The following is a 60,948-nucleotide window of genomic DNA, read 5'->3' on the forward strand; positions in this document are numbered from 1 at the left end:
AGGTTTATTCCTACAAAAACGAACAATAAATTGAAGTCAAATCTTAAATAACAGTCTTCTGATTCCATTAAAGCTCATGGGATGGAGGCACGTTGATTTGTTGTTGATTTTGTGCTCGTGAGCGAGAGAAATTCCGTATTCGGTTAACGATAAGCGAGCCAGTGGTGGTAGTTATATATATTTATCATGCACTGGATAAAGGAGCCCAAATATTATTGCCAGATGTTTCTGATAATTTCAAGGATATTTGTACTGAACTATCCGATACGACTCACAAACTGTGAGTTTCACATATTTCTCACCAGATTTTGGAACTCAATTGACAACGCCAGTTTACTGCGTTGGTCACCAGATTAACATTCGGAATAAAATAGTTGTTGTGTTTCATCATCATAATCGATACGTCCTTTGTCAACATAAATCTGTTTTCGTTCATTATCTCTATCAAAGCTTATATTGACATTCCTCTTACGTCCTGCCAATGTACCAGACGTATCACGTGTCAGGCGTTCAAGGCTTCACCCCACTTGCGTCATTGTCTGGGACTCTGTTGACATGCTATTTGAATCCAAAGTACCTGGCAACAACGGGATGACTAGAGCAGGACTCAGTGAACGAGTGTGGAGGTGTGAAAAAAGTAAATGAGAGATTCTGATGGAGAACTATCGAGCTTTGGGATAATGATGAAGGAAATATGTGGGAGTGGGTGATGATGTCGACAGCCTATTATTTTCAAACACTGCTTCAAACGAAATGTAGAGCAGATTTTGAACAACACGTTTTCTTTTTAAATTTCAAAACATCCAACGTGTCCACCGACGTCATTGACAGCTTGTTCTACAAGTGATGATAGAGATAGATAGATGGATCTGTCTCTCTATTAACTCTAACCCTTCAAACATAAAATCTACATCTACAGCCAAACCAAACGCCGTATATTGCCTGACGGCTATACACCACAGCTGTACACCTTATATACCACAACCCAACAGCTGTAATCTCATATACAACAACCCTATTGCTATATACCTATTATATCACAGCCGTATGGCTTTTTAATCTTATTTACCAAAACCCAGAGAATTAACCAGCTCATATACCACAGCCCGACAGCCATGCATCTTACACCATATCTGCCACAATCGTTCATTTATACACCATCTCTAACACAATCTTACATCTATACACCATATCTATCACAATCGTACAGCAATATACCTTATATACCACAAACCTACATCTATACTCCATATCTAACACAATCGTACATCTATACATCATATCTATCACAATCGTACAGCAATATACCTTATATACCACAAACCAACATCTATACACCATATCTAACACAATCTTACATCTATACACCATATCTATCACAATCGTACAGCTATGTACCTTATATACCACAAACCTACATATGTGTACCATATCTTCCACATTCGTACATCTATACACCATATCTATCACAATCGTACAGCTATATACCTTATATACCACAACCCTACATCTATACACCATATCTAACACAATCGTACATATATACACCATATCTATCACAATCGTACAGCAATATACCTTATATACCACAAACCTACATCTATACTCCATATCTAACACAATCGTACATATATACAACATATCTATCACAATCGTACAGCGATATACCTTATATACCACAAACCTACATCTATACACCATATCTAACACAATCGTACATATAAACACCATATCTATCACAATGGTACAGCAATATACCTTATATGCCACAAACCTACATCTATACACCATATCTAACACAATCGTACATATATACAACATATCTATCACAATCGTACAGCGATATACCTTATATACCACGAACCTACATCTATACACCATATCTAACACAATCGTACATATATACACCATATCTATCACAATCGTACAGCTATGTACCTTATATACCACAAACCTACATATGTGTACCATATCTTCCACATTCGTACATCTATACACCATATCTATCACAATCGTACAGCTATATACCTTATATACCACAACCCTACATCTATACACCATATCTAACACAATCGTACATATATACACCATATCTATCACAATCGTACAGCAATATACCTTATATACCACAAACCTACATCTATACACCATATCTAACACAATCGTACATATATACAACATATCTATCACAATCGTACAGCGATATACCTTATATACCACAAACCTACATCTATACACCATATCTAACACAATCGTACATATAAACACCATATCTATCACAATGGTACAGCAATATACCTTATATACCACAAACCTACATCTATACACCATATCTAACACAATCGTACATATATACACCATATCTATCACAATCGTACAGCCATATACCTTATATACCACAAACCTACATCTATACACCATATCTAACACAATCGTACATATATACACCATATCTATCACAATTGTACAGCGATATACCTTATATACCACAAACCTACATCTATACACCATATCTAACACAATCGTACATCGATACATCATATCTATCACAATCGTACAGCGATATACCTTATATACCACAAACCTACATCTATACACCATATCTAACATAATCGAACATCTATACATCATATCTGTCACAATAGTACATCTATACACCATATCTATCACAATCGTACAGCTATGTACCTTATATACCACAAACCTACATATGTGTACCATATCTTCCACATTCGTACATCTATACACCATATCTATCACAATCGTACAGCTATATACCTTATATACCACAACCCTACATCTATACACCATATCTAACACAATCGTACATATATACACCATATCTATCACAATCGTACAGCGATATACCTTATATACCACAAAACTGCATCTATACACCATATCAACCGCAATCGTACATCTATACACCATATCAACCGCAATTGTATATCTATACACCATGTCTCCCACAATCGTACATCTATACACCATATCTCCCACAATCGTACATCTATACACATATCAACCACAATCGTACACCTTACACCATATCGACCACAAACCTAAACTATACACCTCATATAATTCAACCCTACAGCTATAAACCCTATACATCACGAACACACAGGTATAAACCTTATAAAACACGTCTCTACATCTATAGAGCTTTCATACCACAAACTGAAAGCTGTACGCCTTGTAAACTACGAAACCCTAATGGTGCCACTTTGACAGCCGATATTAGTTTTTTTTTAAATCGAAATTTCTCGTTATTTCAATTACTCGTTTATCTTCTCGAAATTTCGATTTTTTTGTCGTAACTTAGATTATAGTTTCGTAATTTCAAACAATTTTCTTGTTACTTCGAGTTTTTGCTCGTAATTTCGATTATTTTCTCTTTATTTCAAATTTATTCCAAAAACTAGAAATTTCGAATTTATTCTCGTTGCTTCGGTTATTTTCTCGTTGTTTCAATTATTTTCCATTTGCTTTGGGTTTTTTCGATTTAGGAAAAATATAATTTTGCTACCAAACTGGCAGCATTAGGTTTATTAGATTTAGCAAACCCCCGGACATCTATTCCCCTTGAAATTAAAAACTGTTAAGAGTTCGACCAAATAAGGCATCAAATCTCATATCTTATATTATTGGGTACAATTGAACAATACAAACTGAGCGCTACGACTGTCGTAGGTCTTTATGTTAAGGTATGGGAGGCAGTATACGCGGAACAGTATACGCACGGCCACAGCAGGGATCCCTTTATCCCAACCCGGGGGTAGTCTATATATAGCTATATAGGCCCGACAGGTTGAAGTGTGCAAGCCCCCGGATGGTACGTGCAAAGGGACGTGTACCGTTTGTATATTTGGGACATACCCTATGGAAGTTTATACATTCAAGCGGTCGATTGGTTAGACATACAATACTGATTATATTTTTTAGCAAGACGGTATTTTAGGACAGGTGGGGGAATACGAAACACAGACGGGGCACAGCAAGTATCAGTGACGTTCAGGGGTTTGATTACTGGTAGGGCGGTTGTCGACAATGTATGAATGTCACGTGTTATGTGAATAGGGTTTCAGTAAGCGGTGACATACTTTCCAGCGGACGACTTCGGCTTGTACACACGCAACTGGTGAGTATATGTTTGCTATATTCATGCGCAATTGATGGGTAAGTTAGAGGTTTAACAAGGATAGCCACCTACATAGATCACATGCACCTGTTGTATATCGCCGTGAGTCTTTGAGCACAGGCCCTTCGTCGTGCCTAAATATTTTTAAAAAGAAAAATCTCGTCATCTTGGGGAGTGTAGAATCGTGTAAGGTAACTCATCTGGATAGCTCAAAGACACGGGCCTTGTGTCGTTGCCTAAAGATTTCTAGATCAGTTAATATCACGAGTGTCAGAAATGCACTATCCTATCATATTTTTATACAAGGCCAGACACTCCGTACACTGTACTGACATTTCTAAAGTAAAATCGCAAACCATGAACTAAAACTCCTGATCCGTGAAGATCCGGGTTAGAAAAGAAGTTATGCAACCCATGCTTGCCGTAAAAGGCGCCCATGCTTGTTGTTAGAGGCGACATACGGTATAGGGTGGTCAGATTCGCTGGGTTGGTTAATACATGTCATTGATCCCAATTGCGCGGATCGATGCTGATGATAAATCACTGGATTGTTTGTTCCAAACTCGATTATTTACAGACGGCCGTCATATATCTGGAATATTGTTGAGTGCGGCGTTAAACAACCAACCAAAAACATAAAAAACTTCTTCATATCTGCCTTGTCAATGGTGAATATTCTATCCATTCCAATTCATTACACCTCCCAATTCTTTATTACTCTGAAATAATACAGACCGATTGGTCCATATTTTGTAGCTGTGGGGAGAATACACTCGAACCGCAGAAGCAGTAAACAGATAGAGAGCTTTCCAACACACACACATTCTGGGGGGCACGGGTGGCCCCAGTCGTCTAAGGCGTAGCGATTCGCTGTGCAGAGTTGCGTCCCTTGGGCATGCCAGAAACTTATGATTGTGGGTTCGAATCCCGGTTCGCCCCGATTATGTTTCCAGGTTTGTCAGCACCATACCCGTGCTCGTGGGTTTCACCGAAGTGGTAAACGTCTAAGACCTGCATCACTTCGGGCTTTCCTCCCACATTAAGCTGACACGCCGTGATATAACTGGAATACTGTTAAAAGCGGCGTTAAACTCAACTCACTCACTCACTCACTCACACCCATTCTCTGCGGGTCTGATGTCTGCCATCTGTTTCCCATTTTGTGCCCAGTTGGCTTAAATAGCAGTAAATAATTGGGAGGTGTATTGGACTTTGTAGTGGGAAAATCACAAATTGATACCATAAGCACCCTAGACAAGGTATTGATGAAATTTTTATGCATGATTTGCATTTTTACTTAAGAGTGAGTGAGTGAGTTTGGTTTAACGCCGCTTTTAACAGTATTCCAGTTATATCACGGCGTGTCAGCTTAATGTGGGAGGAAAGCAAGCCCCATGCATTTCACTACCCATAAATGGTTATAAAACATGTCGTTAACGGGATTCCATATGCATTGTTCAGCAGAAAAAAAAACAAAATTACGCAATTATTCAACATTACGAAATGCCTCGCCAGTCCGAAAATAGGGTCTGCGAGCCATTGGTATGCTTGAAGCAGGATCGAGTTAACGGGATGTTGCAAGACAATTTAACGTCCACAGAAACACCATTTGGTGTTTATGGCAACGTTGGCAACTGACGAATGCTGTCAGAGACCATTCTCGGAGTGGCAGGCCACGCGTAACCAATAATCGACAAGCAAACTGGATTCGAACAACACACCTACGAAATCGATTCTAGCCAGCAACAGTGACTGCAAGAAGCATTCCTGGCCTTCGACGAATATCTTCACAACCGTGCGTCGTCGGCTCAGATGTGCAGTGATTGTCGCCAGAAGATCCCCCAGACGTCCCATTTTGACAGGACACCACCGTCAAGCACGTCTACAGGGGTGCAGACAGTGTCTTCGCTGGACGGCCTTGCAGTTCTATTCACTGACGAGTCTCTATTCACCACAGCGATGGACGGTTTCGAGTTTCAATCATTGTGTCATGAAAGAAGATCGGTTCGGGGGCGGCAGCGTTATGGTATGGGGTGGGATTACAGCAAGACAGAGGACCCGTTTGATAGTGGTAGAGGGAAATCTAAATGGACAGCGCTACCGCGACGAGATCATCGGCCCTGTTGTTCTACCGTTTTTGCGTCGTCATGGCCCAGGCATTACCTTACAACATGACAACGCCCGGCCGCATATTGGGCGACTTGTTCAGGATTCTCTTCAAGAAAACAACGTGAATGTCGTCCTGATCCCCTTGTCGGTTCGCTCCCCTGATCTCTCACCAATCGAGCACATGTGGGATGAGATGGATCGGCGCCTTCGACGTCAACCACGTGTTCCACAGACACTCCAGGAACTTCAAAACAAGTTCCAGCAGATATGGACAGCTATCCAACAGAACTTTGTGCGACGCCTGGTCCATTCCATGAGACGAAGATGTGTTGCTTGCATCGCAACCAGAGGTGGACATACCCGCTATTGATTTGTAAATTGACATTTAGGCATGTTCATGGTTTTTTTTTTATGAAATCACGCATTTTCGGAAGTCAGTATTGCAAATTAAACCATTTGAACCCTTACAGGAGTCTATTATCTGTTGCAAACCAAAATTGTTTCAGATTTGGTAAAAAACATAACTTTGCATTAAATCTTTTTCAGTGTCACAGGAACTTTTGTATATTTTGGCAACGACACAAGGGCTAAATAACTATTGGCGAACATTGCAAGGATCAAATTACAAATGAGTTGCCAGAGTTCATTAACACTTGTAAATTTGACAAACACATTGTGTGTAACTTCATATCTATACTTCAGACAGGTTTTATGTGTAACTTTGAGACAATATGATGTATTTATTTCTTCAAAGAGCCACGAAAGATGTTTCATCTTTTTCAGAATGATGCTTGGGCAACGCACGCCAGCTGGGGGAATGGCAGCATTAGTTTCTTCTACTGAGATCCAGGTTGCAGTGGCAACCTTTATTGCGTCCTTCGCAACAATCAAGTTATTCAGATATTTTACAAGTAATGACAAGCCTGCCCCTGGACCATGGGGGTTCCCGATTCTAGGACACCTGCCTCTCCTGGGAAAAGAGCCTCATGTCACATTCCAGAACCTACGAAAGAAATTTGGGGATGTTTTCAGTATTCAATTGGGTAGCTGGCCAGCCCTCGTAATCAATGGAAAGGAAGCAATTAAGGAGGCCTTGGTAGATAAAGGTGACGCTTTTTCTGGACGGCCTCAGTTCTTCACAACATCCTCGGCTGTTCTCTTCGATGGGCCGGGTCTAAGCTTTGGTATATTTAACCAGGAATATATACGCCACCGAAAAATGGCTAATAAAGTCCTTGCAGCATTCGCAAATGCCAAATCCAATCCAATGGAAGAAGCCATTCACAGAGAGGTCGATACAGTGATCGACGCCTTTGCTTCCAAGAGAGGAAGAAGTTTCTGTCCACACGATGATGTGTTTCTTGCGGCGGGGTGCATCATCTACCAGATCTGCTATGGCCGACAGGAAGACGTCAGGGAAAGCAAAGACTTCACAGAATTCATCCTGCGATCTAAAGAGTTCACTGAGGCGGTGTCGACAGGAAATCCAATTGATGTTTTTCCCTGGCTCCGATTTGTGATTCCTTGGACACTTACCAAATTTCGCAAATTACTCAAGCATTCCATTGATTCGCGTAAGAGAAAAGTGGAAGAACATCGGAACACCTTTGATCCCAACCACCTCCGTGACGCCACTGATGGGTTCATAGAAATCGTCAACAGTAACGGTGAAGACGTGCAGGTGTTGGGCAGTGTCCGGATTTTTTCAACAATTGACGACTTCTTTGGTGCAGGCTTTGGAACGGTAGCTAACACCATGGAATGGGCGACCATGTACATGGCTGACAATCCAGAAGTTCAGGCGAAGGTACAGCAGGAGATTGACGACGTTGTGGGGCCATCTCGGAGGCCAACGCTAGAAGACCGGGGAAAGATGGTGTACACTGAGGCCTGTATACACGAAGTCATGCGCATCATAGCACTAGCCCCTCTATCCCTACCGCATTATACAACAACTGACACCACATTTCAAGGTTACAGCATCAAGAGAGACACCATCATCTTCATCAACCTCTACTCCATGAGCCGCGACCCTGACGTCTGGGGGGACCCGGATGTGTTCCGCCCTGAACGTTTCCTTGACTCTTCCGGTCAGATCAACAAGGCTCTCCTGGAGGAGTTCCTGCCGTTTGCTACTGGTAGGCGGAAGTGCGTTGGCGAGTTCTTGGCCAGGATGGAAATATTCCTGTTCTTTACTGGACTTTTGCAGAAGTGTTCCTTCAACAGACCTCCAGACGTTGCCGAATACGATTATGGGGTTGGTGTTGGGTTCGTTCGATGTCCAAAACCGTTTGACGTTCAGGTGACATTGAGATCTTAATTCGCCATTGGTGTTTTTAATGCATGACATACGACGATAGTTGATGACACTTACAATAGTGAATCCTTGTCATGGAAGAGCATGGTTTTGGGTATGAAGTTTTCTTACCACACAAAACATTACAATAGACAATAAGTGGTATGCATATGATTGAAAATGATAAATGTTTGTCTAAACTTCTTTGTTCTGACATGAATATGCAGTATACTACGGTTATTTCGAATTTAAAGGGACTGCTTTTTTCCTTCGTTATAACCGAAACTCTTTGAAAGCATATATACAGCACAAAAATCCGCTTCGTTTTATCCGTAAGTTCATTACAAGCGTTTTTGTTATAAACGTAGTTTACTGTATTTAAATTTTGACTTGCTTGCCAACTGATTAAAATATTATTTCATTTTATTGAACATTTGAGTCAGATCTTTACGAGAGATGTGTGGATATATGTGTTAGCGATTTTGACAGTATCAGTAACAGCCCGATGATCGACCTATGGTTGATTCGATATATTTTTCTGTACCCCCAGGACAACATGAGAATGATATTTCACCGCAGATATTTTAAAATTGTTTTTTGTTAGCTTTAAAAGTGTCAAAACACCTCTTCAATTTCATATATGTAGCGATTTTTAGCCAAGTGTTTCCGTATCGTTAATATCATACATTATGAACAAAATGTTGAGATTGATGTTTCTCTGTATAAACAAACACATCTCCCGAGGCAGATGAGTTAAGTAACGATAAAAGTCTAGTTTCCACCCTTGCCGAACTAGGCTGGTATTATGGAGTTTCATTTTGGCTGGACTAACGAGTCTTTGCCTAGCCCAATCACAATCACGCAACGAAATCGAAATCTGGTTCGTAAACTGTGATGCAGTTTTCGGTCGATTGCAATATTTGCAAAGCATGTGCACCGCCAACTCGTTGTCAACAGTTATTTTCCAAAGCTTTTCATGTTTTGTATCAAGGTGCACACGTGATTTGATGCACTTCGCGACGTAAGAACCGTTTTATCACAATATACATCTTGGTTATCGATCAGATCGTCTTGACTTTGGCGCCGCCATGTTGTTTGAAGCAAATGCAGGTGATACGAAAGATGGAATCAGATTGGTCCATAAAGGAGACATAGAAGGGACATAACTCGTAATAGCCACTGGTGGCGCTACGGTCGAGCCCAGGCATTTCAGCCTAGTTCGGCAAGGGTGGACTTTTATAGTCAATTAACTTTCTTGCCTCGGGAAGATGAAACAAACACCACTTCAGATCAGCTGGCATCATATTGTACTTGATGAGGTTCACTCCAGCATTATATTCATACTCGGTTTCTAAAGTTACTTCAGTAGGTGAAATTACGTCTTCGACATCGATTATTGTGAAAATAAGATTATATTACAAAGATATTATTACTCTCGTGTGTTTCCGTAAGCTACATATGATATGTCACAAACACAAAATATATATAATTATGTTCATGTATATATTGCGATCGCCAATGACTGATCGTGACTCCCATCCTCTTAGTCTTTCAACGTAAGGCACTAATATATATTGACAAGTAAGGATACACATTGAATGAACATGAAGCATATTAAAATTAGTTCGTACTTGGGTACTTTATTTGCATAGTAATAAGGTCGTGATAAGATTGTCCATCGGATTGATTTATTGCATCGCTAACACTGTCTTTTACATGATAATCCACAGTATTCCTGTTACGTGCTTTGACTTTTCATAACTCCTCACATGTACGAACTGTAAATGTTTTTAATGTGTATTGACTTTTTGTATTTCGCCGAAATTAATAAAAACAATTGGTATAAGGAATTTTGTCATGAGTTGCATAATTGAAGGGAAGTAACTCTTCCAGTAAGAAGCTGGTTTCAGTTATACGGAAATTCGTTTATACGGATGAATTGTGAAATGACGCAAGTGTCCGTATAAACGAGGCACGACTGTATTATATTGTGAGAAACAGTAGTGTGATTATGTCTTCTTGTCATTGTTGGTATGCATACAATTAATATGAACCGTTTAATCTCTGTGGTTCTTGCAACTAACTTATCTTCTTATTTGTTTAACCCCACTGTAAGCCATATCCCAGCTATTCCACGACTGAGTGACTGAGTATGGTTTTACGTCGCTTTTAGCAATATTCCAGCAATATCACGGCGGGGGACACTGGAAAATGGGCTTCACACATTGGTGAGGTGAGGTGAAATTGGGTTTAAGATTATTGCACTTATATAGCGACGTGCATGCACGTGTGTGTGTGTGTGTGTGTGTGTGTGTGTGTGTGTGTGTGTGTGTGTGTGTGTGTGTGTGTGTGTGTCTGTGTGGCTGCTTGTACTAGTCCGGACTGATGCCGATTTATAGTGCTAGCTCACTGAGATACCATGCCGCAGTTTAACATGAATACCCCACTCAGACACTGTATACTGACTCCGAGCCGACCAGTCCTTGTTTTAGCCCCTTAATGCCTAGCGCCAGACAGGGTAACAACAAGTACCATCTTTTGACGTCTTTTCGTATGACGCGGCCGGGGATCGAATCCCGGACCTTCCGCTCTCCGGGCGGACGCTCTACCACAAGACCACGGAGGCGGCCCTTCACACATTGTACCCATGTGGGCAATCGAGCCCGGGTCTTCGTTGTGACGAGCCGACGCTTTGCCCAGAGACTACCCCCACCGCTCCAAGCTATTTCACGACTGAGAGAGTGAGTATGGTTTACGCCGCTTTTAGCAATATTCCAGCAATATCACGGCGATGGACACCGGAAAATGGGCTTCACACATTGTACCCATGTGAGGAATCGAACCCGGGTCTTCAGCGTGACGAGCCGACGCTTGGCCCACTGGACTACCCAAACGCTCCCATCTATTTCACGACTGAGAGAGTGAGTATGGTTTTACGACGATGTTAGCAATATTCCAGCAATATCACACCGGGGGACACCAGAAAATGGGCTTCACACATTGTACCCATGTGAGGAATCGAACCCGGGTCTTCGGCGTGACGAGCCGACGCTTTGCCCACTGGACTACCCCAACGCTCCCAGCTGTTTCACGAAGGTCTGTAAAAATCGAGGGAGTACTGCCCGCAATGCTGGGTTAGGATGACAAACAAGTCGCCCAGCCCGACCACCCACTCAACTTTGAGGGGACCCACGGGGTATTCCGTGTGACACGGTTACCCTTTCCATGTGCAATGTCAATGAACTTTAAACGCAGTAGCTACAGCAATTTAAACTGTTCAACTAAATCTGATTATCGTTGAATTACAATATTTCCTACGTTTCATGCATGTGTGTTAATATGATAAACGTGTTGTTGTCATTGACTAAAGGGATCGGGTGGTCAGGCTCATTGACTTGGTTGATGCATGTCATCGATCCCAATTGCATGGATCGATGCTCAAGATGTCAATCACTGAATTGTCTGACTCGATTATTTACAGACCGTCGTGATAGAGCTGGAATATCGCTGAGTGCGGTGTTAAACAACAAACAAACAAAACATTGTCAAAATCATGTCTCCCTTTCTTGCATTTGAAAGGTCGACCCTGGTATGACCTTTAGAGCCGTTTACCCCTTGTATCAACGGAAGCGCTTAAGTAATGTGATGAACATTTCTTTCATATTTATAACCAGTAGGATTAGACCTTTCAAATGGTGTATGACATCCATTCGCAAAGATGTTTTACAGGCTGATAATTGTAGGCTTCATCTGTCACCACCGAGTGCGTGGGAACTCGGTGTAATAGCAACATTTGGTTGGTTGGTTTGTTGTTTTACACCGCACTCAGCAATATTCCAGCTATATGACGGCGCTCTGTAAATAATCGAGTCTGGACCTAACACTCCAGTTATTGATATCATGAGCATCGATCCACCCAATTGGGATCGATGACATGCTTCAACCAAGTAATTCAACATGTATTAACCAACCCAGTGAGCCTGACCACCCGATCCGTTAGTGGCAACTTACGACAAGCATAGTCGCCTTTTACGGCAAGAATGGGTTGCTGAAGACCTATTCTACCCCGGAACTTCACAGGTTAGCAGCATCAGCTTCTGGTTGACTGGTTGTGTCCCGATGGTGTTGTTGCTGCTCATGATTGCATTATACAGATCCGATGTCATGCCAACTGTTGGGACGTCTGTTCTCCAAATGCAGAAGTCCATCTAATGACATCTACGGGTCACTTTCATTTCGTGATATAGTAGTAATAGCAAGGCCAGGCAGCATGCTGGAGGCCTACACATACACTGTCGCGTCCCGACTAACAAACCATTGTCGAACTGCCAGGTATCGTGTTACGAGACATCTCAGCCAACAGTAACCCGCACCTCATCAACAATGCTATGCTTCAGTGACCAACTGGCCATTCTGCCATTAATGACAGGCAGCCAACCCACAAGACAGCATTGCTGGCAAGATAACAGTAGCCCAGCTCTACCTTCCGCTCTATCCACTAGACCACAGTGGTGGTCCTGACATCTAGGCCTACCACAGCAACACTTTGTCAGTGTCCAATATATTCAGCAAACAAAATACAAAACATGCTGAACGACCTAATTCTATTTATGTTCAATATTTTCACCACAGACCCAAAGTTTTGTGAGAAAACAATCAATTACTGCATTTGGGGTGAGGAACACACCCCTACAGATACAAACAGACCCGTGAAGCTTTGGGCTGAAATAGATCTTCAGCTTGCCGTAAAAGGCCACTATACTTGTCGTAAGAGGCGACTAACGGATCGAGTGGTCAGGCTCACATGGTTGATGCAAGTCATCGATCCCAAATGCGTGGATCTATGCTCAGGATATCAATCACTGGAATGTCTGGTCCAGACTTGTTTATTTAGAGGCCGTCGTCATATAGCTGGAATATTGCTGAATGCGGCGTTAAACAACGAACAAACAAACAAAGCTACAAACAACCTGACACTGCATTACTCAATGAATGGATTTATTAAAAATACATTAGCATTTGATATGACATAATGTATGCCACTTCACTTTGGAGAGCAGGTTCAAGACAACCAGAGCATTTTATATTTACATATATGCATTCGAATCATGCAGTCATGACATGACAAGGTCCGTCACAAAAATAGGCACCGGCTGTCAAGAACCATGACATTCCAGAAATATTGAAAATGTCTTGAAAGTATCAAATGATTTCACATAACATGGCAAATACCTTCAATACTTGCATTATAAAACCTGAAAACAATTCTGTGATACAAAATTTACTGGCAGGAAAAGTCTATCTGTGTATTTAGCGCTAAGAATTATTTGCATCATCAACTGATATTTTTATTCATTAACATTTTCAGGGTTATGAACTACCGTATTCCATGTTATAAGCACCCCGCTCTAACAAGCGCCCATGGCGATATTTGCAAATATATTGGCTAGTGAACAATCCCAGTTAGCACCCCTTCTGACTGATCAAAGTATACAAGACCTATTTATTCGTGTATATGCACCCTTGATTATGGGCAAATAAATTCTGGAAAATGTATCTCTCATGTATGATACGCACATACTTTTCTTTTGTGTCATTTCAGGCTGTAAAGATAAACTACAAAATTTACAATCTTTCAACTTTTTCTCTCACCAGGATTATATTCCAATAAGAGCCCCCTATTACTAATTTTGAGAGCACCCCGGGCGCTTATTACGTCAAATACGGTATACTCAGACTAAGGAATCTGTAAGCTGGAGTGTTGTAGTTGTCTCCAAAACATGTGGTTATGCTTCTTGTTCATAACAACATGTGGTTGTTCTTTTTAACTCATGGAGACCATCCCCACAACATATTTGTAATTTTAAAAATGAAACTGAGATTTTTGCATGGAGAAAATGTAGCTAGATACAACTAACTTAAAATTAGCATGATCTTTACTTGACAAAATACTGACTGACTGAAATATTTTGACTGAAAAAATACATACAGTTACATGAAGTCAGAAAATCAACAATTCATAAAGATAGCATGATACAACATGGATATGAATACTTGCCGCACAGGTATCGTGTGTGAATGGCCTTATTAAATGTTTAATGTTTATGTGAGTGATTGAGGTGTTGGGCTTAACACCTCCTTACACAGTTTTTATTGATATCATGCAAAATTGTGAAGTCAGCTGTAGATATTTACCATTTAATATGTAACCAACAAGCATGGTTATGGCAGAGTGTTTATTGTTTAACGCCACACTCAGCAATATTCCAGCTGTAGGACTGCAGCCTGTAAACAATCAAATCTGAACCAGACAATCCAGTGATTGATATTGTTGGAAACAATCCAGCCATTGGCATACGATGACAAGCAATCAGCCAAGTCACTGAGTCTGAATGCAACGTAAGCTGCACATCTATACTGTTAGGAAAATGTAAACATCCAAATGTTTTTTAGCATCATGGCAATCTACACCCAAAAGGATGCACTACAGAGGGTATATTTACGTTCTACGACGGTTTTCTTTTGCTATTATCGAAATCAAGGTGGTGAAGAACGGAAGCCAGCTGACTGACTCAAGAACCAAACAGCTTTCATTTAGACTGGGAGGTCAAAGTTTACTCAGGGTGCTCCAGAGGTCATCTCCCATGTAAGTATCCACAGGTTTTATGCTGAGAGGTATTGTATCTGAGTAAAAGATCTGATTATAATTAGATTGACACCACCAGGTCTGAAAACCCAGAAATTATACAAGATACTTTTTTTTTGTTAAATCTCACATCTCATCATTGTAACTTCATTGTGACAGTAAAACTCAATGTGTTTAAATCGTATGAGTTCTTCTAGTCATTTTAGTCCTTTCTTGATTAAACTTTGATATCTAGCTTCCGTGAATCCTAATGCAAACAAACGTCCACAGGTATTCTTAAGATGACGTGGTAGAAAAATGTTTATTGACAACCAAATGAAAGTCAAATACTGGTCAGCATCCGTCAGTAAAACCAAAATGGTGGAACAAAGATGGTGGACAGTAGGGATGAGCATTAACAATATTTATCATGTAAAACTCAAATTAGGATGATGAATCATATATACAACTGTCACTCTTCATCCACATGGAGTAATGTTGCCATGGTTACAGGAGCTCGTAGCCTAGGTAACTTGCTCCTTGCTAGGCATTGCACAGATGACATGTTCCACACAACCACTCTTCATTGATAATACAGCTCAAGGTTCATCCCATCATGAATTTCATCTTGGTGTATGTTAAGGAAAGTAGTTCGGTAGCTGGAATGATTATTATATATGTAAGTTCAATATTTATTTGTGCAGATCATCCTCAGTTCATGGACTTGCATGTACTATGTTCTCATTCATGAATACATACCCATGCCTTGCAGTGTAGTCAGTATTTCTAACCAACGATTCAAGCAATGGCCTGGTTCCAATGAAAGGGACACCAGCAACAGCTAGGACCAATTAGATCTCAGACAACAGACAACATTTCTTGTGCAATATTTGCCATTGCCTTGAGGTCTCTACTCCACACAATATCAGGCAACAGTTGGGTACAGACAAAGTTCATGCATGGAGTACAAATCATTTGACTTCCACGACTTATGCAGGTCCTTATTTTATTACCTGACAAAAAGCAAAAAGTGACGTGTCACTACTGTATCACATACCATATGTATTCACAGCATCTTCCTGAGTCTATGCATAGTCCAATCAAAACCGTAACAAACTATTATAGACATTCTGTTCGTAAACAACATGGATTTCAACGTGCAGATTTTGGTCGACTGAAGGATGGTCTACCACTAACTGGGTGTACACAGATATTTTGCACATCTTTTTTTTGGATCAAATTGCTGAAGTGATTTGATGCACCTCACCCATTTTATTACAATATATATCTTGATTATCGATCAGAACATCTTGACTAAGTCCCGCCATTTTGTTTGAAGCAATTGCAAGTGTTAATAGAGGTAGAATCTGATTGGTCAATAGGTAGGATATAAAAGGGACGAAACTCATAGCAGCCACTGGTGGTGCTACAGTCGAGCCTGGAAATTCCAGCCTAGTTCAGCAAGGGTGGAAACTGGACTTGTGTAGTCAGTTAACGCCCTTGCCTCAGGAAGATGTATTCATGGATGATTGAGGAACATAGTGCATACAAACATGTGAAGCATTGATGCTTCGAGAGGCAGGATGAAAGCGGGTTAGTGGTTGTTGTTTGTATAGCAGAGTGAGTGAGTGAGTTTGTTTTTATGCCGCTTTTAGCAATATTACAGTTATATCATAGCGGGGGACACAAGAAATGGGCTTCACACATTGTACACATGTGGGGAACAAACCCATCTGAGGAACGTTTAACCACAAGGCTACCCAACTGCCATATTGATAGGTGAGACGAAATACCCCGTGTCAAGATCTGAAAGATTATTTACAATAATGAGGAGTGAGTGAGCGAGTATGGTTTTACGCTGCTTTTAGCAATATTCCAGCAATATGACAGCAGGGGGACGCCGAAAAATGGGCTTCACGCATTGTACCCATGTGGGCAATTGAACCCAGGTCTTCGGCGAGATGAGCCGATGCTTTGCCCACTAGACTACCCCACCGCTCCGAGCTATTTCACGAAGGTCGAGGGGGTGCGTCCCGCAATGCTGGGTTAGGATGACAACCAGGTCGCCCAGCTCGACCACCCACTTAATCTTGAGGCTACTCGACCGCCCCTTTACAATAACGAAACAATTGTAGGAAAGGATACAGTCACCTAGTGTCACATGGTCCTTGAAGATTGTGTACCTGAAACAAACAAAACAGGCTTCATGTTTATAAGGTAGTCATGGTAATGATGATTCAAAGTTCAGTGGTAGAGAGTCCTCAGATTTTGTCTGTAGTATTTGATCAAAGGACCTCTAAATCATTTATCACTGTGACAATCTGTTGATGATCAGGTCTGGAGAATCAGTTGATGACAGCACCAGGTATGAACCAGCGAGACACCAGCAGCAATCATTCCCCATTGTACACAGTATTCCTCCCAGGTGAGGTGAAATCAGGTTTAACATCGCGTCCAAGATTATTGCACTTACATATCAACGTGCATGGATGTGTGTGTATGGCTGCATGTATTAGTCTCCACTTAATACCATGCTGCAGTTTAACATGAATACCCCACTCAGACACAGTATACTGACTCCGAGCCGACCAGTTTAACATGAATACCCCACTCAGACACAGTATACTGACTCCGAGCTGACCAGTTTAACATGAATACCCCACTCAGACACAGTATACTGACTCCGAGCTGACAAGTCCTTGTTTAATCCCTTAATGTCGTGCGCCAGGCAGGGTAACAAGACATACAACTTTCAACATATTTTGGTATGGCGCAGCCGGGGATCGAACTCCGGACCTTCCTCTCTCCAGGTGGACACTCTACCACCAGACCACAGAGGCGGTCTGACCCTCCCAGGGGTTTAACTAGACCCGCTCTGAGGTCGATCTTCATCTCCAAGTCTGAAGCAAATGTCAGAAAAAATTCCCATGTTTTTGAAGTAATAACTAAAGTTACTTCCTTGCAAAGGTGATTTGCATTTCACTGATAACAGAACCAATGATGAAGAAGAGGCTTTGGTGTTTAATTTTACACTTTTGCATGAAATATTGAAATACCCCTTAATTTACAAAATAAAATAGGAAAAATTAAAATTAGGAACAAAATTATGTTTTGCTCCAATAGTCATTGTTTGCAGTCCGAGATAAATCCCTGGCTGCACTTTTTCAATTAATTCAGCTTTTGCAAGAAGTGAGGGATAACAGGGCTAATTTTGGATGTAATCCATTCACAATAACATTTCAATTGTTCAAAAAACAACAAAACAGTTTGGCACATTTATAGTAAACTCAATATGGTTTGACACCTTTCACCTCAATCACGTCAATGACAGGATGATAGTTGAAAGTGAGCGAGTGAACGAGTGAGCGAGTTGGATTAATGCCGCTTTGAACAGTATTCAAGTTCTATCACAGCGTGTCAGCTTGTTAAGTGAGGCAGATCTTAGACATCTACCACTTTGGGGAAATCCACGAGCACGGGTATTGTGCTCACAAACCTAGAAACATAATGACGAATCGGAATTCTAACCCATGGTCATATGTTTCTGGTGTGCCCAAGGGATGCAACTCTGCACAGTGAATTGCAGTGCCTTAGATGACTGGGCCACCCATGCCCCCAAAGGGATGAGGTGGTGGACATATACGATGGTGAGAATTCCATGAGCACAATCTAGGTTAGGTGATGAAAAACTAACAATCAAAAAGAGGCCAAATGTGGGATTTGAATCAACAATCACTGGATGCTAGCATGCCTAAGGGAGACAAATCTGCAACTTCCAGTGCCTTAGGGGAATGACTGGCCGTTTAGTGCCCTCAATATTTAAGTGCTTGCATGAGTGAATGTTGAAGGCTGCTCTCTGAAACATTCAAGCATTATCACAGCAACTAGACCAACATCTAGTCTGTGAAATACAAGTATTTCACAAGAAAACAGTTGTTAATCATCTAAATAAAATATAATAAAATTGAGCAGAGAGACTCTTCGAAAACTGCATCAATCTAGACTTGCCAGCCATACATACCATTTCTTGAGGACGATCTTGTCCCACCTGGTGCCTGTCTGTGCTGCTATCAACTTTTTCAGATCCCCTATGGTGTCATCGGAGCTGAAGCTTGGTTAAGGCATCAACACGTCAAGTGAGATTGGAATGAGTGAGTGAGTGAATGTTGTGTTATGCTGCTGCAATATTACAGAAATATCACTAATCAAATCTGGTCTGCAAACTAGGGTTAACAGTGTGAGCGAGTTTGGTTTTACGCCACTTTTAGCAAATATTCTAGCAATATTATGGCAGGGACACCAGAAATGGGCTTCACACATTGTACCCATGTCGGGAATCGAACATGGGTACGGGGGTCTTCGGCATGCTGTTGGAGTACGATTACATAACTCAACCGGGTGTGAGTGAGTGTGACACTGAGTGAGTTTGGTTTAATGCCAGTATTCCAGTTATATCACTTTGAGTCAGCTTAAAGTAGGAGGAAAGCCTATGTGATACAGTTCTTAGACTTTGTGTGCTGGTGAGTAGGTGCCTCACGCTGGCAGTGTGGGTTCCAATCCCTGATGGGACTCAACCAAAAAGAAGTACTTTAGTCTTTAAAACAAAAATTGTTCATTGTATATCTGGACTTATGTGTGCAGCTTATTTCATTAATTTTATTCAAAATTCCTTTTAATATTGGTTTGATTAATTTTGGCAAAGCGTGTGTGAAGCGATTGGAATATAGCACAACTCACCGCTATTAACAGCAACCACAGTCAGATACCCCTATTGACGCCTTGAAACAAACTTTAGTTGACAGAGAATGGATACACATATCATAAATGCCATACCTTGACTCTTTAAAAGTCATATTTGTTGTAGTTTGCCAATTCTATGTGACCAACTAGTTCTCGCAATCACATGCGAGCCTCGACGGTGACTGGTCAAATTGTTCCATGTGAAAAAAAATAACCGACAATGGCACCGAAGTGCTATGCTTATGATTATTATTATTTGAAATAGTAAAAGCTGCAACTAAAATAACAAGATATTGGAATATATTATACCTGATAAAAAAAATAGTTTCAGATACAATTTCTCCCGATCTTTGCATCAAAGAACGCACAATGTACCGGTATAGAATGGACGCAGAAAAAATGGATGCACAATAATATTCATACCAAATTCATGACAAGACATGTCAATTTCTTACAGTAATGTTACAGTACAGTAGTGAGAGTGATTTAAGGCCGCTTTGAACAGTTTTCCAGTTATATCACAGCATGTCAACTTGATGTGAGAGGAAAGCCCAAAGTGATGCAGGTCTTAGATGTTTACCACTTTGGTGAAACCCACAAGCACAGGTATAGTGCTAACATACCTGGAAACAATATCAGGGTGAACTGGAATTTGAATCCACGATCATAGGTTTCTGACGTGCCCAAGGGATGCAACTCTGCACAGCGACTGGACCACCCGTGCCCCCTACAGTAGAGTATAGTGCTCCATTTCAATACTCTACAGGACTCTCATATCCCTAAGAGGACATCTGAAACTAATTATTTCGCATTTCCAGGACGCCTAGTTTTTTAGGTCAAGGTAATACCCTGGTTGTGGCATGATGAGGTGCCATCAACCAAGTCACCGAGTCTGACCACATGATCCTGTAAGTTGCCTATATTCTCTGACAACAAGCAACGGTGTGCTGGGGCCACACAGGGGAATTTTACCACGTACACTGGGATAAAGGATACTTGCACTTCACACGAACTTTCTTTCCAAGACGGTCATTACATGTAATTTCAATCATGCTGTTGAAAAGTAGGTGAGAATATTTCAGTCTCCAAGTTGACAGTCGTCCTGATCTGAAGTTAAATTCTGAAAAAGAATGGAATGGCATATACATCAGATATATTTAATTAGCATGAACCATAAAAATTAATACAAGATGACCCAATCTACAAATAAAATCAGAGTATCTCTCGATGTTGCATACCTTTTCTCAACATGATGTATGTTTCATTGATTGAAGTCGGCAGTAATTTGGGAGCTTGTTGTAACAGTAAGTCAGGATAAGTTGTAAGGTGAAATGAAGGAAGGACTTGTGTCTGTTCTCGTGAAACTCATTGAGTGACGAGACAAAATGTTCATATTTGTGGCGACCGCCTCCGTGGTCTAGTGGTAGAGCATCCACCCAGAGAGCGGGAGTTTCGGGGTTCGATCCCCAGTCGCTTCATACTAAAAGACGTTAAAAGATGGTACATGTTGTTACCCTGTTTGGCGCTCGGCGTTAAGGGCTAAAACAAGGACTGGTCGGCTTGGAGTCAGTATACTGTCCGAGTGGGGTATTCATGTTAAAACTGCTGCATGGTATCTCAGTGTGCTTGCACTATAAATCGGCATCAGTCTGGACTAGTACAAGCAGCCTCACACACACACATACATCAGCATGCATGTCGCTATATAAGTGCAATAATCTTGGACGCGACGTTAAACCCGAATTTCACCTCACCTCATCTCATATTTGTGACACAGTCTTCACGTTAGCAGGTCACAGAAAGAAATACATATCGGATTCTGGTTGCCTGTTCATGCCAGTTCTAATTTGCTTGAACTTCTTCATGTATATATATTTAAGACATAAACAGCGAGTGGGAGTTGTTTATGATGTTCAGTGAACAGTAAAACACTGTAGGGAGAATAAACCATGAGGGGCGCAGCAATCACTTGTGAAATATTTTCATGCAATAATTTTCTGAAATACAAAATGTACACTGTATTTGTCTATTGAAAGAATTGAAAGATCGTTAATTTCGTGGTTTAAGCTTACAGCCAGAAATGATACAAAAGAAAAGTATGTGCGTATTATAGATGACAAGATATATTTTCCAGAATTTAATTGCCCATAATTAAGGGTGCATATATCACACGAGTGTGTATTATACACAAATAAATAAATCTTGTGTACATCGATCATTCGGAAGGGGTGCTATTTGGGATTGTTCACTAGCCAATATATTAGCAAATATTGCTGTGGGCGCTTATTAGAGCGGGGCGCTTATTACGTCGAATACGGTAATTCTTATAGGTCTCAAATCTATTTTATCACATCATGTAGTCAACTTCCCATTGACAGACTTTTCTAGCCAATACATACATCCCAGTAGCACTAGATACTGTTACTGCATACTTAAAATTATTCTACAAACATGACCGATAAACTGGTGGAAATGTATTAAACTGTACCTGAGAATATTTCAGTGTCCTTTGTTGTTCTATCATATAACATGTTTATTTGGTACATTAAAAATACGATGTTGCCTTTAGTATTACAATTTCATTTCTGTAAATCACTGTAATAACATATTTCATATAGCGATTCTATCTTCATAACAATTGTTTACAACTGCAAGTCACAACTGAGAATCGCAAGAACTGATGATCTGAAGTGGACAAGGGTTCATTCAACAGTTTAAAACAGAATCATTGTGACAAGTTTCTGAAAACCGTGTTCGCGAAAATCCCTCCTAAATGTACCAGCAAACCCTGTTTCTCCACACCGAATATGATATGTGCTATACATACCTGAGATGTGTATTTATATTCACCACAACAAAACTCACAAGACACGTTTCTCAAAACCGGAAGTTGTTCAGAGCTCTTTACAGCGAGAATGATGTTAAACCATGATTCAGAGTTTCGACGTAGCCTATCAGGGTTACTTCCCCTATGTCGCTGAGCGACCAGCTCCTTTCCAGCGCGTGACACCTTCGTTACACTCTCGACTGACCATGTTTTCCAGATAAATTTACTTGTTGTTTTAATAATCAGATTGGTTCCAGATTGCAGACTGACGGAAAATCAACCAAATTCTCACTTACATTCTAACCATATCAATTAAAGATAATAGTTTTAATGAAATAGAAATTCAAATTGACAAAAAAAAAAGAAATTTATCAGCGGTAAGTGTATTCGGCGTCACGGTAGTCGTCACTTGTTTGTAACAATAACATTCATTCGGTTGCCAGTCCAACTCCACGCATGGTTGGGACCACCTATCACAGTGGGGAGTTTTGACTGGTGGCAGCGATAGTATAGAGATTGAGCTCCGCGAACGGACTATCGCTGTGAGGAACTTGGCTGAGCGATTGGGCCAAAAGACTTCTCTTTGGTAATTCTTCCCCGCCCTTAAGGCGGGGAAGTATACGGGAGAGGTTAATTTTGTAGCATGCAAGTCGACATGTTGGTTTCTTTGAAATTTCAAGCCACACAGTTACCGAAACGAAACATACAAATCATGTGAAATGTGCCTGAAATGTTGATGTTTATCTTTTCCAGCTATAAGAGATACTTCAAAATCGTCTTGCTATTCTGAGACTTAGTCACTTTTCGTAATGCTGATAACCCATGAACTTTGTTCATTTTGTTTTTAAAAAAGAGCTAAAAATGATCCCATTTCGCTAAAGTTAACCGGTCTATATTTTGTAAGAATAAACTATTGCGCATTGAGCGATTATCTCCTTTAGCTATAGGCGTAGTATAGAAGTGATAAATTCACGCACAGACCTTGCATTGCTGTACATCGTATCTTATTCAAGCTGTATCACTGAGAGTGAGTGATTATCTCCCTTACCCGAACAGCTCAATTTGCGCACTACCTTTGCAATGTATCGTGTGTTATTCAGGCAGCCATCAAGAACGTTCCAGGAAGGAATTTAGGCCAAGCCTGTCACGCGCACTCAATTTTCACACTGCTATTGCAACATCTTGTTCAACACGATTAAATACCAGGCTTCTATAAAGTATGACTTTGTTCAATAAACAACACATGTAAAACAACGGGTTTGATATGAGAATTTTTTTATTAGTTGTCTTCATAATCACATGTATGGCGCTTGCTGTGCATAGTTGAGCACAGCATTGTTTTAAATACTTCACTGTATGTAATGTATGGTACATACCGTTTCATGCGGCGGTTTACGTTTCTGCATGGTTTATTGCTTTGACTAAAAAAAAATAACTTCCAGCAGAGATTATACACCCGTATATGTTCTTTGCTTCTGGATACATAGGAAATCAACAGGTTGTTCTGTAGTTTGCAATTATTTTCCAAAAAGATAATACGGTTGCATGATATCTTCACGATGTTTGGGTTAAACATAGTAACATTCTTCTAAACAAATTTCAAATCTAAGCCGGAAGCAATCACAACACAAACCCAGTTAACCAAACGGAACCATACACAAGAGTGAGTGAGGGAGTTGGGTTGAGTGAGATTCAAACACACTGTCATAGGTTTCTGGTGTGCCCAAGGGACACAACTCTGCATAGCGAATTGCAGCGCCTTCGGCGACTGGGCCAACCATGCCCCCGTAAAAAAACTGTAAGAAACTATTATACAACAAAGATGTTTTAGATGAGATATGTATTGCGGAACATTCCATGAAGAAACAGTGGCAACATTACACAATCACAAACTACAAAATACATGCACAATAAACGACAATTAAAAAACACAGGAACATTCAACATTCAAAGGAGGTACTTTATAACAATTTTATTTAAAAAAGAAGTGTATTTTAATGATATGGAAACAATATGAGAATTGAGCAAAACTATGGTAATGTTGTACATACATGAACAAGGACTTTGTTTGTAATTGTTGATATGTTAACAGATCTTGGAAGTTGTTTCTGGATAACTGTTGGTAAACTTATTAAGAATCTGCTCCTTTTAACAGAGTGTACCAAATTCTTTATCATGATTGGGGATTATTTGTGATTCTCTTTTTTGGTTGTATTATGTAAGACATGGTGTTTTTGTATATCTACAATTTTTTCAATTTTTAGTTTGTGATTACTAAAAAAGTGATCTATGGCCTTTGTTTTTACAATATGTAAGATAATTCTCAATATTTATAGATAACGTGACGAAACTGTATGTTCCTAACTTGCTGCTAGATAAATGGGAATCCATTAATGATTGCGTGAATTTTACATTTGAACTGAAGTATATTTAGAGTGGATTCATTACATTTTTTGTGTTTACTATTTTAAAAGTTTGCTTTATTTAACCCAACCAACATTTTGACCAGAAATATTGATATTTGCTGCAAAAGCATGCTTTAGAATGACATTTGTTGTGTTATCTATATAGGATTTTTTTTTATTGGTACTAATAGTGGGTATATATCAAGTTTTGCCTGACAAGCCCAGTTTTCTTGCCGGGGTTTTCTTTGTGCTGACCAATTAAAGACACTTCTTTTATTGTGCTTTCCAAAGATAACTACATTAATAACAACCAATTTGTACTTTACACCAATTCTCTCCTCCCATAGCTTACACTTCCTTCCTCTGCACATAACATTATATTGCGGGGAGCTATTGATGCTCTGCAGCAATCTCTACTTGTACATTACAACATCACAATGATGAAAGCGTCCGAGTAATGACCTATCAATTCAGATTATTTTTTCCGTGAAACGTGATGTTTTACTAAATCATAAATGAGAGAGACAACATATGCAGGTTTCGATTTAGCGCGGTAATTGTTTTCAATTTGACCGTGCTACTGCAATGCAATCAATTTAAAGTTTCCAGTAAGTGACTATAAGATGGACGGGATTAACCCCAATAGATCACCAGACGGGATTTGGCGATCTTTGCCTTGAAATCTATAATAACCGTAAAATCATTGAAATATATCAGATGTCCGATAAACATGCCAAAGATTGTAGGCACTATGTAATAACAATTAGGTGAAAGACAGTCCCGCAAATTAACACTAAACAATTCAAATACTTTATAAATGGTCAAAAATGCATCACTGGATTATCTTTGTGATCTTGTTCCACCTAAAGAAGCTATCGCAAGCAAGAGCCATCCCAGAAATCGATTAAATGCAAAAGTATAATTTATGCAATTATTTATTCCAGATACAGTCGAAATATGACATGCCTGCTCAAAAATTTGTTTGATCAGGGTTACATTCAAGGCTTTCAAAAAGTTTCATGATAAAACATCCTTTCATAATGCCACCCCCCCCCCCCCCCCCCCAAACCTGAAATAAACAAAAATCATTCCCCCGATTTAACTGTAATGTTGCTGAGTGCCACGTTGAACATTGTAAACAAGTCTAGTTCTTACACCGAATCAACAGCAGCTCCTCCTACAGGGGACTAATGCACTATTACAAGTAGTGAGGTGAGGTGAAATGGGGTTTAACGTCGCGTCAAAGATTATTGCTCTTATATAGCGACGTGCATGCACGTGTGTGTGTGGCTGCTTGTACTAGTCCGGAGTGATGCCGATTTATATTTTAGTGTTCAGCAATTCAATAAGAACAGGGGCACATACACACAAGCACATATGTTTCTTGTTGAAAGACAAATTTGTTCTGGTATTTCCTCTTGTCATTGCAGAACTTCTTGAAGGGGCTAAAACAAGGACTGGTCGGCTCGGAGTCAGTATACTGTGTCTGAGTGGGGTATTCATGTTAAAATGCAGCATGGTATCTCAGTGAGCTAGCACTATAAATCGGCATCACTCCGGACTGGATGCGTTTATACTTGGTTTTTTTTAGATGCTAATGTCCTAATAAAACACAGATGCACTGCTTTCCATACTGGACTGCACGCAAATGCAACAAACATTTGATAATATCATGTCATATTCTGTTTGATGCCATATACCAGCTACACCACATGGATGTCACGATCCAGTGGAAATTCCCAGTAAGAATATAGATCTCCATAAACCTATGCATGGCATAAGAGGTGACTAACGTTAACAGGATCGTGTGGACTGGCCTGCTGATTAGGTGGATGCATGTCATCGCACCCATCTGCGTATGATCTCAATCACTTGATTGTCTGGTCCAGACTCGATTATTTACAGAACGCAGTCATATAGCTGAAACATTGCTGAGTTTTAGCCCCTTATTGCCGAGCGCCAGACAGGGTAACAACAAGTACCATCTTTTAACGTCTGTTGGTATGACGTGACCGGGGATCGATCCCCGGAACTTCCGCTCTCCTGACGGACGCTCTACCACTAGACCACGGAGGCCAAGGTCAAGTAATATCCTCGAGTGCACATGAATAATCGACTGTCGGCTGTGCTGAACGCTGACATACTGACCGAGCTCCGCACGGTGTGTGCTGCGGCCCATATTTGCGTTGTCTCTCTCAAGGTTCTACACCCACAGAAAGGTCAGTGATGTTTGTTTGATTTACATGTTCAAAAATGTAGTCACTTATATGTTTATTCGTGATGTACCACAACAGTTTGTGAACAATACCTTGTGGTATTATGTGAGAAGACATGAATATGTTTAAATTTTTTAGACCCGCAACTTTTTCCATATTTGAAAACACATGCTGTATGAAAAGGAGTCGCACACGTTGGTTGATCTCAACCTTGGAAATCATATCCTAGCTGTGGCCTAACTGGTCGAGTGGCTGTGACCTACCGTGGTGGATTTCTGTTTACTTAAAGTCAGCTCACGTACTCTAGCTGCCTCTGATAACAGTCTTGGTCAGCGTGTTGTCGCACAAGCACAGTACGGGATCACGGGAGTGAGTCCTTGAGGTGTGTTTGTTTAACGTCTCCACTCCACTCATTTCTCTATACGTCCACGTTCTGTATTCCCTCGCTCAATGTAATTCTTGATCTTAACTTCCCCCGTGCTGCGTCATCGACTCACAATCACAGTCTCGCTTAGGCTTAGAGATCATCTTATTCTCTGTGTGTGTGGTGAATTTGTATGTATGTATGTATGTATGTATGTATGTGTGTGTGTGTGTGCGTGCGTGCGTGCGTGCGTGCGTGCGTGCGTGCGTGTGTGAATATATATGTGTGTCAGGTGCGTGTGTAGTGTGTATGTGTGAATGTGTGTGTGTGTGTGTGTGTGTGTGTGTGTGTGTGTGTGTGTGTGTTTTGATTATTGGGGAGAGTGGACTGGTATTCCAGTCACGTCTTCATGACATACAGTTGTTTTGCCTGAGAGTGAGGAACCAAACACTCGCTACCACAATGCATTATGTTTTCAGAACACCTGGCGTGTAAAAGGTTAACCCTGATGATTGCAAACCTCATTTGCAATTCCCCTGACTCATACCTCTTTGCAGAAGTAACCATGTCTGACTATCACATCAGGCGAGCCACGGTTGATGACTTTGACCGCGTCATGGCCATTGGGGACGTTTACGGGGGGATTGACTACCTCCGTCATCGTTATCATCGTTTTATGGACGACCCTAACGCCCAGTCGTATGTCTACGTCGTCGGTGAGGAGATAGTAAGTGGCATACTATATGGGTAACGCTAGTGTCAGGGCATTATCATTTGCAGGAGCCTAATGTCTTCCATTAACTGCCAGACGAAGGAGGTCAGTTGAAAAGACGGAGGGCTTCTGGAAATGATAATGCTCTGAAAAATAGTGTTACCGTTATTATAGCTAAAATGGTTAGAATTTGTAATCAAATAAACAATATCGGTTTTGAAACATTTAGTGCAATGAACTCGAATTTCACTGACCCACTTTTACAAATATGGAAACGTCATAGAACAAACCAGATGACGTCACTATTTAACGTGACGCCACCTTTCATAACCCTGTGACGTCACCTAACAACGGGCGTGATAATGTCCCGTCGTCAAGCAATATGAGGGCATTATCACGTTACAGTGGCCCGCTCATTTCTGATAACATGTGGGCGGTTTAATGATAATTCTATCCATTTTAGCTATAATGACCATTGACAATGAACAGTCTCAGAACTGTTACCAGACAACTAATGCATAAATCTAAATACAGGGATTCTAAGAAATACAAAGCTAACACATTTTGACATCCTGTCTGAGGGAGATTTAATATTCGTTGAATGGTGAGCTATATTTTCTTGAAGTTCTTTAAGACACGCAATTTTTATATTTTAACAACACATTCTCCAAACAAATACAGCATACTCAGCAGACACTGTCATTTGTTTTGGTTTGACCTGAGGTGAATGTTTTTATTTCCATTTTTGTCTTCATATGTAAAATATCAACACCATAGAACAGCCAGTCTCGATTAGACGAAACTGATTCCCTTTAGCATGAAAGGCTCAGTAACGTTTACAATTGTATAATTTGTAAATGTAAGTGATGACACCAGGTTTTCTCGAAAAGGATACAACAAATCTCAGACCAGACCTTTATTCACCTGCTTAGAACAAACCCTGCATGTATAAATTATTCATGACCCCTCCTCTACGTAGGTTGGCTTCTGCACTCCTTTCCTGGTCGACGATGGGTTGACCTTTCTAGTTCGAGGCAGCAGGGTTAAGAAAGACTTCCAAGGACAAGGGGTTTATGGCCGTCTTATGAAACACGTTTACGCAGAATACAAAGACGTAGACAGCATCAAATACGATGCCATGACCACCAACAATTGCAACTTTGAAGCTAAGAAAGACAGCCTGAGGAAAACCCATACTGAAATTTCAAGAAAGGTTTGTAAATATTATACGCTATGAAGAAAAGTAATTTGTTCCTTGTTTTGTTTGTTCGTTTGTTGTTTAAGGCCACACTCAGCAGTATTCCTGCTTTATGACGGCGGTCTGTAAATAATCGAGTCTGGACCAGACAATCAAGTGATCGACATCATGAGCATCGATAAAACTTTATGAACATGACACTACACATACTAAGAGAGCCTTGGTTATCACATATACTAGAAGTTATATTTAGAAGTGATTCACATGAGAGAGGGAATATTATGGATGTCAAAAAATTATTTCTTCATATGACGAACATAACGTTTCGGGGAATATGCTTACTCCTTCACCAGGTGAATTTTGTGATGACATCCATCATATTCTCTCTCTGATGTTTACACTATAATTACAAAATGATTATAACCTCTTGCTATAACGTCTTGCTTCGAAACTTATCTTATGGTCGCTGTACGCCGCTGCTTTCTGTCCTCGCTGAGCCATAAGGACTGAAGAAGATGCGTACATTTATGGCATGTAGTTCATGTTTGACAAAAGTTGTGTCATTATGGATATCATAAGTGTTCAGCAATTCAATAAGAACAGGGGCGCATACACACAAGCACATGCTTCTTGTTGAAAGACAAATTTGTTCTTGTATTGCCTCTTGTCATTGCAGAACTTCTTGAATTATCACTTTAAGATGGAAGATATACAACCTCTCACCCCGCCAACCGATATAAATCTGGAGGAAGTCAACTCGTCAGCTATGATGTCATTATTTGAGGACAACATTACACGCGAGAAACTGTTTCCTGGAGACAAGATAATTATAGATTGGGTTCCCCTACGCCTGTTACTCTCCAACATGAAGTACATACTCGCACCAAGCTCATTAGCACTCCAGTCAAGGGGCGATAACACTCACGTGTCACTTCTGACGGTTGGAACACCAATACCGTGTGAAATGGGAATCAGATATAGTATCGATGTTTTCGGAAGCGACGCCTCCGTGTTACGTCATCACATTATTCGTCACATGGAATACCTACGCTCGCTGACTCAGAAAGCAGTTGTAATTCAGATTATAACTGCATTCGAGTTAGGAAATAACGGGGATGATATTGTGAAAAGTCTGGGGGTTCCTCCATTCGATTTTCCGATGACTGAAATGATTTATTTTGAAAAGAGTTTCAGGTGAAAAATGTCAGATGTTCACGGTCGAGGAAATATTCCTTGAGTCATCATGTCTTAGTCTCAATTGTCTGCATCTTACGTTACAGTTAGACTCAGGGCAGAGGGACTTCTTACAAATACATTTTTTTATATTACATAGGCAGTCCGTTCGAAATATTACATAAAGAAAAATGTGAAACAATTTGAAAAGGTTTGTTTTGCATTCAATAATATTACGGGTACATGACGGCAATCTGGAAATCATCGAGTCGCGATCAGACAATCTAGGGACTCATATCAAGAAACAGAATCAATCCACACAATAATGATACGATGAAACACTGCACACCAAGTTACCGCTTCTATCCTTGAATCACAAGCTGGGGACATTTTTGCTGTTGCTTACTACAGGACGGCAACACGTAAATATTGCCATGTAATATATTGATTATATAACCAACGACAGATACCACGAAGATCACTTCTTATCACACGTGTACATAATCGGATCCACATATTTAAGACCCGTGAAGATCCGGATAGAATAGGTCTTCAGCAACCCATGCTTGCCGTAAAAGGCGACTATGCTTGTCGTAAGAAGCGATTGAAGGGATCGGGTGGTCAGGCTCGCTGACTTGGTTGATGCCTGTCATTGATCCCAATTCCGAGGATCGATGCTCATGATATTAATCACTGGATTGTCTGGTCTAGACTCGATTGTTTACAGACTGCCGTGATATAGCTTGAATAATGCTGAGTGCGGCGTTAAACAACTAACAAACCAACCAACCATATATTTAATCTCGCAAAAATACTTTATTATTCAAAGTCATATTATATCATGTTTCAAGATTCCATTAGCGTTTGTTTGTTTGTATTTAAAGCTTCCCTCAGCAATATTTCAGCTATATGACTGCGTTCTGTAAATAATCGAGTCTGGACCAGACAATTAAGTGATTGAGATCATACGCAGATGGGTGCGATGACATGCATCCACCAAGTCAGCAGGCCAATCCACACGATCCCGTTAACGTTAGTCACCTCTTGTGCCATGCATAGGTTTATGGAGATCTATATTCTTACTGGGAATTTCCACTGGATCGTGACATGCATGTGGTGTAGCTGGTATATGGCATCAAACAGAATATGACATGATATTATCAAATGTTTGTTGCATTTGCGTGCAGTCCAGTATGGAAAGCAGTGTATCTGTGTTTCATGAGGACATTAGCATCTAATAAAAAGAAGTATAAACGCATCATTGACCTCGTTGCCTTTTAACCCATAGAGAACAAATATCAGCAAATATCATGCTTGATTCTGAGTGGTGACATTAACATTAAAATCAGGTATCTAATTTTTCAACACAAAAACAAGCATGTGATTACATCGATCTTCAGTAGTCTACATATCGATGCAAATAACAATGGCATCCGACAAGCCATGCTATCATATAATCGGGGAGGAGGAACCCCTTTCCCACAACATAACATAACATAGCGTTGACAATACCTCTCAAAGCCTTGATGTTGCACATACTGCACCTGAAGCACAACGCCCACGAAATGCCCGAAGACACATACTGGTTACGACCATTGCAGGCACACATTTCTCAACGCAGGCTGCATGCTCATTAAAAAAACATGATCATGGCACGTCGTAGATAGTAGGAAGCGTTGAGCTGGCAGATTATTGGAATGGGATATGCAGGAATGTATTGAAGGGAAATTGGACGTCACCATACGTGATAAGTGCAAGACAGCCAGGAGAAAAGATGCATTATTATTAAGGCTCTTTGCACGATATCCATTTGACAACAGTACAGCTGGATACAGAGACAGAAGATTAACCATACGCCCCTTGTTAACTTAGGCCTGAAAAACGGTTCATTTGGTATGGTCAAATCAACATATAAAATGGAATATTGAGTCCGTTTCTCTGATAAAGGTTTTCTGTTGTACAATGGTACACGTGTCTGGAGGCGGGCAAATACAGTCAAAGCTGCACACACCATTCCAGAAACCCATCCATTTTGGTTGGCGATCGGTAATAGTATGGGGATGAGTTTCAACTTGACTGGATCACTATGTAGGGTAAACTGAACGGACCTTGATATCAACATGACATACTGTAGACGGCAGTTATCTCCCGTTTTGACAATCATGCGTTGGCCACAAGACCTGTCGTGATGGATCACAGGCTGTCAAGCTCGAGGGAGAGATCCACCTGTCTAAAATTTACGAGAACTTCATTTCTTGATCCATGGGCTTTTGTTACAAAACGTGGTGAACACAGATACAGTTACATACTATCTTCAGTGGCTCAGGACAATTTGTCAAAAATGAAAGAAAATGACATCTTAAGTTTACTGTATGTGAAAACAATATGTGAAATACTTCCTCATTGATAACATTTATGTAACATGTGGATGTAAGACATTTAGGCAACGGGTAGGCATATCCATGGGCACCTATTCTGCTCCCCGTTCTGGATCTGTTTCTTCATGCATGTGAATCGGAATTTCTGCTCGAATTGCCAGGGCCAAAACAAGGTAATTTGTCCAGCTTCATATATATCCGTGATCTGATATCTTTCAATAACCATCAAAACGCCAACTGATCTGAACTAGAAATAAAGGAGACCAGTGAGACCGCCTCATCTGTTGCGTAAGGATTAGTAAGTGAGTGAGTTCAGATTTATAGTCACATCGGCAATATTTCAGCCATATCGTGACTAAATCAAGTTGTACAGTAATAATACATAAATATAGACTATAAAATCTGCCGTCAATGGACAGTAAAAGAACTAGAGTATCACAGCTAAACTGACGTCCAAAAGAAACGTTACAAACGATATTTCCAACGATTTATTTTTTAACGATAAAACATGACCAACACAATTTGAAGCAGCAATAACAATTTTATTGTAGAAATTCATCATTCAGAACAGTAAAATGCGAATTTACTAATTCAACAACAAAGTCCTTGACCTCCAACAGGGACATTTCTTGACAAGGGGTCATTCGTCCAGTATTCGATCAACAACATAGGTTACAACTTTAAGATGACGACGGCCCAGACCGTTTAATACGGGATATGACCTCCATGAGTGGCAATGCATCTTCGAAGCGTCCTCACATCGACTGCAGGTATCCGATTCCATTCCTCACGGAGGGCAACGATCAACGCTTGTCTCGTGAAGGGAGGATGTTGACGTTTCCGAAGACGACGCCCCAGCTGGTCCCAGAGATGTTCTATGGGTGACAGATCTGGTGACCGAGCTGGCCACGGCAGGACAGTCACGTTGTTGGCGTTGAGGAAGTCTCTAGTAATACGGGCTTTATGGGGCGTGGCGTTATCATGTAAGAACGCCGTCCGTTGTTGACGCTGGATGAAGGTTTGAAGAGTTGGAACCTGCTCTCGTCACTAAATAGCACTCGCCGCCATTTCCTTTGTTGCCATAGCTGAGTTTGCCTGCACCACGTCAATCTGGCACGTCGATGTTGACGGGTCAAGGTCATGCCCTTGAAAGGGCCCTTGAAAGGGCCCTTGAAAGGGCGATAAGCCCGGAGACCATAATGTCGTAGTCACAGTAAGAAATCTGTTCCTCAGATAAAGTACCCGTAAATAGCGGTCATCCTGCGGGGTGGTGACCTTTGGTCTGCCACTCCGTGGTCTGTCTGCGGTTCTGCCAGTCTGTCGGAGACGTGCGACCAGTCTGGTAATGGTCATCTTGGAGCAGTTCATGTTAATGGCAACCGCTCTCTGTGTCGCTCCCATCTGCAGCATACCTGTGTCTCTCTCCCTCTGGACTGCGGTCAATCTTGGCATGTTCGTTGGTGTTAATCATCGCAACGAATGATAGGGAACAGATCCGTGCGTAAATTGCGTAAATTACCCGGAAATTGCACCTAATTAAACATTCACTAAAAGCTTTCACATCAAAACAGTAAGACGTACATGTGTAGTATAAAACAGTACAAATATTACTGATGTAGCATAGTTAAGTTGTAAGATCAATGGTATCTGACAGGCACGAGTGTAGTAATCTGTTTCTTACACACCCTAAAATCGCACCTTTTTAGCATCTAATCGTTGCATTTTGCCTATTCTGATGATCGCAGTAGCGCATTAATACATAATAACACCACCGTCATAAGTGACGTCATCCTATGTACTGCTTACTACTCATAAATAATGTGACCCTACACAAAAAGGATTCCGCCGGCCATATCTGTGGATTATCAAGGCGATGATGATCATGCAAACTAGACAAGAACAAGGAACACGCTGGATGCCGAGTTGAAAGTTTACACAATGTTTACTTCAGTATAACATCACTACCGGTGAACGACTTTTACAAAATCGCGGGATTTCCAGAGAAGGGTTTCCGTTGATTGAGGGATCGTATATACACAAATGTGTCACGCATGTAATCAGACAGCAGACAGTAATGTTTTACAATGTAACAAAGAGAATAAGTCCGAAATGCAACGTCGTCGTCGTGCGTGATTTAGCGTCAGTCATGGCGTCACACAGGACGGAAACGTTTACGGGTTCTGTTGAATTTACCACATCATTGTTATGTATATATTTGAAATTCCATAATTAATGCAACGATAATCTTCCCATGAATATTCTCAAACGCGTGACCGAGCCGATGTATTCAACAATTAGACGCATGTACCTCTAAAAATGCTACACAATGTAAATTCTTAATGTTTTGTTTACATTTCAGCAAGTACAGTTTTCTGAGCACAGTGGTGTTCGTTTCTACACTTAATTTATTTCGCATGCATGATTTCATCTATATAATTAGCATTGGTAACAAAGACAATTTGTCATTTTTTCTAAAATTCAGGGATGCATGTATAGCAGCTGAGTTTGAAATATACCTGATCCAATAGGCGTCTCATAAGGCGACAATTTTTTTTATTTCTTAGTTTACGGATGCGCTTTTTAAAAGTCCAAATGTTAAGAAAAAAATAAAAACGAAAATTACCCTTTTTTATTACCGCCTATCTTTTCGTCAAAAAGTTCAAACAAGAAGAGATTTCATTTCCTCGTCGAGCGTAAAGCAAAGGGAAGACACTCTGATATTTCTCGCTGGGATCCTGCTCTAACACAATCAAAGCTTGTCAACGCAAAGCGCAGTGGTGACCGGTTTAACTCGTTTCACACTGTTGGCCGGTACACTGGCCAAGAAGCCACGAGTCACCAGACAGCGAAGGGTAGACCGGCCAAGTCAAATCAGAATAGTTTATAATTTTATTAACCTACTTGACATTTCATGCTTTTATTCAATCTATCACATTTCACAATATACGTATTCCATTTGATTTTTTGGACCGCCTCCGTGGTCTAGTTGTTGAGCGTCCGCTCGGAGAGCGGAAGGTCCGGGGTTCGATCCCCGACCGCTTCATACCAAAAGACGTTAAAAGATGGTACTTGTTGTTACCCTGTATGGCGCTCGGCATTAAGGGGCTAAAACAAGGACATACTGCTCGGAGTCAGTATACTGTGTCTGAGTGGGGTATTCGTGTTAAAATGCGGCATGATATCTCAGTGAGCTAGCACTATAAATCGGCATCAGTCCGGACTAGTACAAGCAGCCACACAAACACATACGCGTACATACACGTCGCTATATAAGTGCAATAATCTTGGACGCGACGTTAAACCCCATTTCACCTCACGTCACCACCTTCATTTGATTTTATCATTTTTTATCAATAGATAAAATTATTTACTATTTCCTGCAATGTTATTGAAATAAAATTCCTGGACACACTTCGACAACGGGTCCTCATCGAACATGTCAAACAGCAAAATCAAGACGTTTCAAGCAAATCTTTAAATAAATAATATAAAGTAATAAAACCAACAAAAATATATCTAAAATATGCCAAACTGACATCAAAATTATCATTTCAATCTTTTCGTGCGATCGTGGGAAATGTAAGTCAAATGACACCTAGGCTTTCGTCGCCTCGAATTCTCGGCTCGGACACGATGTCTTTAATGCCAAAATATATGCACAAGTCATCGTGGACCGACCACGTGAATTCGTTTAAGAGATTTGAATTTGTTAGTGACAGATCTAAAGCGAAATAAGTTCCAGTAGCAGGATGTGAATAGGTATTTGATAAATCATTGAAAATGCTTAAACTGTTATCAGAAATAAAATCTTCAAGTATTTTCACCTTAAGATTTACGTTAACACTTCCCAATAATGGGTTAAGCTCCCATGATCACGCAGGGCTTAGGGAGCTGAGCATATAAGGATTGAAGATCTGATCTCTGAAGCACAGAGGAGGGAGGAATATACAGTGAACACAGAATAAAGGTTATGTGTAAAGTTAGTCTGACTGCTACAGCTTGAAGATGAGTTTGAAGTGAAACAGGGCTGTGGATCACTCCCTGCTTCACCAAAAGAGTAGATCCTCCAGTAGCTTCAACACCTGGTGGAGAAAATGAATGATAGGAACGGTACCGGCGCAAATCAAAGGTGTCGGTCTATTTGAGAAACGTCTCTTGAAGACATATTGCTGAAGGCGTAAAATCTTGAATTAAAAGATGTAATTCGTTAATATTGGACCGGAGACCTCTGCAATTCCACTGAACTAGTGGACCTAATCTTTTCGACATCCTGGACATCTCCAGCAATGCCATAAAATGCCTTAGAAATGGCAAAAGGATTCAATTTTAAAAGTGTACCATCAGTGGCGGAAACCACTTAAAATCTAGACCAACTACCAGAAGAACACTTCAGGGTGGTAATCTCCTCATCCGAGGAATATTCCAAAGAACATTTGGTTTTTTTTGGTTGTGTCATTTTGAGTTTGTATATGGTTCGCCATCCCAGCTCCCAACCCACCACGGAGTATCACAGGGACAATGCTATAAGCCAGTGGATCTCCAACTGGCAGCACCAGGGTTTTGTCAAGCAGACGAATTGAGTAAAATTAATTAGCCCATGATTGGCCCATGAGCCACCGTTTTGGTTTGGTTTGATGTTTAGTGGATCTCCAACTGGCAGCACCAGGGATTCGTCAAGCAGACGAATTGAGTAAAATTAATTAGCCCATGATTGGCCCATGAGCCACCGTTTTGGTTTGGTTTGATGTTTAGCGCCGCACTCAGCAATATCCCAGTTATGTGACGGCGGTCTGTAAATAATCGAGTCTGGACCAGACAATCAAGTGATTGATATCATGAGCATCGATCCACGCAATTGGGATCGATGACATGCATCACTCAAGTCAGCGAGCCTGACCAGCCAATCCCGTTTGTCGCCTCTTTCGACAAGCATAGTCACCTTTTACGGCAAGCATGGGTTGCTGAAGTCCAATTCTACCCCTGAATCTTCACGGGTCGACTTTGGAAGAAATGTGATGAGCTTAGTATTTTATTGGATTTCTTTTTATGAATTTAGGAATAGAAATGTTAAGTTTTATTTTAATATGGTCATATGAAAAGAGTTTATTTCTATTCCTTACTAGCAATGTTCCTTGGGGGACAGTGAGTTATTTCCAATTTATTGAATGGCCAACAATGGTTTGATTATTTCAAGATTTTTTTAGAAACTAATAGTAGAAATGTTTTCTCAGAAAATTCATTGATATGTTAGATAAATAAATTTATGTGCAGGAAGTTGCAAATAATATAACAATACTTTCAAACTATAAATCATCCGGACCAGATGGAATTGTTGCAGAAATGTTCTTACCAGACTATTTAATAATGAATTTCTTTTTGGTGAATTCCCTAAGGAATTGGGTATAAGGAGTATATCTCCTAAGCACAGGAAGGGATCTAAATTTGACCAAGGAAAGTATAGAGGATAATCATCAATACATATTTTGTGTAAAGTGTATGCTAGTATTTTACATAATAAATTAAAAACTTCTGCATTTTCTCAAAATAAGATAAGTGAAAAACATGCTGGATATGGATTCGAATATTCGACAATTGAGTAAGTGAGTTGGGTTTAACGCCGCTTTTAACAGTATTCCAGTTATATCGCGGCATGCCAGCTTAATGGGGGAGGAAAGCCCGAAGTGATGCAGGTCTCAGACGTTTACCACTTCGGTCAAACCCACGAGCACGGGTATGGTGCTGACAAACCTAGAAACATAATCGTGGCGAACCGGGATTCGAACCCACAATCATAGGTTTCTGGCGTGCCCAAGGGACGCAACTCTACACAGCGAATCGCGGCGCCTCAGACGACCCGGCCACCCGTGCCCCCTATTCGACAATTGACCTCATATTTGTCATACAAAGTCTTGTACGGAAATATCTATTGGAAAAAGGAGGACTTTGTTATTGTGTTTTATTGATTTTGCTAAGGCTTTTGATAATCTTTACCATAAGGTATTATTTAAGACGTATGAGTATTCGGTCTCTCGGGGCAATCGAAAATATGTATAGTCAAATTAAATTCCTGTGTTAAAACACAGAAAGGTTTAACTAAACATTTTTCATGTACATTGGGAAGCCGTCAAGATTGTATCATGAGCCCATTATTGTTTTCCCTCTTTATAACTGCTACAATTAGGAACTGGACTTCATAATAATTGCATGATGGGAATTTCTCTTAGGACAGAAATACCAAATATGTATGCTGATGTTGAAGCCGGATGTGCGGATACAACAATTAGACTACAGGAAGAGATAAATATAGTGTAAATGTTTCGTAAAGACTGAATGGAATAAAGTTTAAATTCTTTTCAGAAATGGGGGAAAATTACGATATAAATCAAAATGGATTTTAATAAGATGAAGTAAGTTTCCTTTCATAGATATTTAGGTGTGTTGGTTTTCCAAAACTCACTAGGATTAAAGCAAAAGATTGTGACATTTTACCCTGACAGATTGGGACGTTGCTCTCAATAAAGGGTTTATTAAAAACACAGGTTCGGAGACTTTTTGCTCTTTTAATTCTTTATTTTTAAATATGTGTACACGTAAAATTGGTGTCACATGAAAAGCTATGTCTAAAGAAAAGTACCTTAGAAACCTATTGAAATCATTTGGTTAGTCATCAGTCATAATGTCTGTTGTAGTCACAAGCATTAGGGACCCGTGAAGATTCCGGGGTAGAATAGTTCTTAGCAACCCATGCTTGCCGTAAAAGGTGACTATGCTTGTCGTAAAAGGCGACTAACGGGATCGGGTGGTTGATGCATGTCATCGATCCCAATTGCGTGGATCGATGCTCATGATTTCAATCACTAGATTGTCTGGTCCAGACTCGATAATTTACAGACCGCCGTCATATAGCTGTAATATTGCTGAGTGCAGCGTTAAATGACAAACCAAACAACCAACACAAGCTTTAGGATTCACCTTTTCTACTGTAATGAGTTATATGACATTTCTGATATTATGCACATGTTGAAACAGTCCTTGAGATATCAATTACTTTGTCTTCTTGTGTGGGTAACCACCATTTGTGGCATCAGCGAGAAGATCCCACAATCCCTGGTCTAGATGCATCCTTGAACCTTCACGTCGCCAATACAAATACACTTGACCTTTTCAACACATGGGATAGATTAAGAAGGTTCACCCTCGTCGGGTTCTAAATGCTATTCTTTCTACGCTTATACAAATCCACGACAATATGACCCTTGCAATGTACGCAATTCTGCACTTCTTGTCTGTTGGGAAACACCCTTTCTATAATACATATCTTTAATCTGATGTATTTTCGTATTGCAGACCATCTTAAGTTACCGTTTTAAGGTTGAAGACATTGATCCTCCACTAAACATGACGACTTTTCCGAAGGAGGTTAACTCATCGACCATGACGTCATTGTTTGAGGACGAGAAAACCCGAGACACGCTTTTCCCTGAAGGCAAAATAATAATAGACTGGGTTCCTCTCCGTCTCGTCCCATCAAATATCAAATACATACTGGCAGTGGACACATTTGCTCTTCAGTCAATGGGCGATAACTCTGAAGTGTCACTTCTCTCAGTTGGAACACCGACGGAATGTCAAATGGGAATCGTGTATATTACCGACATTTTCGGAAGTAACGTTACAGCCCTACGTCATCACATTATACGTCACCTAGAACATTTGAAGACGTGGGCACAGACAGAGGTTGTATTTCAAATAGTCACTTCACAAGAACTACGAAACATCGTGGAAGATATTATGAAAGATCAACGAATTTCATCGTTCCATATGCCATCGACAGACATGTTTAGTCTTGAAAGGGGTTTCCTATGAAAATGTAGGTCATATCCTTCAAATAAAGGTATTTTCAGAGACATCATAGATGTGACATTTCCTTCGGCAATCAGCGGGGATTATCTCAATAGTTTCCGATTCCAAAATAAATGTAATGGAGTTATAATTATGCTGGCACACATTAATATCCTGAATGTGTTTAATGTTTCTAAATGTCTATTAGCTAGAAAATTATTTACCGTTTTTTAACCTTGATTTCCTTTTTGTGTTTCAACCATACTCTTAAATGCTCTCAAACTGCAAGTTGCTTTGTACATGTACATTAAACCAAATTCATTAAAACTCAGCTTTTGTCTTTACTTACACTGAACTGTTGAGAGGTGTAAAATCAACTTTATACTGAATAATAACATTAATTTAAAAAATAATAATAATAGTAAATATTTCAGGGCTATTCTTTTAGTCCTTTGCTTTTCTGTTTGTCACTAATCCTTTAAACTTTTTGCTTAGCAAAGAGGAAGGTTATCATCCTGGATCCCCTCAGAACAGGTCCCCAACACCCTTACTCCCCCCTTTACATGTATTACCTTGAACGTATTGCCAATGGAGGAACCACACTACAAAAACATATTCTTCTTGTTGAGTCCTTTTCTAATGATATCGGCAAGACCTTTGTACTCGACAAACGCAACATTCTTCATCTGAAACGTGGCAAGTAGAAGAGGGAGGATCAGTCAGTTTACTTGGGTGTCAATGATACGACGTATCAAGAAATTAAGGGTTCTGACACTCTCACACAAACAATCATGTCAGACAATAGATCTAACCACCCACGTTCGTCCCCAGTTGTTTACATTTACCAATTATACAGGGAGGGCGTGGTTTGATGAGCGTGGAGGCTCTAGATATTTATGATAGAATTATATTGTGCACTTTTGTACACATTTATTTGTTTGATGATCCTCTTGTGAAGAATGATGAAAACAAGGCATTCCCCAGTTTTCTAAAACGAGAATGCTGGATGTGGGACATAATATCAATGTCAGTGTTGATTTTGTTGATGGTTGAGTACTGATGGACGGTGCAGAAATGAATGTCAGCCAAGCGAAGTGCCATATCAAATCGGCCAACACTCTTGTTTTCAAGGAGAGGCTGTCTGAGGACCTCTGCATCTAGTCAATGTGCAGTGTGTTGAGGAGATCCGCAACCCTGCAGAGTCCTTCGCTTGGATAAAGACGGCAGGCCTGAAAAAATAAATAGAATGCTTTCTCTGTGCTGCTCAGGACCAGTCACTTCCGACTAGACAACGTCAATATATGGTTTTGCACCAAAATGTAAATATGAACTGTAGAATATGCAATGAATTTAATGAGACTATCCAACACATTGTAAGTGGATGCCCAGCACAGTATCTTAAGCGACATGATGATGTGGCTCGATCATCTTATTACCGTCTTCCCCATGCTTGTGGTTTTGAGGTCCATCCATGGTACGACCCGGAATATGTAGAGGGTGTCATGGAAAATAATAAATACAACGGCCTAGACATATCCAGGCCAACAAACGTAATCTTGTCGTTTTTGATAAATCCAATTAAATCATTTATATCAACTGGTCCTTGACCACTGGCGAGCTACAGTGCAACATGTTATTAATTACCATCTAAAGAGAATAGTATTCGCATTACGGCAGTGCAATGTTGTTTTCTAGAGCTCACGCAGAACATTAAATCGCAAACACCATTACCCATGACTGTCATTTGAATTTTAAATGAAACCCCCACACCTCTATTCTTAAAAAGGACCAGTTATTACACAATAATTATTCAGAATTGTATTTGCTGCAGCAAACCTGCTCCACCAGCTGAAAAGCAGTTTCCCAAATGTCTGCGTGGTTCTATGAATACATCTGCGCTTGATTAAATACGCTATGTGTTATGTGCATGTGGATTGTATACGGAAATGGCATTCGACACAAAACAATATATCAACGGCTTCATTTCACAAAGTGTTTTAACAGCTAATCGTAGAATTCTCGAATGTTGTGCAAATACGGTTATCCAAACGAATGCAATATTCCATCTATATGACAGCGGAATGTAAATAATTGAATCTGGACCAGGCAATCCAATGACTGATATTGTGGGCACCGATCTAACCAAGACATAATCCCGACATAAAAATACCAACTAATAGTTTTTATGTTAGTAAAGAGTTATTAGTTATTGCACAGAATGTCATCCATGTTGATGTGGTAGAAGACTACATTCGTCATATTTCAGTGCGCCACTCATGAAGAATAGATCTTCAGTGACCCATGCTCGTCGTAAGAGGCGACTAACGGGATTGGGTGATCAGGTGACTTGGTTGATGCATGTCATGGTACCCAAAAACGTGGGTCGATGCGCATGACATCAATCACTTGTTTGTCTGAGCTAGACTCGATTATTTACATATATCCATCATATAACTTGAATATTGCTGCGGCGTAAAAAAACAAAAACAAACTGCAGTGCGCACGCTGTGTGTTTGTATACCGCTGATGGCAATCACCAAATTCAATGTCAGCAAAAGCGATACTTACAACCGCTCGTCATAGGTTCGAACCCAATGAGGCTCCTAGGTCTGTCAGCATTTTCGTGCTCATGGGTTTGACCAAATAATAGTCCCCATGGTCAAATGTGTGGTGGCGTAACGTTGATCACGATTTGGCTGAAACAGTTCCGATGTGACTCTAAAGTTACAAACTTACCTTTGTCATTTTGGGATTTCCTCATTTCCGTATGGATTAAATATGACTGAGATGTTGTGTTTCATATATCTACATGTACATATCTTACTCTAATGACCTTCATGACTCTGATACATTGTGGCCCAGTCGTCTAAGGTGCCGCGATTCGCTGTGCAGAGTTGCGTCCCTTGGGCATGCCAGAAACCTATGATTGTAGGTTTGAATCCCGGTTCGCCCCGATCATGTTTCTAGGTTTGTCAGCACCATACCCGTGCTCGTGGGTTTCACCGAAGTGGTAAACGTTTGAGACCTGCGTCACTTCGGGCTTTCCTCCCACATTAAGCTGACACGCCGTGATATAACTGGAATAATGTTAAAAGCGGCGTTAAACCCAACTCACTCACTCACTCACTCACTCACTCATTTCCATATTAATTAAATATGACTGAGATGTTGTGTTTCATATATCTACATGTCTCACTCAAATAACCTTCATGACTCGGATACATTGTAAATATAAGCGACAAAACCATTTCCATATTCATGAGAGACTGTACAATTCCGACTTTACCATGACCATGTGTTTATGAATCACTTTCAAATAGTGATGATACCAGGTGTTCGCGAGTTGTTCAAACATCACAATCACAAAAAAGTCCAAGCACATAATCTCCATCGCTATGTTGCCATTTACGTTGGATTTTAACTAAATTGAAATATCAATATCAATACTGATGCTAACAACACCATATACTATATACACCATATTCTAATAACTAAATGCTAAGACAAATACTCATACAACTGAACAATATAGCAGCCACTGGTGACTAAGACACCACAAACTCGTTTAATACATAGAGGATTCATTTTGTTACTATAGGAAAAAAACATCCGAGTCTTAGTTAATCGGTACTTGCCGAGCCATATTATAAAAACACTCGTGATGAATTCTGTTTATCATTTTCACATTATTGTTTTCCGTTTAGGGAATAAATGCATTAACATCAGTAACTTGTAGAAATCATACAAAGAGATCGTGCGTAGTGATACATGTTTTCTACTGCTGTGAACCTAAATACATGGCCTTTTAACTTCGTTCGTGGAATATTCCTTCGCTGAGAAAAAATGTTCCTCGGATTATTTTAAACGAAATACTTTGCAGAGTTTTGCAGAATAACTGAAACTTTTATAACAGTAACCACAACGATTTTGTGTCATTTGATTATATCTCCGGTATAATTTCACTGATATACAATTTTCCAATTAAACCGCTCTCTCACTTGAAGAATGTCTCGCGGGAGGAGAGGGCAGAGTATGCTTTAATCGGTGTCATTGTCACTTGAAATGACAATCCGGCGTCTTTTGACTGGAACCGGGCTTGAAGGTTTAACGAGAATACTCATTATGTTTCCTCCAGTAATCTTGCCAGCAAGCTTAGTGTTGACACCACCAGAAACATTAATATACTGAATAACAGAAGTTCCTGTCACATTGAAATAACATTTAATGCAAAGTTATGTTATTAACCAAATCTGAAACAATTTCGGTTTGCAACAGATAAAAGACTCCTGTAAGTGTTCAAATTTGCCATATTGACTTCAGAAAATGCGTGATTTCATAAAAAAAATCATGAACATGCCAAGATGTCAATTTACAAATCAATAGCGTGTGTGTCCACCTCTGGTTGCGATGCAAGCAACACATCTTCGTCTCATGGAATGGACCAGGCGTCCCACAAAGTCCTGTGGGATATCTGTCCATATCTGGTGGAGCATGTTTCGAAGTTCCTGGAGTGTCTCTGGAACACGTGGTTGACGTTGAAGGCGCCGATCAATCTCATCCCACATGTGCTCGATTGGTGAGAGATCAGAGGGCGAGCCTGCCAGGGGATGACATTCACTTTGTTTTGTTGAAGAGAATCCTGAACAAGTCGCGCAATATGAGGCCGGGCGTTGTCATGTTGAAAGGTAATGCCTGGCCCATGACGACGCAAAAACGGTACAACAACAGGGCCGATGGTTTCGTCGCGGTAGCGCTGTCCATTGAGATTTCCCTCTACCACCATCAAACGGGTCCTCTGTCTTGCTGTAATCCTACCCCATACCATAACGATGTCGACCCCGAACCGATCTTCTTAGATGACACAATGATTGACGTAACGTGCACCGTCGGTACACTCGAATCCGTCCATGAATGCGCCTGGAATGCCCAAGGAGATAGCAAATGGGTTCAGTTTCAAAAGAGTTTCATCAGAGGATGAAATCACAATGAACCTGGGCCACGAGTCAACAATTTCACACGAGCCTTCATCAGATGATAAAGACTCAACATGTTCTTTGATGAACTAGATGGAATGAGAAGAGCCATGGTGTAAGCAAAGGTTTCGACATCTCTGCTCCCCACCGGCCATGGAGTGTCAACAAGGACGATGGTGCAGTGGAAGCCCGCCTGCACCACCAGGGCTACAAGGATGTTATACTCCAGCAAACTTGAATAGCTATGGAATCTGAAAAGGAAATGCCAGGCTGGTTCGCGCATGACACTTTTCGAGAGAAAACAGAATTCAGAGGTTTATAAAGCCAGATTGGCCCATGAGCCACCGCCTTCTGGCATATGACTCTAAGCAAATTTAAGACACAATAATGTAACTCGAAATTCAAGTAATGGAAGTCTGTTATTATCATATGATTTTGAAAGAACAATCCATGCTCAGAACTATCCATTCTACCCTGGGTCGGCACGGGGGAAGAGCGATTGGCGTTACTCAGCACTTACCACGAGGAGGTTGCTCTTCATGAGTGCCTCACTCACAGTTACAATCTAGTTTAAAATATAAATATATGATAAGTCTAGTTGTTTTCTGTCCTTTGTTGACAGTTTTTCGATCATCAAGGTTATGTGTTTCTTGGTATCGGGCCCGCCAACTGCTGATGACTGATGACGGATTGAGTAACATGCAGCATTTGGGCAACAATATTCTGACGTGTGCCCACCTGCAACATGCCTTTGGCACGTAAATGTTCAGCATGTTGAAAACGTCTCATGATCAATAATGTTGCTTCATTAATGATTAAATGTCTGAAACAATTCTGAAGTTTTAGCTAACTTGGATGTTAAGTTAATCAATTAGTCATCTGAGCATCGGGCTCAAGTGTTAGAGTTAATCCAAGAGTTTGCTCACTTGTTCTGGCCGTACACATTTAGATGTAGATGTAGATGTAGGCGAGGGTGTGCCAGCGAAGCAACATCCTTACTGGATAAATCCAATCAAGCTTGAAGCCCTGAAGAAGGAGTTTCAATACATGCTGGACAATGACTTTATTGAACCAAGTCATAGTGACTGGAGTTCAGATTGCATTCTTGTAGTTTCATATGTTGTTTTGTTTGTTTGTTTGTTGTTTAATGCTGCACTCGGCAATATTCCAGCTATATGACGGAGGTACATATGTTGTACTGACATGAAACGTGTGAACGCTGTTTCTGAAACTGAATCTTATCCATTTACCAAGTATCGATGACTGCATCGACAGAATTGGTAAAGCCAAGAACGCAAGCAAGTTTGACCTACTGAAGGGGTATTGGCATATTCCACTGTATAAGCGATTATCAGCTCTTGTGAATCCAGATGGACTTTACAAATATAAAGTGATGCCATTTTGGCAAAATAACGCTCCAGTTGTTATGACTATGTTACATTGTTTCTGTTGAGATTCGGTAGGCGCTCATTGCATTGTGTTCAGACAATGTAAGCAGTCGCCAGGAAGTTAAGTCAAAAGGTAAACCTAGTTAATTTGGTAATACATTTATTGAGTGTATATCACTTGTTGGTTGTATGTTGGTTTCACACTAAGTTCTTTAACATACACTCTCTTGGGTTAACATATTGTTTCAATTTGGGAACAAAGTCCACGTGAATGTTACACAATAGACACACAGACACGTAAGCACACACACACGCACATACTAAATTCCCTTAGGATACATGTGTATGGTGGAAAAGAGTTGTGGCCGTCGGGCAAAGGTGCAAAAACATATTCAATGCAAAAACATATCCGGTTTTATTGCTTTTTAGAGATGTACAGATGCATGCAGGAAATGAATTTGCGTTCTTTAATCTTATTTACAACCTTTTGAGTACCTACCCCTGGGGATTTCGGGATAGAAGTGCCCAATAGTAAATAATTCTTGGATCTAGTGGTCAGGCTTTGCAATTTGGTTGACAGCCCAACAGTGTGGGAGGATGCTCAAATTAGTACCAAAAAATGACATGTCAAAAGTGCATGAAGAACTTATTCTGACTTTCTGTCATTTCTTTCATTTATGTAGAGTTATCTCCCTTGTTATGCAACTATGTACCGTGTTTTGAAAAATATTGAGAGTGGAGATGGAATTGAGCAAAGAAGGGAGCAGGTAGGCCAAAGACTGTTGTTGACAAAAGGCAACTTGGTATACTGGTGTCTAAAAACAGAAGCATGAAGATAGAAAATATTAGGCATGAAATGATTAATAGAGGAATGAATAGTTCATGTTTCTAAAGAGACAGTTAAACGCATTTGCATGCTATGGATTGGCACAAATCATGCGGAATTCCATCACCACTCTCAAAACCTGAAAAGCAACAAGAACAACGTTTGAACTGTTATGCTATGTTCTCAGTTGAAAATTCTGTGTGGCTATATCCAAACTGCATAAAGATACAGAAAAAACATTGTACTTGTACAAAGTACAGTCCTAAATTTCATGTGTTTGGTGGGGTGTCTGTTGTACCATGACTAGCAGTGTACATTGATATTTTACAGGGACATCTTACAACAGCACATTTTTGTATGGTGAAAGGACAATATCAAAAAACAAAATGTCAAAACTATGTGCGATTTGAAAAAGGAGTGGGAGTTATTGCGACAGTATAAGGCATGACTTCTAACTTCTTTGATAAAGCATTGAAGCATGTATTCGAAAAAGAGGTGGTCTGACAAGGTATTCAACAGTGTGCTGTTTTCTGAGTTTATATATGCATTGGATTTTGGACAAACTTATCTATTGGTCTGTGACTTAATATGTATATAATTTAAAATATTCTCCTTCTCAATAATTTCAGGTCAAACTATAGCCGGAATGTTGCCTGGAATGAGGCGCTCAACAAGATTATTTAAAATAGTGCCATGACACTGGATCTTACCTGGATATGTAGTCAAAATGTCAACAATGACATCTATTCAACCAAAGTTGCTGTCAGCGTTGATATTTAAATATTTTCCAATGCTGTGAATATAATATGTCATGATAAGGAGAAACATCCATGCCAAAATGTAGTTAGGTCATTTTGGTAATTTCGAAGAGGACGTTCACCAAGTGTATTGGGCCAGATTTGGAATTTCCGAAAATGTGAGAGTATGGTCAATACAAGGCGACACGATTTGATGGAGGGAGCATGTGTTGATTCCCACAACTAGCCAAGCATCTACCACATTTCATGTACAACCATGACCATGAATATTGTTTTTAATATTGCTGCCTTGGTAAAAATCGGATTCGAACCTCTTTGACAAGATCAGATGTCATCATTGAGGGAACAAACGTGAAGTTTCAGTTTCATTGTCAAGTAAATATATTATTTCAGTGTGAGGAACTGCAGTTTGAGAGAATTTAGGAGTTAACAAAAGATCAAACTTTAGAGTTTCACAGAGAAAGGTGGATATGTGGTCTGCTCAATACTATTCACATAACACAGCGACTATTGACAAAAATGGTCAATGACAGACAACGGGCCTACAGACCATTTCAGTGAGGTGAGACAACAATGGACACTCACATCAGCCACTATTTCTATTTCATATTATACGTCCAACTATTGCAGTCCATGGGTGAGTGAGTTACCATTTAACGTCACATCGGCAGTATTTCAGGCATATAGTGAACCCCACGAAGGGCGCATGGATGGCCCAGTCGCCTTTCGTCTGAGTTTATGATAGGGAGTGACGTAAAGTGTACCTTCGATTGGCAATTCAAACAAAAATTCATGAATGTTCACAATTGCTTTTGTTATTCTTCCACTCTAACCTAACCTAGCATGTTTCCTGAGGACAGCTTTTGTTGTAGACCTTAATGCTTTGGTATCTCCATTTCCTTTTCTGTCGACAATGTACGGCTCGGGGAGGCTATCACGGTGTACATACTATCAATCACTGGTTTGGAAATGAATCAAAGCTTGTTACATCCAGCTTAAACAACATTTATTCAGTCATTCCTTCAAACAAATAAAACCTTCCTGAGTGATAATCTAGTTTATTTCCTGATTAGATGTTGAAATTACAGTGTCAGTTTGGAACTTGGTGACCAACATCGCCTACAGCAAAAGAAGAAGCTTCTTGCCCCTTCCAAGGTTAGGTCCAATGGGGGACTTCTGGTCGCCAGTGGGAGTCATCATCCTGACTCTCCTGTACATGAGAAAGGTGAACAATGTTAATCTAGTAAGCACAGCCTGCAAGATATTTCTGAAAACATTTCTAAACACTCTCCATGAAAACTATGCATGACCTTGTTTTACTCGTTCTCCCAAGACACATCGGAAACACTTCAATTCTGTAGTCCCAACATGGGTAAAATGATTTTGGAAACCCGTTTCTGGGATTCCCCGCATTGATATTGCTAAGCTATTGCGAAAACAGACGTAAACCTCAACTCACATATTCATCCAATCAAACCGAGGGGTGAATCTCGGCCAGCAATGGGAGACCTACATACTGTTTCCCGAATTCAAAGCAGTGACGCAAGACCTAGTTTCGCTTTGTGTAGCATTGTAGTAACTCTCACTCACTCCTACTACACGTACTTGGTATTGACCGAGTTAACTGGTTTCACGCATTCAAAGCAGCGACGCAAGACCTGGTTTCGCTTTTTGTGTAGCAGTGATTTGTTTGTTTGTGTGTTGTTTAACGCCGCACTCAGAAATATGACGAGTCGAGTCAAGTCTGGACCAGACAATCCCGTGATTGACATCATGACATCGATCCACGCAATTGGGATAGGATGACATGCATCAACCACTTCAGCGAGCCGGACCACCCGATCTGTTCGTCGACTCTTACGACAAGCATAGTCGCATTTTACAGCAAGCATGGGTTGCTGAAGACCTCTTCTACCCCGGATCTTCACGGGTTGTGTAGCATTGAAGTCACACTCACTCACACCTACTATACCTACTGGAGATTGCCGAAAGAGTAGAACACGCGTTGTCTCCTTGGGTCGTACACAATGTCTTCATTCATGTCACTGCGGCGGCCGCTGAGGATCATCGTGTAGTCGAACTGCGCCATGTGGATCGCATAGATACCGTCATACTCAACTGTGAACATCCTGTTATCTGGCGGTAAATAGAATTAGAATTTGTTGAGTTTCTTCATGTCTATGCTAATGCGACGTAAACATATATAAAATATATATTGTCAGTGAAGGAGAATGACCATCCTATATTTTCTCCCGAAACAGATTCCACTTGGCGTGAAGGAAAAATTTCTGAAAATAAGTGATGACACCAGGTGTTCACAAAAAGGGTAAGCAGGCAAACCAGACAATCAAGTGATCGATGAACTAGAAAATGCCGTGGCACGAGAGTACCATTACTGACTTTGTTCATGAAACTAATGAAAACGGTATGTAAATGATAATTAGTTGCGTCTACTGTGTGCAAGTACAGAAATTTGGCTGCTTATAAGTAAAGAAAAATGTATAGAAATATATTCATTTTGCAACACAGTGGGGCGCAGATTTAACGTCTCGGCCCAAACATTTCTTTTGTAGTTGACTCAGCATTGACAAATGCTACTGGCTTTATAGAGAAACATCTATCTAGTAAAATTACCTTGTAAAACTATGTGGTCTTCTCATACTAGGTGGATGAAGTCTTTGTTTGTTGTTTATCAACGTATTCAATACTCGAATCCTGACCAGAGAAACCTGTGATTGACATGAGCAAGGCTCGCATGCAACACGTCACACAGACCATTACGTTGGGACCGATTTTAGCCTGGAATTGAACGGGGGTGTAGACAACTTACTGACTAAGTCCATGGCCCGCGGTCGTGGTCCAAAGAAGTGGAGGTCCTTGTGTATCGCCACTTGTCCGCCATCAAACCCCATCTTGTACAAGTGGTTGTCAAGCTCTTGCTCACACCAGAATACCATCCTGTTGAGTTGATATAGAGACATACATAAAGGATTTACGTTCATCTGTGGTGAGTAAGCTTGATTGGACGTCGCTTTGAAAGAGGAATATGATTTCAGTTACATTACGAGGCAAACGTAATGCAGGTCGCCGACGCTAACACCATTACATTTGCCAAATAGTATGGGAAGGGTACTTGTGCTGACTAACAACGCTTTATAATTACAATAACCCTGGGAATGGAACCTGCTACCAGCCGACCTGCAGATTATTATTTTTAGGCAGAGCTACAGAAAATACGAAAAGGTATTCACTAGCCCCCATTCTGAAGAGATACAGACCGAGTCATGTAACTTGCAAGTTACGTCTTCAAAGGGCTTCGTCGTTGAGCTTGAGCTGAGTGCGCCCACGTACACATTGCTGGGCCGTTCGTTGTTGTTTGAAACGGTTTTAACTACAGTGTGGACCATACGATTCAGTTATGTGTATTATGAGCACGCTACAGGCTATCTACAAAGTCACCGAGCCTGACTGTTCTGTCCACCAAGTCGCCTCGCATGACAAGCAGTCCCCGACAAGCATGGACTGCTTCGAATAGATTCCAGTCCCAAACACCAAAAGGTACGGGGTAACGACAAATGAAGATCCGGGGTAGAATAGGTCTTCAGGAACCAATACCTGTCGTAAAAGGCGTCTATGCTTGTCGTAAGAGGCGACTAACGGAATCGAGTGGTCAAGCTCGCTGACTTGGTTGATGCATGTCATCGTATCCCATTTGCGCGGATTCATGCTCATAATATCAATCACTGGATTATCTGGTCCAGACTCGATTATTTACAGACCGCCTTCAGAGACATGGAATATCGCTGAGTGCCGCGTTAAATAGCAAACAAAAACCTTCCAAACATTAACATACATGTAGCAAAGACATTTACGACTGCTTTTTAGGGACGCTATTGTGATTTACGATCTCTGTGATCCCGTCAAGTAATATTTATTCCCCCTATAACTAAGAACACCACTCCCTTACCTTGTCGCTTGGTCGACAGCCATTCTTCGCACCGTGTTCGGACGGTTGACTAAGACAGTCTCATGATCACCATTAACGCTCATTCGGACAACCTGTTGGCCCGTTCCAGCGAAGAACACGAGTCTCGCATCACTGGCCACTGTCAGGCAGTCAGAGTGAGGCCCTGTTGACAAAACATTTCGCTTTAAGTCGTGCAAAGTCCAACACAGTAGCTACTGCACCACTGACACTAATGCTACTGCTGATGATGCAACAACGTCTCCCAATAGAGATTAATCCCATGGTGATTCTGTATTGGAGAGTTAACGCAGAAGTCAGCAATATTCCAGCCATGTTATGGCAGCTTGTAAACAATCCAATGAGTGATGTCATTAGCAGCGACCCAGCAATATTCCAGCCATGTTATGGCAGCTTGTAAACAATCCAATGAGTGATGTCATTAGCAGCGACCCACACATTCCATCACGTCATCGCGCCTGATCAATAACGTTACCTCCTACGACCAGCACAGGGTTGCTGGGGATCTATTTTAACCTTGAATCACCACCCTTACTTGTCGTAGAGGCGACTAAGAGAATCATGTGATATGCTGCCCGTTGACGCTTTGTGTTACCATGTTGTCTTTTGGTATGCCCAGTACAAAATATCACAATATCATTGAACTATATCTCCCCGAAAATATAACAGGTAGTCGTAATTGGACATATCAAAGAAAGCAACCAAAATGAGTCGAGAAAGATAGAAATGTACATGTTGTTTGTCGCATTTGCAAGCCAAAAGACCAAGCTTACAAAGAGTCTGAAATACAGAGTCCTTGTGTCAGTTGCGAGACGCCCATACGACGCCATGCTTTCCTTTCGACGCTTTCCATGTGTTTGGACGTCTCATATCTGACAGCAAATAGTATAGCTGGTGACGTCGAAGCATATTTGAGCTATTTGGTCATTTTGTCCTACTCATTTCTCATTTCAAAAGCGTGATTTTATGAGCTAAGAGAGTTTGGTTTTACGCACCTTTATCACGGCGTTTTAGATTAATGTGGGAGGAAGCTTTAAGTGATGCAGGTTTTAGATGTTTTCCACTTTGGTAAAACCTATGAGTACGGGTATGGTGCTTACAAACATAGAAATATATAACCTTAGCGAACTGTGATTCGAACTCAATATGTACGCCTAGAGATGAGACATGTGACATACCAGACTGGGCATCCATGGCTCCCTTAATTACAGGCTGAATGTTCGTGTGCACGACAGACCTTCGGTCTCGTTGTGTACAAGATGATTCAGCTCGTAAACTCCTGTACATCACTCTGTTAACTCATGGGTTTGTTTGTTATTTAACGCCACACTCAGCAATATTCCAGCTATATGACGGCGGTCTGTAAATAATCGAGTCTGGACCAGACAATCCAGTGATTGATATCATGAGCATCAATCCGCGCAACTGGGATACGATGACATGCATCAACCAAGTCAGGGAGCCTGACCACCCGATTCCGTTAGTCGCCTCTTACGACAAGCAAAGTCACGTTTTACGGCAAGTATGGGTTGCTGGAGACCTATTCTACCCCGGATCTACCACGGGTCGTTAACTCATAGGCGTTACATGAAGTACATACTGGGGTTTGACGTCCAATCACGCAGGTAGGTGACGTTACTGCCGTCCACGTTGGAGGAAGCGATGTTACTATAGGCTGACATAATGAACAGTCTGTTGTCCACATCGTCGTAGTCCACGGCGTTGATGCTGAAGATGACCGGCGAAGGATAACTACTGGACTGACCAGTTGTAACGTCGATGTGCACCAGTTCCCTCTGGGCGAATACCACCAAATCGTGACTCCTGCCTGAAAATATCAAAGTCAGAATCCGCAGTGATCCTCAGTATCCTAACCGTTGGGGACCGACCAGTAATAAATAACATTGTCTGAAAGTTGGAGCAGGACAATCAGCATCACGAGATGGGTTCCTCATCTGTTTGGGTCAAACAAGAAGCATCAGTTCTGTACACAGAATGGAACCTGAGGTCAGTTGTATACACAGAAATCTGCCTCGTGTCTGTTGTGTATACATAAAGAAAGGTACGGGGGTTTGCTCTGTATGCATAAATGTATCTGGGTTCAGTTCCGAATACATGAGAGTACTTCATGTCAGTTATGTATACAACAAGGTACCTGGTATCAGTTCTATGTACAGAAATGTACATGGGGGCAATTGTGTATACAGGTGGGTCCAGTTGTGTTTACAGACATATTCCTAGGGTCAGTTGTGTATACAGGATTGTACCAGGGGTCTGTTGTGTATACAGATAGATATCTGGAGTCAGTTGTGCGTGAAGAAAGGTACCTTGGATCAGTATTAAATGCAGAAATGTACATCAGTACCTCTGTACACGGAAAGAAAGTTTCTTGGGGTCAGTTGTATTTAAAGACATGTACCTGAGATCTGTTTTGTGTATACAGGAATGAATCTAGGGCCAGCTGTGTTTACAGAAAGGTTCCTGGGGCCTGTTGTGTATATAGAAAGGTTCCTGGGGCATGTTTTGTTTACAGAAAGGTACCTGTTGTCCGTTGTGTATACAGAAAGCTTCATTGGGCCTGTTGTGTTTACAGAAATATACCTGGTGTCCGTTGTGTATACAGAAAGGTTCCTGGGGCCTGTTATGTTTACAGAAAGGTACCTGTTGTCCGTTGTGTATACAGAAAGCTTCATTGGGCCTGTTGTGTTTACAGAAATATACCTGGTGTCCGTTGTGTATACAGAAAGGTTCCTGGGGCCTGTTATGTTTACAGAAAGGTACCTGTTGTCCGTTGTGTATACAGAAAGGTTCCTGGGGCCTGTTGTGTTTACAGAAAGGTACCTGTTGTCCGTTCTGTATACAGAAAGGTTCCTGGGGCCTGTTATGTTTACAGAAAGGTATCTGTTGTCCGTTGTGTATACAGAAAGCTTCATTGGGCCTGTTGTGTTTACAGAAATATACCTGGTGTCCGTTGTGTATACAGAAAGGTTCCTGTGGCCTGTTATGTTTACAGAAAGGTACCTGTTGTCCGTTGTGTATACAGAAAGGTTCCTGGGGCCTGTTGTGTTTACAGAAAGGTACCTGTTGTCCGTTCTGTATACAGAAAGGTTCCTGGGGCCTGTTATGTTTACAGAAAGGTACCTGTTGTCCGTTGTGTATACAGAAAGCTTCATTGGGCCTGTTGTGTTTACAGAAATATACCTGGTGTCCGTTGTGTATACAGAAAGGTTCCTGGGGCCTGTTATGTTTACAGAAAGGTGCCTGTTGTCCGTTCTGTATACAGAAAGGTTCCTGGGGCCTGTTATGTTTACAGAAAGGTACCTGTTGTCCGTTGTGTATACAGAAAGCTTCATTGGGCCTGTTGTGTTTACAGAAATATACCTGGTGTCCGTTGTGTATACAGAAAGGTTCCTGGGGCCTGTTATGTTTACAGAAAGGTACCTGTTGTCCGTTGTGTATACAGAAAGGTTCCTGGGGCCTGTTGTGTTTACAGAAAGGTACCTGTTGTCCGTTGTGTATACAGAAAGGTTCCTGGGGCCTGTTGTGTTTACAGAAAGGTACCTGTTGTCCGTTCTGTATACAGAAAGGTTCCTGGGGCCTGTTATGTTTACAGAAAGGTACCTGTTGTCCGTTGTGTATACAGAAAGCTTCATTGGGCCTGTTGTGTTTACAGAAATATATCTGGTGTCCGTTGTGTATACAGAAAGGTTCCTGGGGCCTGTTATGTTTACAGAAAGGTACCTGTTGTCCGTTGTGTATACAGAAAGGTTCCTGGGGCCTGTTGTGTTTACAGAAAGGTACCTGTTGTCCGTTCTGTATACAGAAAGGTACCTGTGATCAGCTGAGTATAAAGAGAGATACCTGGAGTCAGTTGTACATGCAGAAAGTTACCTCGGTTCTGTTACAGAAAGAAAGGTAGTAGGGTCAGTTGTATTTAAAGGAATGTACTCGGGGTCTGTTGTGTTTTCAGAATTGTCCCTGGGGTTTGTTGTGTTTTCAGAATTGTCCCTGGGGTCTGTTGTGTTTTCAGAATTGTCCCTGGCGTCTGTTGTGTTTTCAGAATTTTCCCATGGGGCTGTTGTATTTTCAGTATTGTACCTGGCGTCTGTTGTGTTTTCAGAATTGTACCTGGGGACTTTTGTTTTTTCAGAATTGCACCTTGGGTCTGTTCTGTAAAGAGAAATGTACCTGGCGTCTGTTGTTAATACATAAGTGAGTGAGTGAGTTTAAAGTTTAACGTAATATCGGCATTATTTCAGACATATAATGACGAGACAAAGTTGATATTTTCACAAGTGAGTCGTGAATGCAAAGTTAAAAAAGAATTTTATCAAACATATTTGGGCATAACAATATCATTTATACAGTTTAAAACATGGACTATAGGCCCCCAGTAACCAAAGCTAGGCCACATCGCTCGGGATCATGGGGACTTACGTTGCCTCTGCTTTCTGCACGAATAGCCAGCAGCATTTACATCATCACTTAAGCTACTGGTGGTTGTGCTCAATATTAGCCAATATTAAGAAATACTCAGTTGGCTTAAAACACTTTGATGATAGTTTCGACTATGATAGGAATTACGTCTCACACAGGGGACAACGTTTTTACGGTACCTTAACTTCCTAGAGAGAGCCTTCGGTAATCTTTGTTGATAAAAGCATCACACCAAATTTAAAAACAAGCAATTAATAATTCACATACATATTTCAAATTTATCACAAAGACCAATTTCGTATACAGAGAGGTGCCTATGGTCAGTTGTTTAAACGGAGCGGTATCTAGGGTCAGTTTTGTATACAGAGAGGTACCTAGGGTCAGTTTTGTATACAGAGAGGTGCTAAGGGTCAGTTGTGTATACAGAGAGGTGCAAAAGGTCAGTTGTGTAAAAAGAGGTACCTTGGTCAGTATACGGAAAAGTACCTGGTGTCAGTTTCGCTTGCAGATTGGTACTTAGTGCAGCTGTACATGCAGAAATATGCCTGGTGTCAGCTGTGTTCTTGGGAAGATAAAGAGACATGGGGTCGGTTGTGTATACCGGAAGTTACCTGGTGTAAGTTGTGTATACCGGAAGTTACCTGGTGTTAGTTGTGTATACCGGAAGTGACCTGGTTTAAGTTGTGTATACCGGAAGTTACCTGGGGTCGATTGTGTATGCCGGAAGTTATCTGTGTAAGTTGTGTATACAGGAAGTTACCAGGGGTCAGTTGTGTATGCCAGAAGTCACCTGGGGTTTGTTGTGTATACCGGAAGCTACCTGATGATGTCAGTTGTGTATAACAGAAGTTACCTGGGTTAAGTTGTGTATACCGGAAGTTACCTGGGTTTAGTTGTTTATACCGGAAGTTACCTGAGGTCAGTTTTGTTGTAACTGTGGAGACTACGTACCCAGCATCGACCAGCGGCGACCGCTACCTTATCGCAGCGTCAAAAACAATAACATCAAACAGCACTCGTTGCTTGTCGGTGCTGTTCAGTGAAGCATTTGGTTTCTAACAGTGCAGTTTTGTGATTTGTAATTTGTATTGAGTCAGTTGGGGGATACAGTCCTACTGCGGAATCTCATCCAAAATTGTTCAGTCATCCTGGACTATGTGAAAAGGTACACATTCGTTCGGCAAAATAGATAATCAGGTTTTTGAAGCTAAAGTATTTCAGCATTTGATGATAAAATTACAAATTAACAAAACTTCAGTTTCTATTCCTTGTTTGGTTGCATTTCAAGCATAAAAAAACGGCGTCCTAGTGATCGAAATATGAAAGAATAAATGTACCGCATTGGTGAAATCCACGAGCACCGGTAACGTGCTGGCAAACCTGAAGCTGGTTGGTTAGGTTGTTGCTTAACAGCTATATGACGGCGGTCTGCAAAAAATCGTGTCGGGACCAGACAATCTAGTGATAAATATCATGAGCATCCATCCACGCAGTTGGGATCGATGACATGCATCAACCCAGTCAGCGAGCCTGACCACCCGATCCCGTTAGTCGCCTTTTACGACAATTATGGTCGCCTTTTACGGCAAGCATGGGTTGCTGAAGATCTATTCCTCCCCGGATCTTCACTGGTCGCAAACCTGAAAAATAATCGGGATCATAGGTGCCTGGCATGTCTAAGTGACGCAACTCTACACAGCCAATTGCAGCCCCTTCGACGACTGGGCCACCCATGACCCCTAAATAAAAATACACCTGAAGGGTACATGAAAAGCTACTGATGCACCATACAAAGTAGCTTACCCGTTCCTGTTGTAGATGGCACCTGCCCCGCGCACACCCCGAGGAAAACAAGAACCGCTGCAAAACTGCTGAGGCAAAACATCGTGGTCGGCTTGTGACTAAAGTAAAAGGGTTACATCTGTTTATATAGCATGTGTCAAGCTTACGAAAAACTAATAATAGATTAAAGACCTCTGCACAGGATCACTGTCGTTTCATGGAACAATCCAAGTTGAGTTTTGTACGGGAGACTATAAGGGCCATGCCAATTACACGGAAGTGTTGTGTTGACGCTAATGTTGGAATCGTCGATGAAAAATGTGTGCACCGCACCCTTCATTATGAACCGGGATACCTGTCAAGACGAATTCACAAAACATCATATCAGAAGATTTATAAACGCTTAACTGTCCAATTTTGACAAGTACTTGACAGTTACGGTGTCACACGGAAAGTTCATTTGTTACAAATACGCCGAGGAAAGGCTTATTCCCGTCAAGAATACATAAGTGATTGCCTAACAAGGCAAATATATACACCAACTTGAGTAATTCGGGTTCACTCGGCTCTGGAGCAAAATTTTCTTTAACTCCACAGTCAGCAATGTTCAAGCGACATCACTGCGACTTGTTTTAATGGTCGAGTTTGGGACCAGCGGTTAATGCTTATTGTGAACAACGTTTTTTTGTTTTTTGGTTGTTTCAACCATGCTCAGCAATATTCCAGCTGCATGACCGCAGTTACCTCTTATGACAACACCAGAATGCTTGAAACATATCTAACCAGGAAGACCTCACGGGGATACTGCAATTTATTAATTAAAATTAAAATGTAAATATTTATCATGTTAAATCTATCACCCGATAAGCTGATAAGGCTGAAATAATGCCGATTTGACGTTAAATCTTAACTCGCTGACTCACCCGACAAACAGCAAGCAGGAACGTAAGAAGTCCTCAGTAAAAGTCCGATGTAAACAATAGCTAATTAAGCCACAAACATCAATGTTCCAGCTTTATCGGCTTTTTAGCAGCCAGTGATGGAGCACCGATCTACCATGACGGTCAATCAAACAGATCACACATAAATATAAAACGTCAGCACAAGAGAACAACCAGTCACCAATGTCTGCCGAAACACATTCCAATGGGCGTAAAAGGGCAAAATGATTGGGTTGCCTAAAATGAGTGATGACACCAGGTGTTCGCGAAAAGGGTGTTCTACTCTCCTGCTAGCATGTGATCTTCGTTAACCAGTTCTCAACTGACACCATGAGGCACAAGGACCTACTCGGCCCCTGGATTCTCATATATATATATATAGGGGGCACGGGTGGCCCAGTCGTCTAAGGCGCCGCGATTCGCTGTGCAGAGTTGCGTCCCTTGGGAACGCCAGAAACCTATGATTGTAGTTTCGATTTCCGTTTCGCCCCGATTATGTTTCTAGGTTTGTCAGCACCATATCCGTGCTCGTGGGTTTCACCGAAGTGGTTAACGTCTAAGACCTGCATCACTTCGGGCTTTCCTCCACATGAAGCTGACAAGCCGCGATATAACTTGAATACTATTAAAGGCATCGTTAAACCCAACTCACTCATATATATAAGATAAGTTCGCTTGGGCAATATCACAGCCACATAGCTACGACAACAAACCATTTACAGAAATAATTCCACGATTGAGGAGGGCAGTGAGGTAAAGTTCACAGATTTAAAAAACAAACTTGGTACATGAAGAGTAAAACATATATTCAATTACATATAGTTTTACTGCA

General features: G+C 40.9%; 2 protein-coding genes and 1 pseudogene across 3 annotated transcripts; 2 read left to right on the plus strand and 1 right to left on the minus strand.

Moving 5' to 3' along the window:
* Positions 1-3,819: 3,819 nt before the first annotated feature.
* On the plus strand, positions 3,820-8,835 carry LOC139459889 (cytochrome P450 1A2 pseudogene; annotated as a pseudogene).
* An 18,459-nt stretch (positions 8,836-27,294) lies between these two features.
* On the plus strand, positions 27,295-31,044 carry LOC139459260 (histidine N-acetyltransferase-like). Of its 2 annotated transcripts, none has more exons than XM_071240709.1 (4): positions 27,295-27,362; positions 28,281-28,450; positions 29,415-29,648; positions 30,310-31,044. In XM_071240709.1, exons 2-4 carry the CDS (start codon positions 28,289-28,291, stop codon positions 30,829-30,831), a joined length of 918 nt encoding a protein of 305 aa, XP_071096810.1. In that variant the 5' UTR covers positions 27,295-27,362; positions 28,281-28,288; the 3' UTR covers positions 30,832-31,044. The 2 variants fall into 2 exon arrangements, with proteins under 2 accessions (XP_071096810.1, XP_071096809.1); XM_071240708.1 differs by having other exon boundaries at positions 27,342-27,362; positions 28,203-28,450.
* Positions 31,045-50,044: 19,000 nt separating this feature from the next.
* Positions 50,045-59,314, minus strand: LOC139459261 (uncharacterized). Its single transcript, XM_071240710.1, has 6 exons — positions 59,197-59,314; positions 54,557-54,784; positions 52,939-53,101; positions 51,802-51,929; positions 50,948-51,107; positions 50,045-50,181 (listed from the first exon to the last, which is right to left on the minus strand). The coding sequence occupies exons 1-6, from the start codon at positions 59,276-59,278 to the stop codon at positions 50,091-50,093; spliced, it is 852 nt and encodes a 283-aa protein (XP_071096811.1). The 5' UTR covers positions 59,279-59,314; the 3' UTR covers positions 50,045-50,090.
* Positions 59,315-60,948: the final 1,634 nt, after the last annotated feature.

Source organism: Haliotis cracherodii, unplaced genomic scaffold, assembly GCF_022045235.1.
Source record: "Haliotis cracherodii isolate W230 unplaced genomic scaffold, xgHalCrac1.p SCAF_13, whole genome shotgun sequence".
NCBI classification, from domain to species: domain Eukaryota; kingdom Metazoa; phylum Mollusca; class Gastropoda; order Lepetellida; family Haliotidae; genus Haliotis; species Haliotis cracherodii.

Coding starts and splice junctions, on each gene's coding strand:
- LOC139459261 (XM_071240710.1), bottom strand. CDS start 59,278: ATGTTTTGCCTCAGCAGTTTTGCAGCGGTTCTTGTTTTCCTCGGGGTG. Junction 53,102..54,556: donor TGATTGGACGTCAAACCCCA/GTATGTACTTCA, acceptor TTTTGTCAACAG/GGCCTCACTCTGACTGCCTG. Junction 51,108..51,801: donor GCGGGCCATGGACTTAGTCA/GTAAGTTGTCTA, acceptor ATTTACCGCCAG/ATAACAGGATGTTCACAGTT.
- LOC139459260 (XM_071240708.1), top strand. CDS start 28,232: ATGATTGCAAACCTCATTTGCAATTCCCCTGACTCATACCTCTTTGCA. Junction 28,451..29,414: donor ACGTCGTCGGTGAGGAGATA/GTAAGTGGCATA, acceptor TCCTCTACGTAG/GTTGGCTTCTGCACTCCTTT. Junction 29,649..30,309: donor ATACTGAAATTTCAAGAAAG/GTTTGTAAATAT, acceptor TTGTCATTGCAG/AACTTCTTGAATTATCACTT.